The sequence below is a fragment of the Erinaceus europaeus genome, chromosome 5 (assembly GCF_950295315.1).
Source record: "Erinaceus europaeus chromosome 5, mEriEur2.1, whole genome shotgun sequence".
Taxonomy (NCBI): domain Eukaryota; kingdom Metazoa; phylum Chordata; class Mammalia; order Eulipotyphla; family Erinaceidae; genus Erinaceus; species Erinaceus europaeus.
Genome location: NC_080166.1, coordinates 45,344,615 through 45,416,703, shown reverse-complemented (window position 1 = coordinate 45,416,703; position 72,089 = coordinate 45,344,615). Strand labels below are relative to the sequence as shown.

The following is a 72,089-nucleotide window of genomic DNA, read 5'->3' as shown; positions in this document are numbered from 1 at the left end:
TATGTGTATTTCAGAGTACTGAGATTATAGATTGCACTATTTTTTTTTCCTTTTTTAATATCTTTTTAAAAAAATCTCCCTGACAATAACTTGGATCTACCTGCATATCAGATTTCAGACTCAGGCAAAAGAAAAATCACTAATATAGCTACAGACCTTTTGGAATATAACTGAAATATGCCTACTAGCTATCTACAAAATGGAGGACCCCCAACACTTCATCTGCACTACTCCAGCCTTTAAGTCCATGATTTTTCAACAATTTGTTTAGCTTTGTATGTTAACTCTCTTTTCAGCCACCAGGTTCCAGATGCTAGCAGGATGTGACCAGACTTCCCTGGACAGACAATGCTACCAATGTGCCTTGGAGCTCCGCTTCCCCACAAGGCAAAGAGAGAAACAGGCTGAGAGTATGGATCGACCTGTCAACGCCCATGTTCATTGGGGAAGCAGTTACAGAAGCCAGACCTTCCACCTTCTGCATCCCACAATGATCTTGGGTTCATACTCCCAGAGGGTTAAAGAATAGGAAAGCTATCTGGGAAGGGAATGGTATACGGAGATCTGGTGGTGGGAATTGTGCGAAGTTGTACCCCTCTTATCCTATGGTTTTGCCAATGTTTCCTTTTTATAAATAAAAAGTTTTTTTTAATCTTGTTTATTTATTATTGGATAGAGACAGAAAGAAATTGAGAGGGGAGGGGAGGGAGAGAGGGAGAGAAACAGAGAGACACCTACAGTCCTGCCTCACCACTTGTGAAGCTATCCCCATGCAGATGAGACCAGGAGCTTGAACCTTGGTCCTTGCACACTGTAATGTGTGTGTTTAATCAGGTGTGCCACTTCCTGACCCCCTCTAATTTTTTCTATATGGTTTTTCAATATCAAATTTTTAAAATGGGTATTTATTATCAGAAAAGTGCATATACATTAATATTTTTAATTTTGTAATCAGTTTTCCATACTTAAACTTACTAACTTCAACAATACCAGTAAGACCTCTATTTTATTATTTCAATATACATTTAGTTGTGATTTAATAATGGCTTATAATACCATAAGGTTATAGGGGTATAGTTTCACAGCACACTCACTGCCACAGTTCTGTGTCTCTCTCCCCAGCTTGCTCCCTCCCCCCAGTCAAACATAACCATCATCATCTTCACAAAATTCTATTGTCAGTTTGACTATTTTTTCTTTATATTGCACATATGAGCAAACCAATCTAGTTATTATCTTTCAGAGAAATGCACATCATTTTCCAACAAATATAAACTGTACCAACAAGAATTTTTTCATTATTTTTAAATTTATTATTATTATCTTTTTATTTATTTATTGTATAGAAACTATCAGAAATTGAGTGGAAGGGGGGACATAGAGAGGGAGAGAGACATCTGTAGCCCTGCTTCACCACTTGTGAAGCTTCCCCCTACAGGTGGGGACCTGGGGCTCAAACCTGGGTCCTTGTGCATTGTAACATGTATGCTCAACCAGGTGTGAGACCACCAGCCCTTAAGAATTCTCTATTAAATCAACTTAGTCTTTGTGTTCAAAACCTCCAATGTATAAGGCAATACTTACAAAAGAAAGACTTAAGGGAGTTAATTTGGTGACCCTCAAGTACAGCCATAATGTTTCAATTTTGAAATGCATTTTGGAAGTATCTGTTGAAGATGTTCACAGCTTTATAGGAGATAATTACTTAGATCTTAAAATTTTAAATTTGATGTGTCCAGTGTGTTGAAAGTGAGAATTTTTTCTTTCACTGTCCTGCATTTCATCCTCTGATTCCTACTGCTTCTTTCAACCCTACAACTTGCATAAACATGGCTTGCCAGCTGGAACTAGAGTTATAGCAAACTAAGTTATTGACATCATCTGGCCAAAGGCAGAGCCAAGGAAATGAACATGCCTGATATATGTGTGTTCTGATTTACTTTGGAACACCGTTCCATGGCTCACACAAAAGTCAGTTGAACTTTTTCCACATTTCATCCCAAAATCCACATGCTTCTTACTGGCCAAAGTTTAATGTGTTCCAATTGGTAAGGGAAGGCAGGAAAACTTGCCACATCATAAGTATTTGAATCACCTGATTAGAAAGAGATGGTGAATTTGGTGATTTTAACTCCAGGACTTTCATTCTAGACGGTGTGACTTCACCTGGTTATAATTTGCATTTTTATCAAAGAGTCTGTGGAGCACTAACTCCTTTGGAGACATTACCTCATCTCCTCTCCCCGTGGTGCTTTGGGAGACATGGGGTCAGGCATGTTGGGGAAGAGAAAGCAGAAATCCTATTTTTCTCTTAGAAACTAAACTCAGAAGTCTGGGATTTAGTTGGGAAAGAAATGTGGACTCCTGAATCCATTGAAGGTCTCCTACATGTGGGAAGTCATCAGAGCTGTGGCTACTCTGTGCCCCTTTTTGGAGACTTCACTCCATAGGCCTACGGTACCCTTCAAGTGCCTGTTCTGTTCTTATTCTTTATTTTCCCATAGAATTTCTTTAGTTCCTCGATGCCATCCAAATCATTTATACACTTAGCTCAAATATACAAACTACCTTATTTGATTTCCTGAATGTTTTGTTGTTGCTGCTATTATTGTGTGAGATTCACTGTGTCTGGATAATTTTATCAAATAGAAAAAGACAGAGGGTGAGAGATAGAAAGACATCATAGGACAAAAGATTCTCCTATTGTAGTGGGATCAGACTTTAACTTGGGATTGATACATAGCAATGCAAACACCCTCCTGGGGTACCATTAATTAAATATAATTTATATTTAATAATTTATATTATTTACTTCATATAAAATAGAGTTTAATATGAAAGGGGGGAACCAGAATACTACTCGGGTATGTGTTGTCAGATAATTTACAACCCCTTGGGAGGAAATTTCCAGGTTCTTTTTAGAGTAAGTTAGAAAAAACAATTATCCAAACACTAGAATGATCAGTAAGAACAGAAACCATTTCAGGACCCATCTTCTTCAGGTGGTAGGTGTGTTAAAGAGTGTTAAAGAAATTTATTAGAAGAAGAATTAAGGGTAAGTTTACTTAAAAGAACACCATAAATTCCAACACAAGTATTTTAAAGGAATAGGGAGAGAGGAGATTCCAGAGATCTGGTATATGATGGTGGAAAAGGTCCCAGGTCGGGGAAGAGAGTGTTTTGCAGACACTTATTATGAAGAGATGAGTGATTACACCTATGTGTCAATAACTGTACTGTAAACTGTTAATCACCCCCAATAAAGTAGAAAAATGTGTAGGAAGGGGGTTGGGAAGGGTATACCCAGTACACCAAGAAGCAAAGGCTTGATGTCAAATTTTGGTTTTTATGGGTCTTGCTCAACCCCAACCCCTCTAGATATTTATAATTGGTCAGGTCATTTCACACTGTTCCCTGTTCTTCCCTGAAACAGGTAAGGGTCTGTTGGGTGGGGTGGGGGTGGCTTTCAGGTAATCCTGGCTGCTGTTTGACACCAATCTGTATGTTTTTTCTTATATATATCTACAATAAATTCCAATAGTCAAGGCATAAATCTGCCTCAGTTTATTCTTTCTCCTCAGTCTATTTTTTTTTCTTCTTTTTTTTGGGGGGGATAGGACAGAAAGGAATTGAGAGACTAGGGTGAGATAGAGAGACATCTGTAGATCTGCTTCACTGCTTGTTAAGAGACCTCCCCAACCCCAACCCCCACCCCCAGAGCTGGGGACCTGAAGGGTCGAACCATGATCCTTGCATGGGTCCTTTCACTTCTTACTATGGGCTTAAGCACTTAACATGGTATGGCAATCAGTCTATTCTTTTTTTTTTCTCTTTCTTTCTTTCCTTTCTTTCTTTCTTTCTTTCTCTCTTTCTTTCTTTCTTTTTTCTCTCCTTCTTTCCTTCTAGTTTTTATTTATTATTGGATAGAGACAGAGAGAAACTGGGATTGAAGGGGGAGAAGGTAGACAGGGAGAGAGACAGAGACCTGCAGCCCTACGTCACTACTTGAAGTTTTTCCCCTATAGATGGGGATGAGAGGCTTGAACCTTGGTCCTTGTGCACTGTAATGTATGAGCTTAACCGGGTGTAACACCACCTGCCCCTCCACCCCACCCCAGCCAGTCTATTCTTTCTCCAGTGGTGCTGAGTATAAAATGGGGATGCAAGTCCTGTGCTCTACCAGCTAGCCATGTCCCCTGACTTTGTGATCCTTTGTTATCCCACGTGGCTTTTTTTTGTTGTTGTTGTCCAATTTGTAAACTTTTAAACAAAAGATAGAACTTTATGGTTTCTGTCATAACTCACATCAGGTGCTTACAACAGCAGAATGCACGCCCACCTCTGCCTACTCCCTCCCTGCTGTCCTTCTCTCTAGCGTGAACTTTCTGATTTGTGTTTTTTTGCTCAGTGTGTTTTCCTCCACTAAAATGCAACTTCCTTAAAGGGACTCCCTTTGCTTTCTTCATTCCTGTATTCCACGTGGCCAGAAAAATCTTGTCCCCTTCTAAGGCTGTCAGTAAATATTCACTGAAAGAAGGAATTAATGTTTATAGGAGGGACTCAGTGAAAACACAGGCACATACTTTTGTTTTTATTGATTGGGGGGCACTGGTTTTCTAATTTGTCAGCTATAATGCTTCCTGCATCCTCCTTGCCCAGAATGACCTAGTTGAAAGACCAAAAATTGATGACTTTTAGTTTGCAGAGATGATAAGTCTATTTTAAATGGGTAGCAGATAAAGGGGAGGGGGAGAATAAAATCATTTGAATTTTTGTATTTAAAGAATATATATTTCTAGGCATTGATGAGTGCTTTTCATACCCAATGACTGAGAAAGCTGTTACTACCTCCTGTAGCAGGGATAGGGAAACTTTTTTTTTGTTGCCAAGGGACATTGGAATATTTATAACATCATTCACAAGACATACAAAATTATCAACTTAAAAATTAGCTAAATGTTGCTATGTCCTACCTGTAGCTGCCATAGCAGAACCAGACCAAATGATTTCAGGAGGGTTGTATATAGGCCTACAATCCAGAAATTCCATACTTCTGTCCTAGAGGGACTAAGGAGCTTCCCACTGAGATGCAAATAAGGAAGGGAACACAGTACATTTCTTTAAACTCAGAAGAATCCTAGATATAGGTCAGCTGAGGCAAGATGGCGGACTGAGAAGTAGCTTCTGGTCTGAGTTCCGACAACAACTGCTGGAAATGGTAGGTTTTTTTGCCTTCAGCAGGACAGTGAATTCGGGGTCCTAGCTGTGACACCAAGGGGGTGGATATAGCCCATTTTGGGTTAGAATATAGAGGGAAAAAAGGGAAAATTTTTTTTATTATTCCCGAAGCGCACCCCTACCCCCCCCCTATAACCAGACCCTGCTTGTCAGAGAGCTGCTCCTAGCTGGCTTCCCTACTGAGTTTCTTTCTTTACCAAGAACCAGGGGTTCTATTCCAAGTCTATTCCTTTCTGAAACCCTTGGCCCTCTTTCTTTCTAAATGGCCAATTGGATCTACAAATGGGAAAGACTACCCTGAGGTGTTTTTTCTGTTTGTTTGGGTTTTTTTTTTTTTTTTTTTTTTTTGGTTTTTGCTTGTTTGTTTGTTTTACTTTCTTAACAATCAGCTGCCTCTGCTCAGGCAGCTTGAGGCAATCTGGGACAGGTTTTTTTTACCCTGCTATATTTTATTAATATTATATAAAGGTGTATCTCTTTCCCCCCGTCCTTTAGGTTGACCAGAATTAACTCTTAGTGTATTTTCCATTGCTAGGGGATTGGGCGTCTTATCCATTGTCAGAGGAACCTGTTTCACTACTCCTACCTTCTTTACCCACTCTCCCCTTCTCTCTCCTCCTAGCTAATTAAAAAATAAAATAAAATTAATTAATTAATTTAAAAACTTTCCTTTCACTGCTCCTTTATTACAGTTCTTTTATCTTTTTTTTTCTTTTCTCTCGTTTTTCTTCCTTTTTTTTTTTTTTCTTGTCTTCCTTCCTCCTGTGGCTTCCTGAATTCACTGATACTCATTTGTGAATTATTTTGGGGAAGAAATCTGACTCAGAGTAGACTCTCTATGTATGTATCTCTGCTCTACTTCCTTTTCTCCTCTTGCTACCCCTAGAATATACAGTGGATAAACTCACCCATCAAAAGGCACAGAGTGGGAAGATGGATCAGAAAACATAACCCAACCATATGCTGCTTGCAAGAATCCCATCTGACACAACAAGATAAACACAGACTTAAAGTGAAAGGATGGAAAACTATCATACAGATTAATGGACCACAAAAAAAAGCTGGAACAGCCATTCTCATCTCTGACAGAATAGATTTTAAATTAAATAAAGTAAGAAAAGATAGGCAAGGACATTACATAATGATTAGAGGATCAATCATCCAAGAAAACTTAACAATTATTAACATCTATGCACCCAATGAGGGACCATCTAAATACATAAAGCACCTACTGAAAGAACTTCAAAAATACATAAATAGTAATACAATAATAGTGGGAGATTTTAACACCCCACTCTCACACTTAGACAGATCAACAAAGCAGAGAATACACAAAGAAACAAGAGAATTAAATGAATATATGATCAAACTGGACCTCCTGGACATCTTCAGAGCCCTTCACCCCAAAAAACTGGAATACACATTCTTCTCAAATCCACACAACACATACTCAAGGATAGACCACATGTTAGGCCACAAAGACAACATCAATAAATTCAAGAGCATTGAATCATCCCTAGTATCTTCTCAGACCACAGTGGAGTAAAACTAACTTTTAAAAACAAACAGAAAATTATTAAAAGACACAGAATTTGGAAACTAAACAACATACTCCTTAACAGCCACTGGGTCAGAGAGTGACTCAAGCAAGAAATTCAAATGTTCCTGGAAACAAATGAAAATGAAGACACAACATATCAAAATATTTGAGACACAGCTAAAGCAGTATTGAGAGGGAAACTCATAGCCATACAATCACATATTAAACAACAAGAAAAAGCTCAAATGAACGACCTTACTGCACACCTCAAGGACTTAGAGGAAGAAGAACAAAGGAACCCTAAAGCAACCAGAAGGACAGAAATCACTAAAATTAGAGCAGAAATAAACAACATCGAAAATAAGAGAACCATACAGAAGATCAATGAAGCCAAATGTTGGTTCTTTGAAAGATTAAACAAAATTGACAAACCCCTAGCCAGACTCACTAAACAAAAAAGGGAGAAGACTCAAATTCATAGAATTGTAAACCTGGGCCAGTGGGGGTGGGGTGGGTGGGGAGGTGGGGTGGGACACAATCTTCTGGTGATGGGAATGGTGTTTATGTATACACCTATTAAATTGTAGTCATATAAATCACTATTTAATTAATATGAGGGGGAAAATTGCTTGTATGTCTAACAAAGAGACTTTTCAAAGCTAACCCAATTACCAAACAGTGTGATGGGAACAATAACTATCCACTGTCTTCTTGAATCCTAACACAGCAGGAACCTCACATTTCCACTATAGAGCCTAAACTTCCCCCAGTCCTGGGACCGTAGGGTAGGGTCCACTTTCCCGTATGCTTCTCCCAATTCTTATCAAATAATATTGCATCCACTGATTGATTGCAACCTATTCAATGCAATGAGTGCCGCCCCAGCATGCTTCACTTCAGACTGTGTCCAGAAACTTCACATGTGGAATGACAATCCTTCAGCTTCATCACTTGGGTGAGACCTTTCCTTTCATAGTATTCTCTAATTCCATCCCAGGTGGTTCACTTTCTAACAAAGTCCCAAAACCTAGATATAGACCAGGTTCTGTGAGAGAGAGCATATGTTCACAGGTATCCATAAACTAGAGTAAATATATACCTGAAAGAAGTAGTACACTAGAGTTTGCAGTGAGTACCCCCCACCACGTCATCTCCACTATTCCAACCTTTGGGTCCATGATTCTTCAACAATTTGTTTGGCTTTGTATGTTAACTCTCTTTTCAGCCCCCAGGTTCCAGATGCCATCATGATGCTGGCCAGGCTTCCCTGGACTGAAGACCCCATCAATGCATCCTGGAGCTCCGCTTCCCCAGAGACTCACCCTACGAGGGAAAGAGAGAGGCAGGCTGGGAGTATGGATCGACCAGTCAACGTCCATGTTCAGCGGGGAAGCAATTACAGAAGCCAGACCTCCCACCTTCTGCAACCCACAATGACCCTGGGTCCATGCTCCCAGAGGGATAGAGAATGGGAAAGCCATTAGGGAGGGGATGGGATATGGAGATTGGGTGGTGGGAATTGTCTGGAGTTGTACCCCCCATCCTATGATTTTGTTAATGTCTCGTTTCTTAAATAAATAAATTTTAAAAAAAGAATCCTAGATATACACTGCTATTTCTAGGATTATATAGTTATTAAGAATGACAAACTCACCTTTTTCACCTCATCTTGGATGGAGCTTGTAGGAATCATGTTAAATTAGATAAGCCAAAAAGTACAGTAAGTCCTAAGTATGGGATTTTCAAGGAAAACCAAGCCCCTAAGTAACTTGGTTATAATATTAATTATCTATTGCCATCTTAAACTCTAAGACTGCAAGCACCCTCCCCCACCTCTTTAAAATTTGTATTTCTTCCAGGTCCTGGGACCTTTGGGACTTTTTTGTATTTCTTGATGCCTCTACTCTTAATCCCTTGCCCTGTTATCTTGCCGATGTTGACCTCAACTAAATCAGTGCAAGTAGCATCATCACGCCACTGTCTTTTCACTTCAGATGTTATTCAGAGATGCCAAACTTGAAATATCAACCTTCCAACTCCAATAATCTGGTGAGACCTTTCCCAATACATGGGACTACCTGGCTCCATTTCAAATGGTGCACTCTAACAAACTTACAGACTCTAGATATAGGGCAGGGCCTAGGGAGCATGTTTACATGTATCCATAAATTAGGGACAACTATATACTTCAAAGTAAAAGTGCTTGATAGTCCTCTGTGATTATTTTTAGACCTAGTAAGATTGGCAGGCAAGTAGAAAGGTCTAAAGAAGGCACCACATATTGTCTAATAGAATATTTACTACCTAGGCATAGACACCCTCCTTTTCTACCCCTTACTTCCTCAATCACTCTATCTACTCAACTAACTACACAGAAAAAAGTAAGCAAGTTAATCTCCTAATCTCTTCTGACATCATCAGCATTATTGTCACTCCTTGATAATCTTAAGAAACACTGTATTGGCCAAGAGATATACTGGCATATATATCAACTAAAGGACAGTTACTGTCCCTATGACAACCTTTATTAGAATCATCAAACAAGTAAATGAAGTAAAATTTAAGGTTAATTTAGACCCTACTAAAATTCTAGGTGCATTTCCCCCTAACTTGAGGCCACATCTTATAAACCTAATACTGGTCTGGATACAACAAATGATATTAAGTGCTTTATCAAGTAAGAGTAAGTCTAAGCTTGTTAGATAAAGAAAGGACTACAAAAGCTCGATAAGGAAATAAACTGGTTCACTTATGATGGTCTTTCTAGTCAATACCAAACAACCCCATCATCTGGGACCCTAGTCAGGTAGTCTTGGATTCCCACATAAATATGATGGGACTAGACTTCTTTTTTTAAAATTGTTTTTATTTATAAAAAGAAAACATTGGCAAAACCATAAGATAAGAGGGGTACAACTTTGCACAATTCCCACCACCAGACCTCCGTATCCCATCCCCTCCCCTGATAGCTTTCCTATTCTTTAACCCTCTGGGAGTATGGACCCAGGGTCGTTGTGGGTTGCAGAAGGTTGAAGGTCTGGCTTCTATAATTGCTTCCCTGCTGAATGTGGGCATTGACAGGTCAATCCATACTCCCAATGTGTCTCTCTCTTTCCCTAGTGGGGAAGGGCTCTGGAGAAGCGAAGCAGAGCTCCAAGGTACATTGGTGGGGTTGTCTGTCTGGGGAAGTCTGGTTGCATCCTGCTAGCATCTGGAACCTGGTGGCTGAAAAGAGAGTTAACATACAAAGCCAAACAAATTGTTGAAAAATCATGGACTTAGAGGCTGGAGTAGTGCAGATGAAGTGTTGGAGGGTTCTTCCTTTTGTCGATAGCTAGTTGGCATATTTTAGTTGTATTTCAAAGGGCCTGTAGCTATACTAGTGCTTTTTGTTGTTGTTTGTTTGTTTTTTTGCCTAAGCCTGAAATCTGATATGCAGGTGAATCCTAATTATTGTTTGGGGAGGTGATGTCATGGCTGGGAAAAGGACCATAAAGCTGGATCAAGGAAGAGAGTAGCACCCTAATATGGGAAAGGGGTATAAGTATTGTTGACTGCAAACCCCATTGATTTGATGTGATCTGGGGCCCATAATTAGCTTAGGTGCCTGTGTGACCTCTGCATCCCTCTAGATCTGAGCTCACATTCTGTGGTCATGAGTAGGAACATTCCATGCTGCCCCAGTATCGACCCATCTTCCTCAGGTGTAGCATAGAGTATGTTGTCCATGCTCTCTTCAGAGGATGGAACACTCTCTACCACTGTTGATCAAGTTGAGGGCAAGGTCCTATGGGGGCACACAAAGGGGTCTATTTTGTTGTTCCTGATAGAAATGACCGGTATCAATGGAGAGAGGGATTTATTCAAGTTCTAAGCCCATCAAGTTGTTTGGGAATCTTAGGATTCCCGATTAGGGCCCCAGCTGGTAGAATGGCCTGATAGTGACTAAAGAGTCATCATTAAAATTTGCCAGTCTCTTGCCCTTCTTCAACTTTTGCAGGACGAAACTTCTAATAGATCCCTCTCTCCATCACCACTGATCACTTTAGGAACATCATTCTAAACCCTGTCTTGGCCTCTTCAGCACATTGCCCTCACTAAAAAGTGGCAGTTGTAGGAACCATGTCTGTGGCCTTGGAAGAATTATTGCATTTTCCAATGGAGGGAAGGGTAACACTGAGCTCTGGTGGTGGGAACAGTGTAGAATTATACCCTTGTTATCTCATAAATTTGTAAATCAATATAAAATCACTAATTTATAAAATACCAGAATAATTGGGTTCCATGTGAGGAAACTGGGGTACATAGAAATAAAGTAATTTCCTGAAAGTTGCAAAGATCTGCACTGACATATAGTTAATACAATATACTAATAATTTTAATTTTTTCACAAGAGTACTGTTTGGTTCTGGTTTATATGATATAGGGGATTGAACATGGAATTCAGAGCCTCAGGCTTAAAAACATTTTGCAGGGTGTCGGGTGGTGGCGCAGAGGGTTAAGCGCAAGTGGCGCAAAGCGCAGGGACTGGCGTAAGGATCCCGGTTCGAGCCCCCGGCTCGCCACCTGCAGGGGAGTCGCTTCACAGCCGGTGAAGCAGGTCTGCAGGTGTCTATCTTTCTCTCCCTTTCTCTGTCTTCCCCTCCTCTCTCCATTTCTCTCTGTCCTATCCAACAACGAATTGCGTCAACAAGGGCAATAATAATAGCCACAAGGAAGCTACAACAAGGGCAAGAAAAAGGGGAAAAAATGGCCTCCAGGAGCGGTGGATTCATGGTGCAGGCACCGAGCCCAGCAATAACCCTGGAGGAGGAAAAAAAAAACATTTTGCATATTCATTATGCTATTTCCCTTAATAACTTTAAGGAGTTTTTTTAATATAAATAAAGCAACTTAGATGTCTTAGTTAAATTATATCTCTATGACTTCTCAGAACCATTCAAATATTTTAGTTAGTTTTCCAGTGAGTGATTATGCCAAATCAAGTGCATATTTTGAACAGCTTCTGTTTGAGTGGTCAAGCCAGGCAATTCCTGGCTTTTAGTAATTGAGGATTCTGAAAATCTTAACATGAAAAAAAAAAGTCCCTTCTACTTTTACAGAGCATCAAAGAATTGATACCATCTGAGAATTGCTGAAGACCTGTGAGTACACAAATAATCACCCTAGTGGGGAGTTCATCAGGACCCCACTTTGTGGTCCTCCTTTGTAAAGCTAAACAGGATAGAATCAGGTATTGCTACCAGCTGACAGCTTGAGTGCTGCTTTTTGATAAGGTGCAGGGTAGAGGTTTTGTGCACTTATCACCCATGGGTTTGGAAATACAAGAAAGCTCTCTGCTCAGAGCTTGTGGTAATCCATGCCCTTAGGATGACTTTTTGGACCCATTTTCCTCTCAGGCTTTGCAAACCACAGAATATAATACTGGAGGGATTTCAAAAGCTTTAGAAACAAGTTTAAACCTCTGTTTCAACTATTTGAGTGAAGTGATTGCTCTTTGTAGCTACTGTATTACAAAATTACTAACTTTGAAATCCCAAGTTCATTTATAAATAGTCTACATACATTTTTGTCATTCTTAGTGTCATTTGTTTTTTATTTAAGAAAGGAGACATTAACAAAACCGTAGGATAGGAGGGGTACAGCTCCACACAATTCCCACCAACCAGTCTCCATATCCCATCCCCTCCCCTGATAACTTTCCCATTCTCTATCCCTCTGGGAGTATGGACCTATTAGTGTCATTTCTACCACCATATTTTGATTTTTACCCTCCTGCCTTCCTTTTAAGAACCTATGTTCTATAAGGATGCAGAGGTTACATAGGCTCCTAAGCTGAATATGGGGCCCCAGATCAGATCAAATTGATTAGGTTTACAGTCAACAAAATTTATACCCCTTTCCCATATTAGGGAGCTACTCTCTTCCCTGATCCAGCTTTCTGGTCCTTTATGTAGCCATGACATCATCTCCTCAGACAATAACTTATATCCACCTGCATATCAGATTTCAGGCTCAGGCAAAAAACAACAACAATAAAAAAAAACTAGTATAGACACAGGCCCTTTGGAATATAATTAAAATATGCCTACTAGCTATCTACAAAGCAGAGATCCCTCCCCCAACTCTTCATCTGCACTATTCCAGCCTTTAGGTTCATGATTAGTCAACAATTTGTTTGGCATTATATGTTAACTCTTTTCAGCCACCAGGTTCCAGATGCTAGCATGATGCCAACCAGACTTCCTTGGACAGAAAACCCCACCAGTATGTCCTGGAACTCTCATTCCCCAGAGCCCCACCCCACTAGGCAAAGAGAGAGGTAGGCTGGGAATATGGATCGACCTGTCAACGCTCATGTTCAATGGGGAAGCAATTACAGAAGTCAAACCTTCTACCTTCTGCATCCCACAATGACCTTGGGTCCATACTCACAGAGGGTTAAAGAATAGGAAATCTATCAGGGGAGAGGATGGGATAGGGAGTTCTGGTGGTGGGAATTGTGTGGAGGTGTACCCCTCTTATCCTATGGTTTTGTCAGTGTCTCCTTTTTATAAATAAAAAGTAAAATAAAATAAAATAAATAAAAATACATAACTAAAAAATTATAAAAAGAACCTTTGTGATTATGTTGATTCTACTCAGATAATCTTCCTAATCTTAAACTCTTCAGCTTCATCATATGTGAAAAGTCTTCTTGGTCATGCCACATCATATGAACCTCTTACTAGAGCAAAGGTTAGTAGTAAAATACTACTTTTTGTAACTTATGCATCATTCTTTCTGCTTCTTTACAATCACTCTTTTCTTATATTTTTATTAGTCATTTAGTAGTGATTTAGAAGATTATTAAATAATAGGGGCTTAGTTGTACTCCACTCCCACAGCCAAAGTTCTATACCCTTATATATGTGTGTGTATGTGTGGTGTATACACACATATATGAATTCAAATACATATATGATTTTTTCAAGTTCATGTGTTTCAATTATTCATATTCCACATGTGAGCGAAATCATCTGATAGTCATTCATTACTTCTTTACTTATTTTCATTGCTTCACTAAGGATAATCACTGCTACTTCCATATATTTTGTCCCAAATGACACAATATAGTCTTTTATAACTGCTGAGTAGTACTCCACTGAGTTTGTGTCCCATAGTTTCTTTCTAACTTATAAACCTCAAATTAGTGATGTTTATTCCATTGTTAAAGGCTTTCTCCAACACTAAGTGTTCCTTATAGCTCCTCTACCAGATATTTAATCTCCTAATTAGGAAAACGAAAAGGTATGAACCAGAGAAGCACATGGTCCAATTGGGCAAAGATCGCTGACTCCAATGCTTATATTTAATTTTATTTATTTATTTATTTATTTATTTATTTATATTGATTTAATAATGATGGATGAACCCATAGGACAAGAGGGGGTACAATTCCATACAACTCCCACAACCACAGTTCTGTAACCCATCCCTTCCATTGGAAGATTTCCTGTTCTTTATTCATCTGGACCATAGACCCAGGATCCATTGTGGGGTGCAGAAAGTGAAATGTCTGGCTTCTCCACTGGACATCAGTGTTGGAAGATCAATCCATACTCCCAGCCTGTTTCTGTCTTTCCCTACAGGGGCAGGGCTCTGGATAGGTAGGGTTCCAGGAAATAGTTGTTGGGGTTGTCTGCTCAGAGAAGTCAAGTTGGCTTCATGGTAGCATCTGCAACTTGATGGCTGAAAAGCATTAAAATATAAAGTGAGACAAATTGTTTAATAGCTAGGAACCTAAAGGTAAGAATATAGAAGATGAGATTTGGGGTTTCCACTTTGACAAAAGCTAGGAAGTCCATTTTAGGTATATTCCAAGAGGCCCATGACTTTACTAATTTTTGCCTGAGCCCAACAGCTAACATGCAGGTAGGCTAAAGGTATTGTGTGGGGAGATGGTGTCAGAGTTGGAAACAGGACCAGAAAGTTGGATCAGGGAAGAGAATTGCTCCCAAATATGGGAAAAGTATATTAATACCACTAACTGTAAATCACATTGATCTGATCTGGGACCCATATTCAGCACAGAAGCCTGTGTAACCTCTGTATCCCTGTAGGTCTGAGCTCATATTCCATGGTCATAGCTTGGAACATTCTAGGCTGCATTCATTCAAGACCTGTTTTCCTCAAGTGGCAGAGTATGTTGATTCAGTCTCCTTTCAGACAGTGGGGTAATCCCTACCATTGTAGTTCACATTGAAGGCAAGGTCCTGTAGAAGCCCACAAGAGAGTCCACAGTGCTACCTTTGATGGAGATGACCAGTGACAGTGGGGAGTGGGATCTGATAGAGGTCTAGGCCCATCATATCTATGTGGGAATCCAGGGAATCCCTGACTAGGGCCCTGATGTTTGGATGACCTGGTAGTGACCAAAAGAGCCGTCATTAAAATATGCCCTTATCCAGCATTTGTAGTCCTTACTTTATCTGAAAGATTAGCCTTAGAGTGACTGAGGGAAGTGAAATAGGAAGTAGGTAAGGAGGGTATCTAGGTCTAAGTAGTACTTTCTTTTTTAGGTCTTTTTACTTGCTTGATGAACTTATTAAATCACTGCCAACTACTGTGCACTTTTACTTTAAAGTATATATATATATATATATATATATATATATATATATATATATATATTTCCCCTAATTTATGGATACATGTGCTCATGTGCTCTATCTCATGGGCTCTGTCTTCTGTGGCTTAAGTAGGAAATGCGCCACCTGAAATGGAATTAAGGAGTCCTATGAGCTAGGAAAAGTCTCACCAGAGTACTGGAGCTGATGGGTTGACATCCCATGCCTGGTATCTCTGAACATTGTCTGAAGTGAAACATGTCAGGGTGGTACTAGTGGCATTGATTTGGTTGAGATGAGCAGATGCAGTATCAGATGGTTTGGATCTAGAGAAGCATGTAGGAAAATGAGCTATGCCTCAGAGGCTCCAGGATTTTGAGAAACATGGGTTTTATAGAGAATGGGGAAGGTTCCTGCTGTCTTAGAGTTTAAGAAAGCAATAGGTAGTTATTTTTATAACTAAATTATTGGGAAATATAGTTGACTTTGAAAATCCCATGGTTAGGATTTACTGTGCCATATAAGACCTTAGCATGATGTCACTTAATGCTATTTACTAATAACTATATCATATATACTGACAATACCAAGTTAAGATTATAGGTAATTTCATATTTTAAAAAAAGTCATTGTTAGAAATGCATTAACAATTTCAGCCCACTGTTAAAATTCAGTCTGGTTACCAATCTGAAACCTTAAGTGCTTAGATTGAAGGAATATATACTCAGAACTGAGATCTATGCATCAAAAAAGTTCAAGATATTCAATCTAGCTTTGTTGTCTATTTTTATTAAGTTCTAAGGTCTTATCTTAACTTGTTTCTTTCTTTTTCATAATTTTTTAATTTGCTTTCCCCCCCTTTTTGTTGCCCTTATTGATTTATTGTTGTAGTTATTATTGTTGTTGTTGTTGTTGTTGTTATTGATGTCATCATTGTTGGATAGGACAGAGAGAAATGGAGAGAGGAGGGGAAGACAGAAAGGGGGAGAGAAAGATAGACACCTGCAGACCTGCTTCATCGCCTGTGAAGCGACTCCCCTGCAGGTGGGGAGCTGAGGGCTCAAACTGGAATCCTTATGCTTAACCCACTGCACTAATACCTGACCCTTCTTCACTTTCTTTCTAAGTCACCCCTACATGTATTAAACTTTCTGATGTTCTTCTTTTTTCCTCTTCCATGTCAGATAAGAGAAACAGGGCTTGACTTCTTCAAGTGTTCTCTAGATTCTCTTTCCTCTCAGTGATGGTATAAAAGCAAATATTCTAGTGACAAATGCTTCAGGCCCTGCTGGAATGGGGGTCCAGAGCCCTCTGCACATCTCCCTCTAACACTTCCCCTCTGGGAATATGGATGATAAGTGCTTCTTGAGGTGCACAAGGAATGAATTCTGATTTCTGTAATTGCTTCTCTGCTGGACATGGACATTGCTGATCCATACCTCTAGACTGTCTCTATGTTTTCCTAATTGAGTAGGGCTCTAGAGAGGTAAAGTTCTGGGACAGGTTGGTTAGATCATCTTGTCAAGATGGAATTGTAGTAGCATCTGTAATTTGGTGTCTTAAAGGCATTAAGATACAAAGAAGAACAAAATGTTTAGTAAAAGTCCTAAGAGTAGTAGTAGAGCCAATAAGAATAGGCACTGTAGGGTGGAAAGAAGCTTGAAAATCTATTTTAGGTGTAATCTTAGGAACCTAGGACTTAAGTGATATTTTGTTGAGCTTAATAGCTAACATGAAAGCAGGCTAGAAATATTATCTGGAAGAATGGTATCAGAATGGAGAATGGAATTTGAGAGCTATGCTAGGCTCCCACTTGAAAAAATATATAAATACATTTAACTGTTTACCACCTTGATTCGACAGACTTGTATAACCTCTGGGTCCCTTTCAGCTAGAGCTCACAATCTATGATCACAACAGGAACATTCTATGCTGAACACATTACAGTGCCAGTTCTTTACAAGTGACACAGTGTGATGACCCAATCTCCCTTTGGAGTGGGGTAGTTCTTCCAGTGCTAATTTGTGATACTTTTGTGGGCCCTAAATAGGCCCACAAAAGGGCAAATGAGGACATTCCCAAAAGAAGTGATCCGTGATGGCAACAGAGGGACCCATTAGAGGTCTACACCAATAGTATTTATGGATGAATCCAACGATTCCCTTACTAAGACCCTAGGTGATGAGGTAGCCTCGCAGTAGCCTAAATGGCCATCATTAAGTGAGCTAGTTGCTTGTCCCTTTCCAGTTTTTGTAGTCCCTTATTTGTCTGACAAATTTGAACTTCTCCCAGTTGCTATAGCCTTGAAGGCTATTTGTTATATCCAATCAGGTATTAGATTTATGGAGTCAGATCTTAAAGAGGAAACAGACCTAGATTTTTAGTGGTCTAAGTTAATCTGAAGGTTTTTAGCATTTACTTGTTTGATAACTATAATAAAGGTTTTATTAGGGACAACAATTGTCCTTTACTTGATATTCATATTTTGCCAGAATATCTCTTGGTCAGTTGTATACTGTGCTTCTTATAAAGATTAGTAGATATTGACAATAATACTGATGCCGTGAAGGTAAGATTAAAAACCTGAAGAATGAACCCTATTTACTATCTCTTGTATAGTTAGTTGAATAGCTAGAGTGGCTGAGGGAAATGAAATAGGGGTAGGAGAAGATTTCCTATTTTAAGTAATAAATACTTAATTGAAGAATTTATGGTGCTTTCTTTAGGCCGTTCTACTAAGCTGCCAAGCTTATTAGGAGTAAGACTGACCACAGAAGACTATTAAGCACTTTTACTTCAAAGGATGAAATTGCTCCTAACTTAAGGTGGCATGAACACATTACAACTATTCTTTTACTCATTCTTTTCTTTGGATTACACATTTCTCCTTACCTTCCTCTTCTTCTTACTTTCCTCTTTTCTTCCCTCCTCCGATCATTCCATTTCTCTTCTTCCCTTTCTTCCATCTTTCCACTCATTCTTCCCATTTCCTTCTTTCCTGCCTAAGTCTTAGGCCAGCCAAGAACACTCATAGATTTTGCAGTTACTTCATCAGCAGAAAGACTGACAGAAGTTTCCATCCTTGATGTTAGCAAGGTAATGGAGAAAAAGGAGTATTCTGTTACACTGTTGGTGGAAATGAAAAATGGTGCAGCCTCTTTGGAAGACCGTATGGAGAATATTTAAACAAATAAAAATGACAATGCCTTATGGTCCAGCAATACCTCTCTTAGGTGTTTATCTAAAGGGCATGAAAGTACTTATTCAAAGAGACATATGTTCATAGTTGAATTATTCACAGTAGCTAAAGAGTGAAAATAGGTTTAATGCGTGACTGGATAAAGAAATTATGACATATATACTATGTAGCACTACTCTGAAGTCAATACAGATAATACGGCATACTTTGAGAAAAGATGGAACTAGAGATGATTATTATGTTTAGTGAGATAACGAAGTGAAAGAGAATTGCTAGATGGTTTCACTCATGTGAAATCTAGAGAACGGAAACACATTACGTTGCAAAAAAACGGTAAAAAAAACTATATCTAGACTTTGTGAGGGTGGGGTACAGGGTGTTGGTGCACATGGTAGAGAGCACACATTACCTATTGTGCTCAAGGACCCAGATTCAACCTCCAGTTCCCACTAGCAGGGGTAAGCTTCACAAACACTATAGCAGTGCTTCAGGTAGCTCTTTTTCTCTCCCTCTTTGTCCCCCTTTGTCTCTCAATTTTTTTTCTCTCTATCAAAAAAAAATTAGATCAAGGATAAAAGACTTTGTGAGAACTATAGTGGTTATAATTGGGAGAGTGGGAGCACAGAATTTTTGTAGTAGACGTGATATAGAAGTATAGCTTATAATCTTATAATGTTGAAAGCTACTATTAATCATAAATTTAAAAAATGACTTTGGGGGGAAAAAAGAAGGTGCTGTCCTCTTTACTAGTTTAGTCAAGTTGTTTTTCAATCTGGACATTTCTCTTTACTCAAAAAGAGTCTATTCCAGGCTCTAGTTTCCTTTTGCTACTAAAACAATGTATCACAAATCCAACCGCTTAAAACAACAAATTCATTGTCTTATTTCTGGAAGTAAAAACAAACAAATGTCGAGAGTCAGGCGGTAGCACAGTGGGTTAAAGCACACGTGGCATGAAGCGCAAGGACCGGCATAAGGATCCCGGTTCCAAACCCCTGCTCCCCACCGGCAGGGGTGTCGCTTCACAAGTGGTGAAGCAGGTCTGCAGGTGTCTGTCTTTCTCTCCCACTCTCTGTCTTCCCCTCCCTTCTCCATTTCTCTCTGTCTTATCCAACAAGAACGACATCATTAACAACAATAATAACTACAACAATAAAACAACAAGGGTAACAAAAGGGAATAAGTAAATAAATAAATATAAAAAAATTATTTAAAAAAACCCAAATGTCCTAGAAATCGAGTTATCAGTTAGGCTGATTTCTTTCTGGATAATTCATTCTCTTGATTTTTTTCCAGGTTCTATAAGTCATCTGAATTACCTGACACGTGAGCCTTTCACTCATCATCAAAATCATTAATTTGTCATCTTAATATCTCTCTTCTCTCTCTCTCTCTCTCTCTCTCTCTCACACACACACACACACACACACACACACACACACACACACACACGCTTTTGTTTCTACCATCACATCTTTGACTTTTTTACTCTCCGGCCTCTCTTATAATAATTTATGTGAATGTACTGGTTTTACTTAGATACTCTCTTTAACTATTTTTCTTAAACACATCTTAAATGTCTCTTTTGCCTGCCAAGCCACATGAAAGTCTTGAGGACTATTATCTTTTTTATCACAGCTGTGAAGTCAGATATCCTGGAGACAACGTAGCTGATTTAAACATTTTCACTCCGAGAAGAAACAGCTTTAAGCCCTCCTATGGGCATGAGCTTAGTTTCAAAACCTAAAATCACTAAAACCCATGAGTGATAGTTTCACTTATATGTGGAATATAGAGAATTTAAGCACACAAACTTGCAAGAAAATAGTAGCTAACTCTTTTCTAAGACAATGAGGAAATTATGATGGTTATCCTTAGGGATGGGGTGGGTGGAAGGCACAGAACTTACATGTTGGGAATGGTATGGAAACTATATCCCTATTATAATCATATTAATCACTAACAAAATGCTAACACAATATAAAGCTAAAAAATAAAACCCATAGTCAAAATATATATATAGTTGCTCTGGGTGAATTTCAGGCTTACAGTGGGAAGGCATTGGGGATGCTGGATTGACAGTATAGTCAAGAAGAGCTGTGGAATAAAACAGATTCATGATTTGGAGTTTAGATGACATTTGCATGCACTTGTTCGCTCATATATAAGACAAGGATGACAATTTTTCTGCATAAAGTTAAGGCCAAAAGTATATATATAAATGTTTAACATGGCCCCTGAAATATAGAAAATGCTTCAGAAAAGCTATTTTTCACCTTTTATTTTAGTGACTATAGCTTTTACCTTTTCCTTAGAGACTAGACTAAAGTTCAATAATGTAATTACAGTATGGCCAAAAGTAGTTAGACTGAGAGTAAGCAAATGGATGTTGAAAAATGCCATTTTTAAAATAAACTCAGAAGATACACCCACACAATCTAATGGGAACTGACAAAATCTATTTCTTCTTATCTGACTTCTACATAATTGTATCGTATGTCTCTAAATGGAATTAGGATGTGTAAGTTATTTGATCTGTTTGGTGCATATGAGAAAAATTATAGAAACCAAACAACATTTCTCTGACTCTCAAATTCGATAGGTATAAATCATTAGTGGGCCTTACAATGTTATCTAGAATAATCTAAATAATGTCAAGACTATTTGTTTTTGCTTAAATGTTTTCCATGATGCATTCAGTATATTTTGTAATAGTTCACTAAATTGATGGCTGCTTCTTATTAGAAAGATCTTCCTTATTTTTCAGCAGAAGTCTGCTTCTCTAAAATTTTATTTATTTCATTCTAATTCTTACCTCTAAACGTATTGTTTTAATTCTGTGGATTTAATATGATACTGCAGATGCACCTACTCTGTCATTTGTTAGTTAGAATGTCAAAGTTTCTTTATTTATCATTCATATTCTTTTTAGATCTCTCCAAATCTTCTATTTGTCCTTTAGCATATCCTAGTTTACTAGTCTCCATCCCACCCCCAATGCAGTTGATGCTAAATCAAGTATTCAAGTTGCAATTAGATTAATGCAAAAGTCTTCTGGGACTTTTGTTTCTGTTGTGTTTGGATTATATTTCCTTGGTGAAGTCTAATTTCACCAGCTTTGTAAAAAGTTTCATATTAGTGCCACTTGGCTTATCCTGATCCTGCTGTCAACCATATATATCATCAGTTATTTTGCAATCAAGCATTTGTTTTCCCTCCATCCTTCACCTGTCCAATTGATTTATTTTAGTGTTTGGTGTGTGAACAAAACTATAAAAATATAAATAAAAATGAAATAACTGGCCCAGAATTTTACTACACCCACATCAGCTATTTTAAACAATCCTTGTTCCATTTTAGTCCTTTCTTAGACACTTACATGAGCTTTATACTAGTTCTCATCATAACCTATTTTTTTCATGTCCTGGCTCTAAAAACTGACATATTTTAACATTTTTCCTGTGTTATCATCTTATTTACTTTAAATGTACTTGAATGTATCTGAAGTAAATTCCAAGGCAAAGTATACCATTTATTCAACCACTGAGGCTGATTGTTATCATTCTACATGAAATGTTTGTCATTGGGGTGATTTCAGTGCAGTTCTCAAAATCAGATATTTTTTAGACCAAACCAGAATTTTGTGTTTCTTCTATTTTAGATTTTTCTCCTTTAAATTTTTATTCCAGGTCTATACTTGTGTGAGACTACTTCTCTAGTCCCTCACCCCTTTTCTCTTACTATTATCTTTTTTTATTAGTGACTTAATATTGATTTACAAAAGTATGAGATAACAAGGGTACCACACTTTTCCTACCACCAGATTTCTATGTCTCCAACCCCCCACACTGGAAATGGCAATAGTTTTTCCAAGGTCACAGATATGAGTTAACTATTATTTCTATAACTATATATGCATATATTTGCTCATTTTTCCCTATGGTCCTGCCTTCTCTTCCTTTCTAAGTCACAGTCACACCTATTGCTACTTCCAAGTTAACATCATTTTTTTTTACTTCTTTATTGGGGGATTAATGTTTTACATTCGACAGTAAATACAATGGTTTGTACATGCATAACATTTCTCAGTTTTCCATATTAACAATACAACCCCCTCTAGGTCCTCTGTCATCCTTCTTGGACCTGTATTCTTCCCCCCTCCACACACACACACACACACACACACACACACACACACACACACACCACCCCAGAGTCTTTTACTTTGGTGCAATATGTCAATTCCAGTTCAGGTTCTACTTGTGTTTTCTCTTCTGATTTTGTTTTTCAACTTCTGCCTGAAACATCATTTTTTTAATTCCAAACATATATGCAGAGAAGTAAGGTATGACTCTGAGGCTCTCAGTTTTAATATCTGTATCAATCCTTATAGCCAGCTCTTCGTGGTCATGCTTTAACACAACTCTTTCAGTGCCTGCTTTAGCTATCCTATTTCAAGATGGTTAGGAAATTCACCTTCACTCATACTTCTTTGTTACTGCTTGCAATTAAATTAATGGATGCTTCATTTTGTAAGTTCCTTGGGGGCAGGTTCTGTTCAGCTTTCACTTACTGTATTCCAACTTTATCATGGAAAACTCTCTGTGAATATTTATTAGTAAGAGGAAAGAAAGAATGTAATTAAAGATAAGGCAACAATTTAAATCAGCCTGGGGGAGCTACCACTTTATTCACACTAATGAGTAAATTGCTAGTATTAGGATTTCCCCAGGCACAGGTTTTACTATGAGAGAGCAGAGGTGGAAAGTTTTCCTATCCTGTTTGAGAGAAAGTAGTGATGGACTTGGGCCTAAACTCAACACATTATCATTTTGCTCAGGGCCAGTCTTGGGCTTTATAAGCTCAGGCCATTAGTGCTTTAGAGACTTCAAACTTGTAGAACTAATGGACACTGCACCAAAATATATGAAGAGTTGTGGTTTCAGTAAGTTCTTAATTGTCTATTTAATATTTGGATTGGTGCTACCAAACAACAGAACTTACCTTAGATATTACTATAAAAATCTTTAGTGGCAAAGCACTGGGGACTAGTAAGTAAAAGTATGTGTGTGTGTGTGTGTGTGTGTGTGTGTATGTATGTGTGTGTCTTTCTTTTTTTCTTTACCTCTCAGTTCATTTTATTAGGGTGAATTGTTAGAGAATGGGCCCACTGTCCCAGGAAGTCCAGGGTGTTGTTTCCATGAGGTCCAAGTGGGTTGACCCCAACTCTCCTTTCAGGTGGAGAGGAAGGCAGGTCCCCCTGACCTCTTGAACTAATGATGGCTAGCTTCTCCGGAATGGGGGCTACCTTTCTGCACATGTCTCTCTTTTCCCCTTAAAACAAAGGCCATGAATTACTGTACATTGTGTTTGGCCTAACTTGAAAGCCCCCACATACGTTCTTACTTAGTTGCCTCTCCCTTCCTCTGAAGTGCCTGTAATTTACCCTGAAGTGCCTGTTATTTACCCCCGAGGAAATATGCATTGTGAGGCTTGTGACCAAACCTTGTATGATAATTCTTAATTTGTGATCAAATAGTTTCTAGGTCAAAATACTGCTATGCATTGTGTTGCTCTGTGCTTGGCTAATGATTACCTTGACCTTCTACCTAGGCAATGGGTATATGTACTTGCTTTCTCTTTCGAGAAGCAAATTGCCCTTTGAGGCTTTTCCCAGAGATGACTGGTCTCTCTGCACACTTAACCCTCTACACACTGAGCTACCCCAGGACACCTGGGGGCCACTTTTTTTAAATTTAATTATTAATTCGAGAAAGGAGACATTAACAAAACCATAGGATAGGAGGAGTACAACTCCACACAATTCCCACCACCCAATCTCCATATCTCATCCCCTCCCCTGATAGCTTTCCCATTCTCTGTCCCTCTGGGAGTATGGACCCAGGGTCATTGTGGAGTGCAGAAGGTGGAAGGTCTGGCTTCTGTAATTGCTTCCCCGCTGAACATGGGCCTTGACTGGTCGATCCATACTCCCAGTCTGCCTCTCTCTTTCCCTAGTAGGGTGGGTCTCTGGGGAAGCAGAGCTCCAGGACACATTGGTGGGGGGGATCGTCAGTCCAGGGAAGACTGATCGGTATCCTGCTGGCCTCTGGAACCTGGTGGCTGAAAAGAGAGTTAACATATAAAGCCAAACAAATTATTGAACAATTATGGACCTAAAGACTGGAATAGTGCAGATGAAGTCTTGGGGGGGGGTACTCACTGCAGACTCTTGTGTACTTCTGCTTTCAGGTATGTATTTTGACCTAGTTTATGGATACGTGTGAACATATGCTCTATCTCATGAAACCTGGTCTATATCTAGGTTTTGGGACTTTGTTAGGAAGTGAACCACCTGGAATGGGATTAGAGAATACTATGAAAGGAAAGGTCTCACCCAAGTAATGGAGCTGAAGGGTTGTAATTCCACACCTGAAGTCTCTGGACACAGTCTGAAGTGAAGCATGCTGCGGTGGAACTCCTTGAGTTGATTAGGTTGCGATCAGCAGGTGCAATATTAGTTGATATGCATTCAGAGAAGCATGCAGGAAATTGGGCCCCACCCTAAGGTTCCAGGACTGGGGAAAATATAGGCTCTATAGTGGAAATGTGAGGTTCCTGCTGTCTTAGGGTTCAAGAAGACAATGGATAGTTATTGTTATCATCACATTATTTGGTAATTGGGTTAACTTTGAAAAGTCCCTTTGTTACAGTTTGTTGTATAATACCCAGCATCTTGTATATAGCTGTGCCACTGGTTGCTTCTGTTCTCCCTGGTCTAGGCTTTTGAGAGAGTCCACATATCAGAGACTCAGCCTATGTATTAAATAGACTCAGTCTGTGTTTTTAAAAGTTTGAGACATATAATCAATTTTTCCCCTCTCATATGAATTAAATAGTGATTTATATGACTACACATTAATAGGAGTGTACATAAACACCATTCCCACCACAAAAAGACTGTGTCCCATCCCACCACCACCACCACCACCCACCCTAGGGGCCGCTTTTTACCTCTGTCTCCGAACGGCTAGGGAGATGGGTGGACCCAGAGCAAGCCTGAAGTGGATAATCATTTGCAAGATGGTCACTATCATATGAGTGAAATCTTTTTCTTAGTAAAGAGAAAGAAAAAAAACCTGAGCATAACTCTGGCACATGCAGTACTGCAGATCAAACTCAAGATCTCCTGATTGAGAATATAAGGCTTTCTCCACTGGATTGTCTCCTGCACTGCACATTGCTGGCCACTGGAAGTAGTTGACAACCTTCACACAAGAATAGCCACAATCTTGATTAAAAGCCCCTAGTCTTCACTTGTAGGGGGGGTAAAGATTCATGATCAGTGAAGCAGTGCTACAGCTATCTCTTGCTCTCACCTCTTATCTTTCCTTCTTCTCTCAATTTATCTCTGTCCTACCAAAATAAATAAATAAATAAATAAAATAGGGTTAAAATGAAAAAAAAATAATATAAAGTCTCAGTTTCCTTCCTAGTCTTCTAGACATGGAGAATGAGAATTTTCCTTCCAGCCTCCACTACATGACTGAATCAAATTTCTATATCTTGCAGCATTCAGAAACATGCCGAGATAGCTCCATTATCCAAACTGCTTTCCCCACTGACCTGCCAATTTAGCCAAAATATCCCAAAATTGGGGTGATAATTTCTAGAAAGTCATCTTTAAATACAAATGTTACTGCAAGTGAACTTACTCCCATTTCCACTTGTATGGGTAAGTTAATCAGACCATTGCTTAGGGCAACATTTTGAAATTAGAGGAGAGAGACAGGAATATTTGACAGAGCCATGACAATATGTAAGCCCAATTGTGGTACTTTAGAGAATGACGACACAGAAGTCTGACGGTAAAAAAAAAAAAAGGTGGTAATTATATTTCTGTTATACTATAATTTTGAAAATCAATATTAAATCACTAATAAAAATTTTTAAAAATTGTCAAGCTTTTTCAAAGTGCCCATAGTATCTTGTATTCCTGCCTTCAATAAATTAGAGTCCTAGTACCTCTATATATTTGTCATCAAGTAGCCTTGTCAGATTTTAAAATGTTTTCATTTCTAATTCATGTGAAAATATGCCTCAAAAAAATTCTATAACAGTCAACACCTTTCAATGGGGGAAAAGAAAGCTCTTCAACAAATGATGTTGGGAAAACTGGACAGTCACATATAGAAAAATTAAACTAGACCACTGCTTAACAGCACACATCAATATTTACTCAAAGTGGGTTTAAGACCTGGATACTAGACTTAAAACTACAATATATATATATATATATATATATATATATATATATATATATATATATATATATAATATATGAAAATATCAGCAAAATACTTTAGAATCTTGATATCCAAGATGTATTTTTAGACTCAGTTCCATGAGCAAGTGAAACTAAAACAAGATTAAGTATATGGGACTATGTCAAAATAAAAACTGCTACACACTGAAAAAAATAATTGGAAGAAGATAATCACCCTTTTTTCCATGGGCTTATTTTTGTTTGTTTTTTCATGGGCTTGTATTTATTTATTTATTTATTTATTACCATCAAGATTTGTTGTGCAGCTCTGTGACTGCACTAGTCCGCCGTTCTTAGTGGCCATCTTCTTATAGATATTGAGAGACAGAGAGAAGGAGGAAGAGAGAGGGAGAGATATACAGAGGAAAGGGAAGATACAAGTAGCACTGATTTACCACTTGTGAAGCTTCACCCCTCCAGGCTGGAATCTCGGTCCTTGTACATGTACATGCGCACTCTCCAGGTGTTCCACTGCCTGATCCTCCTTTAAAACTTTCAAAAGGATTTATTTATCCAGTTACTATGAGAGAGTGAAAATGAGAGAATGGAGAAAGACCAAATCCTTGCTCAGCTCTGGCATGGGGTGATGCCAGGGATTGTATCTGCAGCCCCTGGGATCTCAGGCATACAAGTTGTTGCTCTAACAGCCTGTGATACCTCCCTAGATTTTACTGTACTTCTTTGTTATGTTTACTTTTGGAGAAAAAAATCTATTCTGCTATATTAATTTCACTTTCCTTTTCTGTGCTTCTTTCATGAATATGTGTGTGTGCCTGCATAAAATGATATACACACACTTGTATTCAATGTTCATAAATGGCTTAGATATACTACATGTTTCAAGGGGAAAATTAAATGAATCAAGACTTAAAGATTTAAATTGCACATGATTTAAATTGAACATGATAAGACATAGAGTGATTCATTTCTAGAGCATTTGGAAATGGTCCGTGGTTTGCCTTTACAATTTTACAAGTTACCTGTATCTGATCTTATATTTTGATTATATGAAACCACTTTTTCACAAACACTATCATTTAGCATAAAAATAGAAGAAACACATTCTACATGTCCTTTTCCTTTTTGGTGTTCTTTTGCATCCAGGGCTATCATTACAGCTTTGCATCTGCATGATCCCACTGCTCCTGGTAAACTATTCTTTCTTTTTATGGTTATTTATTATTTTTTCTTTTTTTAATTTATTTATAAAAAGGAAACACTGAAAAAAACCATAAGATAAGAGGGGTACAACTCCACACAATTCCCACCCTCAGAACTCTGTATCCCAACCCCTCCTTTGGCAGCTTTCCTATTGTTTAACCCTCCAGGAGCATGGACCCAAGGTCATTGTGGGATGTAGAAGGTGGATGGTCTGGCTTCTGTAATAGCTTTTCCTTTCTTTTTCAGAGAGAAGGTGAGAGAGGAGAGGAGACATAAAGGGAGTGACACCATAGTACTGCTTCATCATTCATGAAGTTTCTCCTTTGAGTGTTGTTCCCATGTAGAGGCCAGGGGCTTGACCTTGGCAAAGTGTGCATGCTACCAGGTGAGGTGCCTACCAGCTCCTCCTTTTTATTTTTTTAAAATGCTAGCACTGTAGCAGCTCCCTTTTCTATTTTCCACTGTAAATCTAAGGCATAGACAGAAATGTGGGTTAGATAGGCTTCCACAGACTATGTAGAAATAAACGTGTTATTAGGAAAACATAGATATAAAGGCAAAGAAGTTGGTGCAGTGGTTCACAGACTGAGACTAAATGCTTCACACACACACACACACACACACACACACACACACACACAACCACAACGACCTTTGGCTTTTGATCTATAGTTCTTCATTTGTTGGGGGCACTCACAAAACCTGAAACCTGAGGCATGCATGGAAATAGAAACTGAGGGTCCCAGTACATTTCTGGTAGACACTAGTAGGTTCTAACCTGAAATCACTGTTGAAGTTGGCTTAAAAGGATGTAAGCTATGTAAGCAAGAGGTACTTAAAACTGCTGGACCTTTCCCAGACCATAAGGGGAGGTGTCCTGTTGCTCTTGCACTTCAAATGGGATGTTTCCTGGTCCTGACTGCTGGAATGAGGAGGGCAAGTCTGGACCCTCTGAGTTCCCGATAATGGGTTTAAATCACATTTGTATATCAGGAATTTCTTGTATTGGACAAAGGTCTTTTCATTAATTCAGTTGGAAAACCTGTAAAACATAGCCTTTAACAAAATTTTATAGATGCTAAGTAATTCACCCAAGTTAATAGTATATTTGACTGCTCTCTCTTTTTTGACTCTTAAAATAGTGTAGTACTGGAACAAAAATGGACACTTGGACCAATGAAACAGGATAGAGAGCCCATAACCAAACCCACACAGGTACCCAGTAAATGACAAAGGGGCTAAAATGGTTCAATGGGAGAAAAGAAGGTCTTTTCAACAAATGGTGCTGGGAGAACTGGACAGCTATATGTAGAGTCAACATTTTCTGGAATTTTCCTTCACTCTTGCTGCTCCCTTTTCATCCATTGCCACCCATACTGTATCAGGCCTGTAAGTCTTCATGCTGAAGCCACCTGTAACAGTAATAGCCTCCCAATCACATTCATGCCTCCAGCCCACCTACGCTTCCGTATATTCAAAAGCCTAAATATTGAACCGACACATTGCCAAATACCTCTTTAGCTATAGCACTGTCAATTCAGATAACCCCCATTCAGGCTATCAAAGCCTTTACTTTTTTTTCTTTTTTCTTAAAGACTTTTTAAAAAAAAAAAAAAAAGATTTTATTTATTTATGAGAAAGATAGGAGGAGGAGAAAGAGAGAAAGAACCAGACATCACTTTGGTACATGTGCTGCCATGGATCGAACTCAGGACCTCATGCTTGAGAGTCTAATGCTTTATCCACTGCGCTACCTCCAGGAAAACTTTACTTCATGGTCCTTCTCACACTGTTCTTACAGCCTTAGGACCCTAATTCTTGTGCATCAATGATGCCCCATGTTCTCACCTGCTAATCATGCTTTCCTGCCTGAGATTCCACTTCTTCTCCCTTTTAGCCATTATATCTATGCAGCTCAGACCTCACCTTTCTGGGAAAAGTCACACTTACTCTCTACCAGCCCTTCGCTATTAATCATCTAGATGTGGGTAACACCTCTTTCATTTCCATTTAGTATTGTTACTTCTCTTTTTATGGTTATTAACTTTATGAATTTCCCCATTTTTCATGTTTTCCCACTTACACAGGCAGCTTGGAGGCAAGAATCATATTTCTACTATTTTGATGTAGCTAGATAATATCTGGAAATATTAATCTTTGTGCTTTTTTTTCCTCTTGTCCTTGCAAGTGACTCCCTGCCCCCCTCAGGCAGAGGCATCTGCATTGCCTCAAGGAGAAACACTGAAGCAAAAGAAAAAGCTAGAAACTGTTAATGCTCCAGATTTTTTCTTCCTTCCTTCCTTCCTTCCTTCCTTCCTTCCTTCCTTTTTCTTTCTTTCTTTTTCTTTTTCCTTTCCCTTTCTCCTCCCCCCCCACAAATATTTGTTTAGAGAATCAAAAGGGGAAGTTTGGGAGCTCTAAATCATACCCAGGATTTATCTCATAGCAATGAAATTGGAGAATGAAAGTGGCGTATGCTCTACCCAACTACGAAAGACTTGTATCTTTATTGGGAGTTTGTTGAGAAAAATAGCACACCTGAGCGGCTGCCTGATTTGCTGTCTACAAGACTCACTTTTGAACCCCCAGTGCACCACATGGGAGTACCAGGACATTCCAGGAAACTTTGATTTTATAGTATTTCTCCCTTATTCAAATGTCAGAAACCATTTGCTTGTGTAGTCCAGGTGACTGGTGGAGGCAGATTTTTGCAGTATAGTTTTAATTCTCATTTCTCTAATGACAAGTGAAGTGGAACATTTTTTTCATATGTCTATGGACCATCTGTATATCTTCTTTGGAAACTGTCCAGATCATTTACCCATTTGGTTATTGAATTATCTGTTATTAGTGGTGGTGGAGTTGTGCTAAGCTGTATGATTTCTTAATAGATATTTGCTATCAGTCCCTTGCCAGATGTGTGATGTGCAAGTAGCTTCTCCAAATTGCTGATTTCCTTTTACTCCTTATGGAATTTTCCACCTCACACCTGTGATCATGGCCTATGTCAACAAGCAGGAGATGGCAATTGTTGTCAAGGATGTGCAGAAAAAAGGACTCTGCTTCATTGTTGGTGGGATGTAAACTGTTGTAGCTCCCATGGAAGATAAAATGGGGAGTTCATAACAAGTGGAAATGAAAATGCTTAGAAGTCAGTAATATCACCCTATGTACATATCAAAAATATAGGAAAACATGAGTTCTGTGGGACATTTGCAGTCCTCTGTTCATAGTTTCTTTGCTAATAATAGTGAAGGAGTGAAAGCAGCCTTAATGCCATTGACAGATAACTGGATTAAAAAGTTACAGCATAGGGTGGGGGTAGATAGCATAATGGCTATGCAGATTGTCAATCAAGCCTGAGGCTCTGAAGTTCCAGGTTCATATGAAGTTGCAAAAAAAAAAGGGGGGGGGAGGAAAGGCAAAAAAAGGAAAAGAATTAGCCAAACTATCTCTAAGGTTTTTGTGTGGGAGGCAGGGAGAGGATACAGAACTTGGTGGCGGGTATAGTGTGGAGCCATATTCTTGTATTATAAAATGTGGATGAAACAATATTAACAATAGCAACAACAACAAGGTCTTTCTGAGACCTAGTACAAAGGATCCACTCTGACATTTTTAATCTCTCTTCTTCTTTCTTTTTTCTTTTTTTCTGAGCTGGAATCTCATGCATAAGTGATATACAGCACGTGGGTCACCTTTTCATTAAGATATGAAAGGTAGGGGGCAGGTGGTAGGCACCTGGTTAAGCGCATACACTACAGTACAAAAGTACCCAGGTTCAAGCTGACTCCCACTTGCAGGGGAAATCTTCACGAGTGGTGAAGCAGCACTGCAGATGTTTCTGTTTTTCTCTCCCTTTCTACTTCCTCCCTCCCCTCTCTATTTCTCTCTGTCTCTATTCAATAAAAAATAAATAAGAATGGGGGCTGAGTGGTAGCGCAGCAAGTTAAGTACACGTGGTGCAAAACACAAGGACCGGTGTAAGGATCCCAGTTCGAGCCCCCCGCACCCCACCTGCAGGGGCGTCACTTCACAAACAGTGAAACAGATCTGTAGGTGTCTGTGTCTCTCTCTCCCCCTCTTGGTCTTCCCCTCCTCTCTTGATTTCTCTCTGACCTATCCAACAACTATTACAGCAATAACAATAACAACAAGGACAACAAAAAAATGCAGAAAAAAATGGCCTCCAGGAGCAGTGTATTCGTATTTGTAGTGCAGGCACCAAGCCCCAGAGATAACCCTGGAGGCAAAAATAAATAGATAAATAAATAAATAAATAAAAACATTAAACAAAAAGATATGGGAAGACGAAGGGGAGATATCACAACATCGATGATTCTCCTGGTGCTATAGCACCTTCTGTGTGGTCTAGGGTTCGAACCTGGGCCATGCTATGGAAAGACATATGCCCTACCCATGAGCTACATCTCTGGAAATCCACATATATATTTCCTGCTAGTAATATGGTCCAGGACAGTTGGAACAACACTAACTATGGAAGAGAGAAGAGAGCTTTAATATTCTTGCAAAGACAAAGCAGGCAAGAAAAAATTCCAGCAGTAAGACTTTGGACCAAACAGCTCTCTCTGCGTTACCTGCGCTGTTCAAGGCAGGAGTCACTAGCCACATGTGCTTATCACATAGGGGTCAATGTGTCTTAGAAATTGAACTTCAATATGAAGCCACACATGGCTAGTAGCTATCAATTAGCAGGTGGCATTGAACAGAGTCACCTCAGAGTGTCTGATCACAATCTAATTTCAGTGGCTGGTACTGCCCGGCCTCATGGCAGATGCATAGAATGGACTTAATAAACATTTTCTGGGAAAAATTAATGACTTGCACATTAGGAAAGCAACATGTACACCTTGATCACTGGTTCAAGATAGACCTAAAGCTGCTAAGCGTCAATGTTCTCTGTCCTACTGATCATACAGAAGTGACTTCAGCTTACTCCATTTAAGAAAGCTTATAGGAATTGATTTTTCTGGGGGTGCATAATTCCCAAACCATGGGCATCAGCAGATACCTAGCTATTGAGCCTGACAATTACTGCACTGCTTTGAATCTGAAAGCACCTAAGATTACTGAAGCTTTAAATTATTCTCTCTGTAGCACCCTGAAGTGAACTTGGATAACATGCTTTTTCACCTTTCTGAATTGAGTGGAGTGGTGTTTTTTATATTGTAGCTGTAACCTGATTGTCCTGAGCCTCACCAACCTGAGGATAAAGAGATGAAATCACATTAATATTCATGTCACAGCAGCTGTAGTACTTCTGCCTCTTTCTGGGTCTCTTTGGTGTTCTGACCATTATTTCTGCTCTTCCCAGAACATTCCCAAACTAAACACAGCCAGCTTCCTTTGCTTAGGATCTGGTCCAAAGCTTCTGGGAGGGGAATCTGGTGGTAGCACAACGGTTTAAGTGCACATGGTGCAAAGCGAAAGGACCAGCACCAGGAGCCAAGTTTGAGCCCCCGGCTCCCCACCTGCAGGGGACTTGCTTCAAAGGCGGTGAAGCAAGTCTGCAGGTGTCTATTTTTCTCTCCCCCTCTCTGTCTTCCCCTCCTCTCTCCATTTCTCTCTGTCCTATCCAACAATGACAACAATAGTAACTACAACAATACAACAACAAAGGCAACAAAAGGGAATAAATAAATAAATAACAAGCTTCTGGGAGGCCAGATCTCAGTCCTATCTTGGCTAACCTTTAACTTTCTCCCTGGGCCTTTGAAGTACTTGCTCAGGATCCAAATCTCACTACTCACTTCATTTGGTTTTTGCTTACTTTCAACATACACAGCTCTTTCAGCTTCTGGCCCTTACACTCCTTTGGCAATCAAATCAGTTCATTAGGCAAAAGGACTAAACTGAATTAAATAATCAGCAAATATGTGTGGATTTTATTACCTTTTTTTTTGGGGGGAAGACATTTTTTTTTGCTCAGTATTTAATACAACCATTTTATTTAATATCCAGACATTTTGCCACTCAATCTTCTTGTTTATTTCTTCATCTAGAGAACCTGGAAGTCCCATGTACTTCTACTCATGGAGAGAAACCCACTAGGATCACCTGTTAGTTATATAAACCACTAGGTATTGAGACCCAGCTTGGACTCAGGTGTGAACAATTACCCATCATTCCTTTAATCCAGTCGTTGTAAAGCCTTTGTGTGTATCAGAATCACCTGGAAGGCATATTAGGCCACAGGTTGCTGGACTTTACCAGCAGCTTAAGATTTATTAGGTTTTGGGTGGCACCCAAGAATTTGCATTTCCTATAAGTTCCCAGGTATTGCTTATGTTGGTTGAAAAGCACACTGGAGGGAACAGTGTGAATTTATACTCCCATTAACTTCTAATCTTATAAATCACTATTGATTCAATATGTCAGGGGTGAAAAATAGATTTAATACTGCCAGTTCCCTAACTGCCTAGGTCATAGCTTTGAGTATACATATTTTCTTTAGCTTAAGTATTTAATGTCTCAGATTTGTAAGATGACCAAATTCTGACACTGGGTTTAAATGCTGTAAGCATCTCTAAAATATGTTTGTCTATATTTTTTTTAAATATTCAAGCTACCTACAACCTTAGGCCAGATAAATCAAAACCATTTGGCCCTGTCAGTATTTAAGATGCTGTTATTAGTAGACATTCTTAAATGTCATAAAACATAGTGAGGTCAAGTATATTACAGTAAATCCTAACCACTATATTTTCAGAGAAAAACAAGCTCCCAGCTAACTTGGTTATAGTAATAATTACCTATTGCTCTTTTAAAATCTTTTTTATTATTTATTTATTTACTTGTAAAATGGAAGTATTGATAAGACCACAGGATAAGAGGGGTACAATTCCATATTATTCCCACCACCAGAACTCTGTATCCTATCCCCTACCTTGAAAGCTTTCCTATTCTTTGTTCCTCTGGGAGTATGGACCCAGGGTCATTATGGAGTATAGACTCTAACACTATAGGACCTCTTTCCATTCTCTTTAATCCCATTCTCTTTAATCAGATCCCTATTTCTCTTAGTCCTGGAACCTGTACTCCTATTTCTTGATGGTTTCTCTCTGATACCTTACTCTGTTATACTCCTTCTGTTGACTGCATCTAAATCAATGCTATACTTGTCACCATACTATATTATACTGCTACTGACTTGTTACTGCAGATTGTCTCCAGAGATGCCAACCCTGAGGTGCCAACCTCCCAACTCCTCTAATCTGGTGAGATCTTTCTTAACACATGGGACTACCTAATTCCATTCCAGATAGCACAGTTGCAGATACTAGGTATAGGCTACGGCCTAGGGTTCTGGGTACATATGCACATATACCCACAAGCAAGGGGCAATTATATACATCAAAATAAAGGTTCTTTTTTTTTTGAACGCGATAAATGGCTTTATTTGAGAAAGACAGATTACAAGGGTTTAAGAGTTGGCATTGGGGCCCTTCTTCTTTCCAAAGGTGGGCATGACATTAGCAAAGCGACGGCTGTACTGCATCTGCCTCTTGGCCTGGCCGGTCTTCTTCTTTTCCTGTCTGGCCACCTTGGGAGTCTGACCTCTCACTTTCCCAGCACGGGCCAGAGAACCATGGACTTTACCTCCCAGCACGCGGCCGGCCACCTCCAGCGTGCTCAGCGCCTCCACGCAGCACTGGCCCAGCACGGCCTCGTCGTCCAGGTGTCCGCCCGCCAGCAACAGGACCTGGTCTTCCGGGGCGATGCCCTCCAACGAGGCAACATGAGCCTTGATCTGGGCCACCGTCTCCTGGCGGGTCACCTCGAGGGTGTGGAGCTCTTGGGCGAGAACAAACACCTGCATGTCGGCTACTGGAGCGCGGACCCGGCTGCCGCTGACACCAAAATAAAGGTTCTTAATAGCCCTCCAAGATTAGATGTAGACTTAAGCCTGGAATTCTAGTAGAATGACCTAAAGAAGTCATTATAAAATATGTGATCATACATTTATTACTTAGGCCCAAGCAGTCTCTCTTCTGCCCCTTACTTAACTTCCCTCAATCACTGTATCTACTCAACTATCCAACAGGAAGGAAGGAAGGAAGAAATATTCTTCCATCTTTTAAATATTTTCTGAGAGAGCACTAGCATTATTGATTCATAAGAAACACTGCCCAAGTGTTATACTGGCAAAAACTAAGTATCTAGTAAAGGACAATTATTGTCCCTGTGACAATATTCATTAGGATAATCAAACAAGTAAATCAAGAAAACTTGAGGCTAACTGAGACCCCACTAAAACCCTGGGTCTATTTCTTCCCTAACTTGAGGCCAGATCCCAGAAACTTAATACTGGTTTGGATAAAACAAAGCATGCTCAACACTTTAACAACTGGGAGAAAGCCTTAAGTTATAAGATGAAGAAGTGACTATAAAAGCTGCACAAGGGGAAGAGACTGACTCACTTAACAATGTCCACTTTTGCCACTATCAGGGCACCCCATCACCTGGGGTCCAAGGATTCCTCCATAGATAATATAAGCCTAGACCTCTGATAGATCTCTCTCGCTACCATCACTGGTCACACCCACTGAGAACATCATTATAAGCCCTTTTATAGTCTTTGTCAGGTCCATACCCTCACTATGAGCTAGCAATGGTAGGGATTGCCCCACTCTCCAAAGGGAGGCTGGGTAACCTCATTCTGTTACTCCAGGAAGATTAGCTCTGAAGTGAATGCAGCCTAGAATGTTCCCAGCTGTGACTATGGACTGTAAGCTAAGAGGGACTCAAAGGTTGTACAGGCTCCTGTGCTAAATATGAATAGAAAAGAGCCCCAGGTTAGATCATTGTGGTAAACAGTTAATTGCATTTATATATCTTCTTCAAGTTTATAAGAAACTATCTGCTCTAATACTGTTTCTTAGTTCTACTCTCAACTCTGTTAACCATTTTCCCAGACAATATTTCTGATCTACCCCCATATTAGCTATCAAGCTTGAGCAAAGATTATTAAGATATAGGCTCCTAGGAACTTTCCTAAAATAGACTTCCTAGCTTCGTTCCAACCTAAGTACCCTACTTTCATCTGCTCTATTCTTACTTTATGGTTCCTGTTTATTAAGCATTTTGTCCTGCTTCCCATCTTACTTCATTTCAGCCACCAAGTTGCAGATGCTACTATGACTCCATCCTGACTTCCCTGGGCAGATTACCTCACCAATGCTTCTGGAATCTCATCTCTCCAGAGCCCTAGGAAAGGTAGAAACAGGCTAAAGGTATGGATCAACCTGGCAATGCTCATATACAGTGGAGAAGCAATCACAGAGGTAAGAACTCCCACTTTCTGCACCCCAAAAAGAATTTTAGTCCATACTCCCAGATGGATAAACAATAAGGATGTTTCCAATGGTGGAGACAGGACTCAGAACTCTGGTGGTGAGGGCAGAGCCAAGATGTCCACTTGGAAGCAGCTGCTGGCGTGAGCTCCAACAACAATTGCTGGAAAGGGTAGGGATACGTGGCCTTCAGCAGGATGGTGAATAAGGGGCCCTAGACACCAAGGATGCGACTATAGCACAATTTGGGTTAGAAAACAGAGAAAAAAGAAAGGAAAATTTCTGATTATTTCCGAAGCTCACCCCTCTTCCCTCCCCCTATAACCAGACCCCAGAGCCTGGAGAGCAGGCTCCCCATTGAGCTTTTTTCATTACCAAGATTCCCAGCTCACCAGGCCTGTCATTCCAACCCTTTTTCTTTCTGAGAGCCAATCAGAAGCCTTCCAAGCTTCAGACTGACTGTTACTTTTTTTTTTTTTTTTTACCTCTGTTCTATTTTATTATTACTATTATATGCATGCGTGTCCCTTCCCCCCTCCTTCAGGTTGACCAAAATTAACTCTTAGTGTATTTCCCATTGCTAGGTGACTGGCTGTCCTATCCATTGGGAGAGGAACTTGTTTCATTCTACCTACCTCCTCTATCCACACTCCCCCTTCTCCCTCCCCCTAGCTAATTAAAAAAAAAAAAAAAAACTTTCCTTTCACTGCTCATTTTTTTCTTTTCTTTTTACTTTTTTCCTTTCTTTTTTTTCTCATTCTTGTCTTCCTTTCTTTCTTCCTCCTTCTTCGGCTTTCTGAATTCACTAATACTCATTTGTGAATTATTTTGGGGAAGAAATCTGACTCAGAGTGGACTCTCTTTGTGTGTGTCTCTTCTCTAGATCCTTTCTCCTCTCGCTACTCCTAGAATTTACAGTGGACAGTAGATTTGCATAATTGTCTATTCTTGCTATCCCTTTCTTCTTTATTCTTTTGTTTTCACTTGGATTTGGTTCATATTCTTTCTTAGACTAGAGGCATTGTTTGGCTAACTGGTATTGGTTAAACTGCTTCAATCCTTACTTCAGTTGCTATTGTAATTTCTGAGGTTGGTGATTGATCTTTGATAAGGGGGCCCAAAGGATTAAATGGAAGAAGGAGGGTCTCTTCAATAAATGGTGCTGGGAAAACTGGGTTGAAACATGCAGAAGAATGAAATTGAACCACCTTATATAACCAGAAACAAAAATCAACTTCAAATGGATCAAGGACCTGAATGTTATACCAGAAACTATCAGATAATTAGAGGAGAACATTGGTGGAACACTTTCCCACCTAAACCTCAAGGACATCTTTGATGAAACAAACCCAATTGCAAGGAAGACTAAAACAGAAACAAACCAATGGGACTACATCAAATTGAAAATCTTCTGCACAACCAAAGAACCCTCACAGAATGGGAGAATATCTTCACATACCATACATCAGACAAGAGACTACTCACTAAAATATACAAAAAGCTCAGCAAACTTAGCACCAAAAAAGCAAATGCCCCCATCCAAAAATGGGCAGAGGATATGAAAAGACATTCACTTCAGAGGAGATCCAAAAGGCTAACAAAAATATGAAAAATTGCTCCTAGTCGCTGATTGTCAGAGAAATGCAAATAAAGACAACATTGAGATACCACCTCACTCCTGTGAGAATGGCATACATCAAAGAGGACAGCAGCAACAAATGATGGAGAGGATGTGGGGATAGAGGAACCCTTTTACATTGCTGGAGGGAATGTAAATTGGTACAGCCTCTGTGGAGAGCAGTCTGGAAAACTCTCACAAGGCTAGACATGGACCTTCCATATGATCCAGTAATTCCTCTCCTGGGGTTATACCCCAAGGACTGCATAACACCCAACCAAAAAGAGGTGTGTACTCCTATGTTCATAGCAGCACAATTCATAATAGCTAAAACCTGGAAGCAACCCAGGTGCCCAACAACAGATGAGTGGCTGAGAAAGCTGTGGTATATATACACAATGGAATACTATGCAGCTATCAAGAACAATGAACCCACCTTCTCTGACCCATCTTGGACAGAGCTAGAAGGAATTATGTTAAGTGAGCTAAGTCAGAAAGATAAAGATGAGTATGGCATGATCCCACTCATCAACAGAAGTTGAGAAAGAAGAACAGAAAGGGAAACTAAAAGCAGGATCTAACTAAATCTGAAGTAGGGCACCAAAGTAAAAACCCTGTGGTGAGGGGCAGGGTAGACATTTGGCTCCCCAGGGTGGCGGGGTGGGGGGCAGGGGTGGGTGAGTGGGATGGGACACAGTCTTTTGGGGGTGGTAATGGTGTCTATGTACACTCCTATTAAATGGTAGTCATATAAATCACTACTTAATTCATATGAGAGGGGAAAATTGATTATATGTCTCAAACTTTTTAAAACACAGACTGAGTTTTTTTTAATACATAGGCTGAGTCTTTGATATGTTGACTCTCTCAAAATCTTAGACCAGGGAGAACAGAAGCAACCAGTGGCACAGCTATATACAAGATACTGGGTATTATACAACAAACTGTAACAAAGGGACTTTTCAAAGTTAACCCAATTACCAAATAATGTGATGATAACAATAACTATCCATTGTCTTCTTGAACCCTAAGACAGCAGGAACCTCACATTTCCACTATAGAGCCTATATTTCCCCGAGTCCTGGAACCCTAGGTTAGGGCCCACTTTCCTGCATGCTTCTCTCAATTCATATCAAATAATATTGCATCTGCTGATCACAACCTAATCAATGCAAAGAGTGCCACCTCAGCATGCTTCACTTCAGACTGTGTCCAGAGACTTCAACAATTTGTTTGACTTTGTATGTTAACTCTCTTTTCAGCCACCAGGTTACAGATGCCAGCAGGATGCCAACCAGACTTCCCTGGACAGACGACCCCACCAGTGTGTCTTGGAGTTCCGCTTTCTCAGAGCCCCAACCTACTAGGGAAAGAGAGAGGCGGGCTGGGAGTATGGATCGACCTATCAACACCCATGTTCAGAGGGGAAGCAATTACAGAAGTCAGACCTTCTACCTTCTGCAACCCACAATGACCTTGGGTCCATACTCCCAGAGGGATAAAGAATAGGAAAGCTAGCAGGGGAGGGAAGGGGATAATAGAGACCAGGTGATGGGAGTTGTGTGGAGTTGTACCCCTCCTATCATATGGTTTTGTTGATGTCTCCTTTTTAAAATAAATAAATAAATTAATTAAAAATAAATAAAAAATAAAATGGTAGTAGCATAAAAAAAAGAACTCTGGTGGTGGGAACTCTATGGAATTAAACCCCTATTACAGTTATACCCTTTAAATCTTGGAAATCAATATTAAACCACTAATAAAAAAAACATAAGATTGGAAAGAATATTGCCTTAATTACTTGGTGACTAGTTTTCTGGAAAAAAAAAAAAAAGACCTCAAACAAAAACAAACAAACCTGTTGAGGGATGTTTGACAGTTCTTCACTTTATTTCATTTTCACAAGTGCTAAAACATTAGCTGATAAAAACCTGAAGCCAAGAAGCTAGGCAACAATGCTGAGGAGAATTCTCAACACTTTCTCAGTTCTAAAAGAACTTGCCACTTTGTTTTGAGTTTCAATAAACTCTTAAGCAACTTAGTTTATAAGTGACAGAAATAAGTGATTCACTGGAGAGGTAAGACATTGAGTAATTTAAAGAAATCTCCCTGAGAAGTCTTGACTAATTAGGTGGAGCCCAACAGAAATAAGTTTACTATAGAGGGAGATAGTTACTCTACTTATACAGAAAACAAAGTACTCCACAATAGGACAGGACAGAATCTTCTATTTTTTAATTTTTATTTATAAAAAGGAAAACATTGACAAAAACCATAGGATAAGAGGGGTACAACTCCACACAATTCCCACAATCAGAATTCCGTATCCCATCTCCTCCCCTGATAGCTTTCCTATTCTTTATCCCTCTGGGAGTATGGACCCAAGGTCATTATGGAATGCAAAAGGTGGAAGGTCTGGCTTCCCTTTGGTTGTAGAGCCTGAGAGACCCATACCTGGTCTGGTTACACACTGGCCATAACCTTTCAAGAGATTACAAAACATCTGTCTACCCCCTCACACACACCTATGGACATCTAATTTTTTTTAATTTACTTTATTATTTATCACTGGATAGAGATAGGGAGAAATTGAGAGGGTAGGGGAGATAGGGAAAGACACAGAGAGACACTTGCAGCTCTGCTTCACCACTCATGAAGCCTTCCCTCTGCAGGTGGGGACCAGGGGCTTGAACCTGGGTCCTTGTGCACTGTAATGTGTGTGCTTAACCAGGTGCGCCACCACCTGGCCCCATGGACATCTAATTTTTAATAAAGGGGCCCCAAGTATTAAATGGAGGAAGGAGACTCTCTTTAATAAATGGTTCTGGGAAAACTGGGTTGAAACATGCAGAAGAATGAAACTGAACCACTTTATCTTACCAGAAACAAAAGTCAACTCCAAATGGATCAAGGACATGGATGTTAGATCAGAAACTTATCAAATACTTAGAGGAAAACATTGTTGGAACACTTTCCCACCTAAACCTCAAGGACATCTTTGATGATAGAAACCCAAACTGCAAGGAAGACTAAAATAGAAGCAAATCAATGGGACTACATTAAATTGCAAAGCTTCTGCACAATCAAAAAAATCATCACACAAACAGAGATACACCTCACAGAATGGGAGATCTTCACATGCCATACATGAGACAAGAGACTAATAACCAAAATATACAAAGAGCTCAGACATATTAGCAACAAGAAAGCAAATGACCTCATCCAAAAATGGGCAGAGGATATAAACAGAATATTCACTACAGAATATTCAGAAGAGATCTCAAAGGACAACAAGCACATGAAAATGGCTCCAGGTCACTTATTGTCAGAGAATGCAAATGAAGACAACATTGAGATACCACCTCACCCCTGTGAGAATGGCATATATTAAAAATGACAGCAGCAACAAATGCTGGAGAGATTGTGGGGACAGAGGAACCCTTCTGCACTTCTGGTGGGGATGTAAATTGGTCCAGTCTCTGTGGAGAGCAGTCTGGAGGACCCTCACAAAGCTAGACATGGACTTTCAATATGACCCAATAATTCCTCTCCTAGGGATATACTCCAAGGACACCATAACACCCAACCAAAAGGATATGTGTACACCTATGTTCGTAGAAACACAATTCATAATAGCTAAAACCTGGAAGCAACCCAGGTACCCAACAACAGATGAGTGGCTGAGAAAGCTGTGGTATATATACACAATGCAATACTATGCAGCTATGAAGAACAATGAACCCACCATCTCTGACCCATCTTGGATGGAGCTAGAAGGAATTATGTAAAGTGAGCTAAGTCAGAAAGACAAAGACAAATATGGGATGATCCCACTCATCAACAGAAGTTGAGAAAGAAGAGCAGAAAAGGAAACTCAAAGCAGGATCTGACTGAGTTTAGAGTAGGGCACCAAAGTAAAAATCTCTGGGTGGAGGGTGAGAGTAGATGTTCAGCTTCACTGGGGTGGGGAGTAGGGAAAATTGGGACACAGTCCTTTGGTAATGGGAATGGTGTTGGTGTACATTCCTATTAACTTGTAATCTCAAACTATGACTCTTTCGCTTCTCTTTATTTAGGTGAGATTAAAGAAAACATACTCAGTTCAAGTAATCAATTAAAAAAATTCAGTTGTCTTCCAGATATTTTGTCCATATGACTTTAAAAGGTTAGCTTTGAAAATTTATATTTTCAATATCACCAGCTATTTGACTGTTAAGAAATAAAGAAAGAGAGAGAGAAAGAGAGAAAGAAAAGAAAGAAAGAAAGAAAGAAAGAAAGAAAGAAAGAAAGAAAGAAAGAAAGAGAAAGGAAAAGAAATTTTAGCTTGAGTCAAAATGTTTTAGGCACCCAGAGTTTTCCTCTTAATCACCTTTCTGGTCAATAAATTATATTTTCAGTGACCCTATCTCATGATTACAATTTAAACTAATTTCCTCTTGTTTCTATCTTGTATCCAGGGAATAAGCAATACTGTTAATTATCTATTGGCAATTACTCTTAATTTATTTGAGGACAGCTAGTGACTCTTTGTCTTTTTTATGCAAAATTACCTTCAACTTTTAAAAATCCTACCCCATAGATCCTAATGTCAGTTTCCTTAATTTGTTCATAACTTTCTTCCAGATCTTGTTCCCTCCCCTGACTCCCAAGGGCTTTCTTCTAAAACCCATATTCAAATAGTGAATTTCTGTCTCCTGTCTAATACAGCCTCATCACCTGGGCTGTGAGCAGTGATGGTTCCTGAGTCTGTCTGTGACTCACGAACCCCCTAGAATGGTTCTGCTAAGTGTGCTTTGTGAACATAATAATAAAGCGTGATAGCTACAGTTCACCAGGTTTCAGGAGTGTGGTCATGTTGCAGGTTTTCTTTTAAATAACTAAATATTTACAAGGCAGGTATCCCTACTTTCTGTTAGCTTTCATTATGCCACTCTTCTATTATAGAAGACCTGCATTAACACCTGTGTGTGATAAATGAAAGACATTCAGGGTGAATTGTTTTGAAGCAGATGTAAGGAAGGCAGCACACTCAGCAAGGCAAAAGAGGACCTAGTAAGCTCCTTCCAAAGAACTACTTCCTACAGACTATGTATGTGTCACATTATCACGGTGGGATAATATTATTTGCAGTCTTGTGTGATTTGACATGATTTGCTAGACTGTTTTGGAGGAGTCTGGAATATCAAACCATTTCTGTATAAATCAGTAGCAATTACTTTTTTGTTTTAAGCCATCTCAATTTAATTACTTCTTTGTTTTCGACCATTTCAATGTATGACAGGCTTCGTAGGAAAATTACTTTACCAGAGGGACAGTTGCATATGAATTCAAAGAAGCCACTTGTTTTATACAGATTAAGTTCATAGTTAAGTAAAATTAGAAGCTAAAAGATAGCTCACTCTATAGGATATGCATCTTACATATTACAATGCTCAAGGACCCAGGCCCAAGTCCCCAGGCCCTACCTGTGGGATAAAAGCTTTAAAAGCAGTAAAGCAGTTACTGCAGCTACTTTCTCCTTCTCTGTCTCCCCCTTCCCTCATAACTTCTCTCAATCAAATAAATTACAAATAAATAAAAGTGATTTTTAAAAAGAAGTTTTAATGAAGTTTATAATTATCCACATATATACTGTTTCTGGCTCTCTAATCTCTTATGCATTTCTATCTGGCATTATTTTACTTCTTTATGAAGCAATTTCTTTTACATTGTTTGTACTATCTGGCAGTGATTGCTTGTCTGAAATATCTTTAGTTTCTCTTCAAATTGGAAAGTTATCTTTATGAGTAAAGATTTCTAGGTTTCTGCTGTGTTCTTTCATAGTCAAAAGGTAACTTTCCCATGTCATCTTTATCTTGTGTGGTTACTGGTAAACTTGCTATACTTGCTATTATTCTTACTGGTTTTCCTGTCCTCAGAGTGTATCTTTTTTCCTTTGACTACTTCAAAAAAAATTCTCCCTATCATTGAATTTAAAAATTTAGCTGTACACAAGAAAGATAGTTCACCTGGAGAAGTACCTGGTCTGCCATGTGCAAAACCCTCGTTCAAGTCCAACCACGTCTACTTTGTAGAAAGCACTGGCTTTATGGTGTCTCTCTTTCCCCACCTCCCTGCCATGTCTCTGTCTCTATATTTTTATCAGAGAAAAATTATCCTTGAATCCATAGTGATGACAGAAAAAATTAGTTATAGTATGCCTTTATGTTTCTTCTGTTCAAATTCACTGAGATTCTTGAGTTAACAGGTTTTATCAAATTCGGGGAAAATAGCATTTCATTTCTTTAAATACTTTTCTCTCTCTCCCCTTATTTCTAACATTTGAACTGCACATTTAACAGGCAATATTACAGTGTTTTAAAGATCAGAGCTATCTCTATATGTTTCACTTGTTTTTCTATTTTATCCTAGAATTTTCAGTATTGTGTTTTCATGTTAAGTGGACTTTTCTCTCCATTAATTTTATGCAATGTATTTCTCATTTTGAATTTGAATTTTCTTCAGTAATTCAATTTTTTCAATCTTACATTCCCCACCCCACCCCCAGATAATGGCCATATTTTTATTAACCATTTTAAGCATATAGAATATATTTATAATAATTGTTCTAACATTTGTCTAGATTTTTCTATTTTTTTAATTGCCATCAGTATTATCACTGTGGCTAGGTGCCTACCCAATGAGTTTGGAGATTTGAGTGGCCTTCTTGGTGTTTAAGTTTGGAACTGAAAAGTTGTCTGGAGAGTGAATACTAGAATATTATTGCAAATATGAAAAATTTGGTGTTTCCCATGCAAACTGGATTTCTAACTATCTGCCCTGAAGTCTCTTATCCCAAGAGATATGCAGATTTGGTCCCTCCTGTTGCCCTCACCATCTTCAACCTCTGTGCTTAAGAAAGAAACCTTAAGAAATATCTTTTTATTTGTTGCCTCCAGTCAGTTTCATTATAGAAAAGTTTCAACTGTCAAAAATTACCATCTTTCATCTTTATTCCAACTCATTTCTCAGAAGGAAAGAAGAGGAATAGACAGATAAAGGTATGTTGCACATTTATTTTACACATAGATGACTTCTGCCTCCAGGAGAATTACTTGTTGTGCAATCACTTTCAATATTCACCCAAAATATTTCAGATTAGTTAATATAAGTAACAGATGAACTAAGCTATGGGGAAAACAATGAAGATATTTTAAAACTTCAGTCTGTTGAGATCATAAGTAAGAGACTGATAGATTTCTCTCTAGAACAGCCTGTAATACAGGCTTATGAATCAACAATAACCTACAGTTTTCACCTTGGAAGTAGAAAAATTAGGTTCTTAATTATCTCTCCACGATTTTTCAGTAAGAACTGGAGAGGAGGAACTCCATGGGCAGACCACCTCACTAATGTGCCCTAGGACTTCACTTCTCTAGAACCACACCTCACAATGGAAAGATAGAAATAAGGGCAGAGGTATGGATGGACCTACCATACCCATATTCAGAGAAGAAACTATTACAGAAGCCAGAACTCCCACCTTCTGCATCCCAAAAAAACAATTTTGGTCCATACTCCCAAGAGGTTAGAAAAGGAAAACGATGATTAGAGGGCCCTGAAACCCAATTACATCAAAACCTGGAGAGACAAGAGGAATAAAAGGAAGGACACTTGAAGTGTGGCTTAAAATGGAAGAGAAGTCAGGGCAATAGAAAAAAATGGACAGATAGGATGATATATAGACAGATAGACAGATGATAGATAGATTAGATAGAGTAGGTAGATTACATAGATTAGATAGATGGATTATAGATAGTTACAGAAACAATAGTCAACCCATATCTGTACCCTCAGAAGAATCCCTGCAATTTCCAGTGGAAGGAATGGGGACACAGAACTCTGGTGGTGGGAATGGCATGGACTTATACCTCTCTTGTTTTGTGTAAATCACTAATTAAATAAAATTTAAAAAATAGAGAAAGGGGGGAAGGATTAAAGAGGACAATAAGACTTTATACTTCTCATAATTAGAGCGTGAGGCTTCTTAAAATCAGCCCAACACCCCTAGGAAACATGTTATTAGAGACACAAGAGAGCTTATAAATTATCCAGCAAAGTCCTTATACCTAAGCACAATTTATCAAGGTTTTAGAATCCTACAACCAGGTGGTAAGACGTAAGGCATTCAGGTTTAGGACATTTATTCCTTTTAATGATAAGGACTTACTGATTATTCTCAAAAAAGTCTAATCTGGGAGGAGGTCTGGTAGTGGCGTAGTCAGTAGAGAACACACATCAGTGAACAAGAACTAAGGTTCAAATCTCTGGTCCCCACCTGCAGAGAGAGAAAGGTCACCAGTGGTGAAGCAGTGCTTCAGGTGTCTCTTTCTCTCTCTCTCTTTCTCTCTATTGCCCTCTAAATTGCTAGGTCTCTACTCCTGCCCCTCAAAAAAAAAAAAGTTGCCAGGAGCAGTGGATTTATCCTGTAGGCATCCAAGCCCCCAGTGATAACCTTGGTAGTAGTAAATAGGTACACATTCACAATATTGAATGTGTCCATATTGGAGAAAGTATAAGAGTATGTCTTTTTGTGGTTGCTACTCCAAAATATAGTGATTAAAGCACTAGACTTTTATTTTTCTTAATTATTTATTATTATTGAGGGGGTTAATGCCCATTGCAGTCATTGTCACCTGCATGTAATTTCATCATACGCCTGGCCCTCAAAGTTCTCTTCCACACACCCCTCCCCTTTTCTTAGAGTTCCTTGCTTTGATGCAATACACTATGCCTAGTTCTACTTTCAATTTTTTCTTCTTCCCTGTCCCTAATTATTAAGTCCCACTTGTTAAGCACTAAAAAATTATAATTTCTCACTCTCTATTATAGGCTTTATAGAAATTGCTTTTCGGGGGTTTTATGGTAGTGCAATGGGTTAAGCACACATGGTGCAAAGCTCAAAGACCAGCACAAGGAGCCCGGTTTGAGTCCCCAGCTCCCCACCTGAAGGGGGGTTGTTTCATAGGTGGTGAGGCAGGTCTGTAGGTATCTATCTTTCTCTCCCCCCCTCTGTTTTCCCCTCCTCTCTCCACTTCTCTCTGTCCTATCCAACAACAACGACATTAATAGCAACAACAATAATAACCACAACAATGATAAAACAACAAGGGAAACAAAAGGTGGGGGGGAAGCCTCCAGGAGCAGTGGATTCATGGTGCAGGCGTTAAGCCCCAGCAATAATCCTGGAGGCAAAATAAAATAAAATAAAAATTGCTTTTCTAGGCCAAGTTATCTGAGGCTGAAGAAAGTTGTTGTCGCTCAGGTGTCTGGATAGTTTAGGAATGGCTGGAATAGAAAATTCCATAAAGGGAGTCAGGCCGTAGCACAGAGGGTTAAGCGCAAGTGGCGCAAAGCACAAGTACGGCAAAGGATCTGAATTCGAGCCCCCAGCTCCCCACCTGCAGGGGAGTTGCTTCACAGGCAGTGAAGCAGGTCTGCAGGTGTCTCTTTCTCTCCCCCCTCTGTCTTCCCCTCCTCTCTCCATTTCTCTCTGTCCTATCCAACAACAACATCAACAACAAGAACTACAACAATAAAACAATCGGGGCAACAAAAGGAAATAAATAAATATAAACAAGTAATAAAATAAAAAAAGAAAAGAAAATTTCATAAGGAGGGAGTCAGTAGTTAGAGCAGTGGGTTACGTACACGTGGCGCAAAGCTCAAGGACCAGCATAAGGATTTCGGTTCCAGCCCCCCACCCCCACCACCCTGCAGGGGAGTTGCTTCACAGGCAGTGAAGCAGGTCTGCAGGTGTCTTTCTCTCCCCCTCTCTGTCTTCCCGTCTTCTCTCTATTTCTCTCTGTCCTATCCTACAACAACATCATTGACTACAACAATAAAACAAGGGCAACAAAAGGGAATAAATAAATAAATATTTAAAAAAGAAAGAAAATTCCATAAGGATAAACAGGAAACCCAACAAATGGAAAAATATATTTGCATACTACACTTCAGACAAACACTTAATATAAAACATATATGAAGAATTCATATAGCTCAGCAAAAAGAAAAAGAATAGCCCAATAAAAAAAGTGGGCAAAAAATGTGAGTAGTCAATTCTCTAAGGTAGAGATACACATGGCCCACAGACATATGTGAAAATGCTCCAGTCCAGTTCACTCATCATTAGAGAAATCTCACTGAGATTCTACCTCACACCTATGAAAATGGGCTCCATCAATAAAAGAGAAGATAAGTGCGGGGGTGAGGTGGAGAGAGAGGAACTCTACTACATAGCTGGTGGGAGTGCATACTGATTCAGTTATTGTGGAGAACAGTATGGAGAATTCTTAAACAAATACCTAATGATCCAGAAATTCTACTACTAGGCATATACCCAAAAAGCATAATAATATTGATTCAAAGGGATATACACCCCTCTCCTCATATGTTCATAGTGACTTCATTTATAATAGCAAAAACTTGGAGATAACCAAAATGCCCTTAGACAGATGACTGGATAAAAAAAAAAGTTATGGGACATATATTCAGCGGAGTATAATCCTGTTCTAAACTCAGACACCATCTTTCCAGACAGTAGTATTTTCAGTCTACCTTCATGATAGCTATCCCACTCAGAAAAAATTACTAGTCATGAGCTCCTTGGAACATAACTAAAATAGACTTCCTAGCTTCTTAACCCATAAAGATACCTAATTTCTGCTGCTCTATTTCTGCCTTTGGACTCCTTTCATTAAACAATTTGTGCTTTATATCCTACCAACTTTCAGTCACCAAGTTTCAGATGCTACTATGATGCCATCCTGAATTTCCTATGCATATGACCTTACCAATGTGTCCTGAAACCCCAACTCTCCAGAGCCCTATCCCTCTAGGGAAAGATAGAAACAAGCTAGGAGTAGGGACCATCCTGCCAATGTCCATGTCCTACAGAGAAACAATTACAGAAGCCAGATCTTTCATCTTCTGCACTCCATAAAGAATTTTGGTCCATACTTCAGAGGGATAAAGAATAGGGAAGCTTCCAATGGAGGTGATGGGACATGGAACTCTGGTGGTGGGAACTGTATGAAATTGTATCTGTTATCTTTCAATTTTTGTTAATCATTATTAAATCACTGATTTTTTTTAAAAGATGATATTGTGTCCTTTAGGATAAAGTGGATGGAACTGGAGAAGAATAATCTTAGTGATGCAAGAAAAGAGGTGAAGAACAACTACAGCATGGTTTCACTCATATACAGAATATAGAGAATTGTACATATGAATGTGGGAAAAAATGTCAACATATATCTAAGACTGGGGGAGAATCATAGTGGTGAACTATGGAGGGGGATGGGAACACAGACCTTTGGTGACCTTAATGGTGAAAATAATACTATATTGTAAGCCACTATTCAGTGAAGCTCAAAAGTTAAATAATAATAATAATAAAATGAACAAAAAAACACCCTTTATACTTCCCCAAAAAAGAATAAATTTCAACATTACTTGTGATTAGTCTCTAAACATATACAACAATGCTTCTATTCCACCTAAATAGAAATTTCCTTTTACTCACAAGACCTAACATTTCTGGCGTTTTTCAGCAGACTGTCAGGTCCATCTATAATACATTCATCTAAAAACTCCTACATATATGGTAATGCAACTTTGTATATATATGCTGCTGAATTCATTCTTGATGGAGGCTATACAAGGATGAGCCCCTACCACATGTTCTCATATTACAGTGCTTATTACAGAATTTCTCTGTAAAATCACATCAGAATTCAGCTATTGAATAAGGGCAAGGGACTGGCATACTTCAGTGATGACTCTTTAGTCATTCTCAGGCCATCCCATCAGCTGGGGCCCTATTCGAGGAGTCCTGAAATTCCCAAACAGACATGATGGGCCTAGACCTCAAATAAATCCCTCTCTCCATTGTTATCAGTCATCTCTATCAGGAACAACAAAATAGACCCCACTGTGGGCCCCCCATAGGACTTTGCCCTCAACTTGGATCAGCAATGGTAGAAAATGTTCCATCCTCCACAGGGAGGATGGACAACATACTCTATGCTACACTTGAGGAAGATGGGTCCATATTGGGGCAGCTTGGAATATTCCTACTCATGACTACAGATTGTGAGCTCAGATCTACAGGGAAGCAGTAGTCACATAGGCTCCTAAGGTGATTATGGGCCCCAGATCACATCAAATCAATGGAGTTTACAGTCAACAATATTTATACACCTTTCCCATATTAGGGAGTTACTTTCTTCCCTGATCCACCTGCTTATCAGATTTTAGGCTCAGGCAAAAAAAAAAAAAAAAAAAAAGAAAGAAACTAGTATAGCTACAGGCCCTTTGGAATATAACTAAATTATGCCTACTAGCTATCTACTATATGGACAACCCCCCAACTCTTCTTCTGCACTATTCCAGCCTTTAGATCCATGATTGTTCAACAATTTGTTTGGCTTTGTATGTTAACTTTCTTTTCAACCAGATGCTAGCATGATGACAACCAGACTTCCCTGGACAGACAACCCCACCAATGTGTCCTGGAGCTTTGATTCCCCAGAGCCCCACCCTACTAGGGAAAGAGAGAGAGGCAGGCTGGGAGTATGAAATGACCCCTCAATGCCCATGTTCAGTGGGGAAGCAATTACAGAAACCAGACCTTCCACCTTCTGCATCCCACAATGACCTTGGGTCCATACTCCCAGAGGGATAAAGAATAGGAAAGCTATCAGGGGAGGGGATGGTATACGGAGATCTGGTGATGGGAATTGTGTGGAGTTGTACCCCTCTTATCCTATGATTTTGTCAATGTTTCCTTTTTATAAATAAAAAAAATTCAGCTATTATGTCCTGAAGAATGCTTTCTTCCCCTCCCTCTCTTTCTTCCTCTGACAAGCCAATAATATGTATATTACTTTTTTTTGAAGTCATCCCATATGTTTCTGTTGTTGTTTTCAGTATCCCTTAATCTCTTTTTGAGATCTCTTACTTCTTTCTTAGTTTTCTCTAATTCATCCTCAATCTTGCTAATTCTGTTTTATGACAAATCCATAGCTAATATCATTCTCACGGGGGATAAGCTGAAATCTTTCCCCTTAAAACTGGGAACTAGACAAGGATGACTATTATTACCATTATGATCCAACATAGTCCTTAAGGCCCTTGCCACTACAATCAGACAAGAAAAAGATATCAAACATATAATTACCAGAATGGAATGAATGAAAATACCAATATTTGATGGTGACAAGATTATACACTTAGAGGACCCCAAAGATTCACCAATAAGCAACTGGAAATAATTAATACACTCAGTAAAGTAGCAGAGTAAAAATAGTCAATACACATAAATCTGTGGTAATTTTTTATACAAATGAGGAGAAAAAAATGAAGAGCTCAATTCAATTTACAATCAATCTCAAAAATATAAAATACTTTAGGGTGAATCTCATGAAGGAGGTGAATAACCTTTACAGGGAAAATTAGAGGACACTGTTAAAATAAACAGAATACTACTCACTGTAATGGAAAAACATTTCTTGTTCCTTACTGGAAAATAAGTGCTGTTAACGTGGCTATTCTATCAAAAACAATCTGTAACTTCAGTATAATCCCTATCAAGAGTCCAATTGCATTTTCTCAAGCAAAGAGAACAACTTGCCCCCAAGTTTGTGTGGAACCACAAAAAGAATCATGTCTAGCCAAAGCACTTGTGAGAAAAAAAGGAAAAATATGGAGGTGTCATGATTCTCAACTTCAGTTTTTACTACAAAGCAATAATTATTACAACAGCATGTTACCAGAACACAAATGGACACTTGGATCAATGGAACAGAACTGAGAGCTCAGAAGTGAGCCCACTTACACAATTACCTAATAAATGACAAATGGCCACAAACCATTCAATTGGGTAAAGAAGTTCTCTTCAACAAAGAGCGCTGGGAAAACTAGACAACGACATGTAGAAAAGTGAAACTAGATACTTCCATAGGTAGGGCTACAGAGTAGTAATACCTACTAAGTAGTCTCTCTCTTCTCCCTGGTCAACTAAGAATAACAAAGAAGATCGCCTGAGAACATTAAGACAAGAATACTTTGGGAACCCACCAAGTCATAGGTGAGTGTTTTTGTCCCCTTTCTTAAGTCTTTCCCTCCCTCCCCCATTGCTGCCCTTTGTGTTTCTGGTTCTATCCTAACACTGATAAATTCATTTAGAGTTGAAATTTCATTGCTGCTTCTTTTCATGTGGGACTTCTTTCAGTAATTCTTGCAGGGCAGGATTGGTAGTGGCAAATTCCTTCAGTTTCTGTATATTTGAAAAAGCTTTTACTACTCTCTCAAACTTGAAGGATAATTTGGCAAGATATAATATTTGTGTCTGGAAATCTTTATTTGTTAGTACTTTGAACATTTCATTCCACTCCTCCCTTGCCTCTATGGTTTGTAGTGAGAAATTTGATGGAAGCCTGATAGTTTTATCTCTGTATGCCAATTTCTTCCTTTCCCTAGAAATCTGCAATATATTTCTCATTGTTTTGGGATAATTTTACTATTTTGTATTTTGGTGTGGATCCACAGGTTCCCCCAAAGTGGGAAGGAAGTGGTACAAAGTCTCATTCACTTTAATTTTTTGCTTCCATCATTTGATCTTATGTATCTTGTGCAAAACTTGCCATAAGTCTGTAAACAAGTGCTTTGGATTCTAGTCCAGGTCACTTAATGACTTTATACAGATTATCTAACCTTTGAAAAAATTTCAATTTTCTTATCTACTTTTTAGTGTCTATAAGACTTAGTGAGTTAAGGGGATGCATTGGATCGACCTTCCCATGGTGCATCCCGTGAGTACCCATTCATTGGGGAAACTGACGATCCTTCCTAGCCGACTGAATCCACATGTATCCCAGTCACTTTCAAAGCCATTAACTGGCTACGGAAGAAGGGCAAACGCTAGAAGAAGTGAGTTAAGACACCTACAAGCACTTGTCAACATACTCAGGAAATGTGAGGTTTTTGTAGATCATCATCTTATTATCAATATTTCTTTCTAATTATTTTCTTTCTTTTTTATTTTATTTTTTTATTTTTTTGCCCCCAGGGTTATCACTGGGACTTGGTGCCTGTACTATGAATCCACTGCTCCTGGAGGCCATTTTTTTCATTTGTTGCTGTTGTTGTTGTTGTTGGATAGGACAGAGAAATCTTAAGAGCAGAGGGGAAGACAGAGATGGGGAGAGAAAGATAGATATCTGCAGACCTGCTTCACTGCTTGTGAAGTGACCCCTGCCTTGCAAGTGGGGAGCCAGGGGCTCAAACCAGGATACTTGGACCTGTTCTTGTGCTTCCCACCATGTGCATTTAACCCACTGAGCTACTGCCTGGCTCTCTATTACTGTATTTCTAAATCTATTCCTACTGCTTTTGTTTCAGACATTGACATTCTTCCCTTGGACTTTTGGATCACTTTCTCAAGTATTTTCCTTAAACCATCTTACATCTTTCACCTGATCTTCAAGGTGAAACCTGGCCCCTTCATTTTTAGACCCTCTTTGGCTTCACTCTGATAATTTTTTTTATATTTATTTATTTTCCCTTTTTTTGCCCTTGTTGTTTTTTTGTTGTTATAGTAGTTATTATTGTTTCTGCTTTTCAGCATTCCTTCAGCAATGCTAGATGATTTGCAGTTCCCTTAACATACCTTCCTATTTTAGATACCCTTGCTTTGCACAAAGACAGATTTGAAATTATAGTAGCTATATGCTTCAGAGTCCCGGTGTGCACAAATACCATCCATGGTCTCCAGAACCCAACAAGAAGCAGAAATCCTGAGGTTCTAAGCCTTGCAAGGAATACAGTTCCTTCTTGGGGTGTTGGTTTTGTGGTTATAGGCAAGGCCAGAGGGCTACCTGTCCACTTGCCCAGACTTTAGTAACAATGTGTTCTTGACAGCTTCCTGCATTGGTCCCTGATTTTCACACATAGAAGAAGATCTGAACCAGAAGTCATTCTTCCCCTATTTGGAAGCCACTGTGACAGAGGCTCCACTGCCATTTCACACTCTTACCCCAATTCAAGGCCACTACTAGGTCCTGGGAACCTCTCGCTGAGTTAGAAGCTGAAGAAATAAGGCATGACCACTAACAAAGTTGTGCAGCCAAAGAAGACTTCTAAAATAATCAGGAGAAACAAAATTTTCTTACTCATATCAGAGAAAAAGTAATCATCTTCCTGGTCTCCACTGAATTAGATATTGCAAAATGAATCAGAGCAGGAGGTCAAATGTAGTGGGAGGAGAGAGGAAAATATCCTTCAGGTAGTTAACTCAATAATAGTTAACAATAATGTATGATTCTTCCAGGACTTGTGATGTTTATGGTCTTTATCAGCTTTTGAAAATGTATACTGTCAGATGTGTAACTTTAGATCTTGCATTACTTTTTAAAAATTTATTATATTTATTTTATTTACTAGATACAGACAGCCAGAAATCAAGAGGGAAGGGTGTAATAGAGAGTGAGAGACAGAAAGACACCTGCATCACTGCTTCACCACTTGCACAGCATTCCCCCTGCAGATAGGGACTGGGGGCTCGAACCTGGGTCCTTGTGCATTGTAACATATGCACTCAACTGGGTGCTCCACCACCTGGCCCCTTGCATTACTTTTTAATACAGCACCCCAAATTCACTGGATTTTGACCCCATATACTGAATTTTCCCTTGTACTGCATATGAGACTCCCTCTTTGAAAGAGACTCATTTTCTCTGGGAACCTAGATGGACACTGTCCTTCTGACAGAAGTGACAACCTTTTCTATCCCTCCACGTGAAAGTCTGTTCCTGTTGCAAGAAGCACATTGATCAGAACACACTTAATTTCCCCTCATTGGATTTCTATAGGACAGGCACTTGTTTTAACCCACTTTTTGTTTTACATTCTTTGCATCTGATATTGTATTTGGCATGTGAGTATTAAGTGTCTCTTGAAGTCATGAATATATAAGTAAACAAAGATCTGGATAGCCCCAAAATAAGAGTGTAATAGTCAGTGAGAGTTTGTAGAGTCATGAAATTTAAAATAATTACTATATGAAGATGATTACTGTAGGATTTAAGAAAGAGAAAGTATTAGGTAGTAACAGTGTAAAGAAAAGGTAAGGCATGTTGCTAGGAGTTATTGTAGAAAGAAATGATACAAAGTGTTTTGTAAGTGAAAATTTGGGGGTGGTAAAATGGCTGTATATCTTACTTTCAGTGGCACAAATCTATATATGCAAATGCACATCAACACAGAAGTTTAAAAATACATTAAAAGAACTTTAGTCAGACTAAACCCAGCAGTTGTGACAGACAATAAGAAAATTTAACAAAGATCAGAGATTATGCTTTGCTACATTATTTTAAAATAAATAAATTAGTTTGGGGAATGGTGGAGGATAGAAACTGAGCAGATGAAATAATGGAAGTTAAGTCAGGACTAATATGAACCAAAATGCAACAGAAAGACATTCAGGTGAGGAGATCAATCAGAGACAACAATGGGCTTAGATTATAGGGATGGCACTAGCAATGCAGTGAAGGTCAGCGAGCAAAGCCAGAAGGAAAGTAAGAACTGACAAGAATTCCTTTTTTTTTTTTTTTTTTTTGATATAGGGAGTGGAGAGAAAGTCAAAGGTAACTTCAAGATTTCAAATCTGATGGAGGAACAATGAGGCTGCTACTGACAAAAACGGTGAGATTTGGAAGAGAAGGCAATCTGTGAGAAGAAGAGAAGGTGAGCCCTGGGCAGCACAAAATAGTTTTCCCTTTAGAAGGAAGAGGTCAGAATATGATGAAAACAGGGACTCCTAGAGCCAGGAAACACTGGTGAGAGGAAATTTACCTATAATTATATTTCTTGTTCCAGTGAAATAAGTATCACTCAAGAAAGCTCATTAATCTTTGAATTTATTTTATTTATTCATTGATAGAACAGAGACAAATTGAGAAGGAAGTGGAGATAGAAAGGGTGAGAGAAAAAGAAACAGCCTTGTTTCACTACTAGTAGTTTCTCCCATGCAGGTGGGGATTGGGGGCTTGAACCTTAGTCATTGCACAACCAGGTGTGCCACTGCCCAGCCTCAAGAAAGCTCATTTATCAATAGAATGCTTATTATGTGCTAGGTTCCATGCCAAGCACTTTTCCTGCATTGTATCGTCCTTAAATATCTCAGTAATCCTAGGAAGCTTATAATTTTGTTATCCTCATGTTGTAAGTAAGAAAATTAAAGTTTAGATAGCTCAAGCAGTTTGCCCAGAGTTTTAGCTATAAAAAGTGGTGCTGGAGGTTGTCTTTTTTTTAATGTAACTAGTATATTACATGAACTCTCTCCAGTCACTTGTAAGTTTTATTTATTTCAGGCATGATAAAGAAAACAAATAGATAAAAGGGCACTTAAGGCTTAAAGACATTACAGCTTCTACCAAAGTGGGAGAGAGACTTTTTACTCACTACTTCATTTTGTACTACATATTGCTTAGTAGCGTAATGTTACATTTCATTGTCTTCTGTATACATAGCACAACACAGTTACGTCTCTGCATATGGTGGAGGCTTTTTCTAAGCATGGTAGTGCTTATAGGTTAAATCTGTATAGAACGGTTGAGTTCCAATCAAAGATACAGTGAATGCTGTTCTTTGTGTGATATGAGAGTGTGTGCCACTTCTCTGGCCAAGTGGGCTTACCCATAACTATGTTTTGCTTGCTTTGAGTTCTCATAGTCTGTGACTCTCTTCTTTCTCCAAAGCCAAAGCAGAGTGAAGCAGTGACTCATGTGCATGACTGTCGCTATTTTCTCTGCATATAAGGAAGCCTACAGCTGCGTATGTGTTACCATTCTTTTACTTGATCCTTTGTAAGCAGAACAGGAGGTGAGAACAAGGGGATGTGAATCACTTAGAAATGATGAATAATAGCTTCAGGCAGAGAAAGGGGTATGTCAGGTGTGTGGTTTTGTCAACCTTAAAATATTTGCTTTCAATGCACTTAGCTGGGCTATAATTATAGGGTGTTAAACTCTTGGAAGTGGCATGCCTACACAATACTCCATTTGATGATCATTTTCTTAAAAAAAAAAAAAAAGCTGCTTTACTGCAATGTAATTTGCATATTCACAAACTGTTCTACCAACACCACTGTCTAATTTCAGGATGTTTTTTATACCTAATAATAAACTCTGTACTGATAACCTGCTACATTTCATTTGTCCCTCCTCCAAGGCCTGGCAATCATGAACCTGCTATTTATCTTTATGGATGTGCCTTGTCTGGCATTTCATATAGGTGGAATTATACTATAGGTACGTGATCTTTTGTGACTGGCTTTTATTTAACATCACATTTTTCAAGGTTTACCTATATTGTATCCTGCATCAAAGCTGCATTACTTTTTATGGCTGAATAATATTCCACCAGATAGATATACCACATTTATTCATCCATTCATCAGCTAATTGGATTGATTACCTATAGTTGTTTCTACCTTTTGATTATTTTGATTAATGAAGTTTTTGTATAGAAATGTTTGTGATTCTTTTGGGATATATCCTGAAGTGTTCTATAGTAACTCTATGTTTAGCTGTTTAAAAATTGCTAGACAGGGAGTCTGGAGCTAGCACAGTGGGTTAAGTGCACGTGGCGCAAAGCGCAAGGACCAGCATGAAGATCCCAGTTTGAACCCCCGGCTCCCCACCTGCAGGGGAGTCACTTCACATGTGGTGAAGTGGGTCTGCAGGTGTCTATCTTTCTCCCTTTCTCTGTCTTCCCCTCCTCTCTCCATTTCTCTCTGTCCTAACAACGATGACACCAAAAACAATAATAAAAAAAGTGCCGGGGGCCAGCCCCAGCAGGTTATTAGGGTCAGCCTTAAGGAGGAGGGGCATCTACGAAGAATGAAGGATGAGAGACAAGTGAGTTGATGCTGAATCAAGCTCAAGCAGACATCTCTGTCTTACTTAAGCAGAACTTTATTTTTATAGTCTCATAAGGCTTAGATCATTCAAACAAAAATCACCAAGGTATTGATTATTAAAACAAAAATCACCAAGGCTTTGATTATTGAAACAAAAATCACCAAGTAAGAACAGCACAGGTAGGGAACACCTCCTGCTTTGTGGAACATTTACATTTCAGGGGCACTTTCTGCCCTAAAGATCACATCACCGTTTCTATGTCTTTTGTTTTTCCTGTACCTGTGTGCTAGGCAAATGTCCTACTGATTAAGATTAATATTCTACCTTTTATGCCATTCTCTTGGCCCTATGCATCAGAAGACAATGGTTTATAGAAAGTTCAAGCTTGTTATGTTTCTAGGGGCCTTAAACAAATTGAGTAGCCCATTTTTCACAAAATCTGTTCCATTGTTTGATCAAGGAGTTTTATTTTATTTTGTTCCAAGTTAAACTCTCTAGTTAGAATGCATCTTCTGTGTATGCTCACTATGTGACCTACGTTCTTGTGTACTCTTCCTGCATAAGGAGGTGGGAGTATAGTGGTGGATGGTAGATTAAAAGGCCCATTGTATCTAGGCAGGTACCATAATTTTCCATTATTTATGTAAGGTGGCCCCTCCACTGTGGGAACCACCAATCTTTTTCTATATTTTAGGGGGAATACTAAAGGAAGTGGTGTAGATAAAGGGGAAAACATTTTTTCCTATTGGGACCTCCTGAAAAATTCTGCATTACTGATATTGCTTGTTCCATTATGTTCAATCTTACAGAGTGCAGTGCAGGTTTTGTCATTATTTTTGTCATTTGGTCAAGCTCTGAGCCTGGCCATAGGTAAATATTATTAAGACCACACAGAGCTTAATCATGGCAAAAGGCGAGATGGTTTCATTTTGGCCTGGAGAATCCAGCCGTGCTGAACTTCCTGCGAAGCTGGTACCGGGTCAAGCAGCTCGCATGGTGGCGCCTGCTCCAAAAAAGGGCAACAAAAAGGAAATAAATAAATATTAAAAAATCTTTAAAAAAAAACTGCTAGACAATCTTCCCAAGTGGCTGTACTACATTATATTTCTATCAATAATGTGGTTTCCAATTTCTCCACAGCCTCATGACCACCTGTTATTGGTTTAATTATAGCTGTCTGCTGGGTGTAAAGAACATCTCATTATGGATTTTAATTGTGTCATGACAAAATACATGTAATTTTTCCATTTTAACTATTTTTAAGTGGACAATTCAGTGACGTTAAGTATCTTCAGACAGTTGGGAAACCATAACTACTATCCATTTCTAGAACTTTTTTCATAAATATAAACTAGGCATTAACTATACCTCACTACTCCTTTCATTATAGTTTTTAATTTTTGTTTTCCTAATAAAGAATATTTTCCTAGTGGGAACATTTTCATATACTTATTAACTATTCATATATCTTCTGTGAAGATGTATCTGTTAAAATTCTTTACTCATTTTAAATTATGTTGCTCATTCTTTTTTTTTAAATTTTTTATTTAAGAAAAGATTAATGAACAAAAACATAAGGTAGGAGGGGTACAACTCCACACAATTCCCACCACCCAATCTCCATACCCCACCCCCTCCCATGATAGCTTTCCCATTCTCTGTCCCTCTGGGAGCATGGACCCAGGGTCATCGAGGGTTGCAGAAGGTAGAAGGTCTGGCTTCTGTAATTGCTTCCCCACTGAACATGGGCGTTGACTGGTCCGTCCATACTCCCAGTCTGCCTCTCTCTTTCCCTAGTAAGGTGTGTCTCTGGGGAAGCAGAGCTCCAGGACACGTTGGTGGGGTCTTCAATCCAGGGAAGCCTGGCCAGCATCCTGGTGGCATCTGGAACCTGGTGATTGAAAAGAGAGTTAACATACGAAGCCAAACAATTTGTTGAGCAATCATGGATCCCAAGCTTGGAATAGTGGAGAGGAAGTGTTAGGGAGGTACTCATATTCTTAACCATTGAGTTGTAGGACCTATTTATATATGTGAGATAAATGTTCACTATCAGTTATATGATTTGCAGATACTTTCTCTGATTCCATGGGATTCCATTTGGGCTTGCTTGATGAAGAAATTTCAAAAATTGTAAGTCTTGATGAAAATCTCATTAGTCATATTTCTTGTTTTTTAAATATTTATTCCCTTTTGTTGCCCTTGTTTTTTATTGTTGTAGTTATTGTTGTTGTTATTGATGTCGTTGTTGTTGGATAGGACAGAGAGAAATGGAGAGAGGAGGGGAAGACAGAGAGGGGGAGAGAAAGACAGATACCTGCAGACCTGCTTCACCGCTTATGGAGCGACTCCCTGGCAGGTGGGGAGCCGGGGGTTCAAACCCGGATCCTTACGCAGGTCCTTGGGCTTTGCACCATGTATGCTTAACCTGCTGCACTACCACCCGACTCCCTAGTTATATTTTTGTTGTCACTTGTGTTTGGTTTCATAGCTAAAAAACCATTGCTTAACCCAAGATCACAATGATCTACCCCTATATTTTCTAGGAGATACATAATTTTGACTTTTACACTTAGTGTCTATTATTCATTTTCAGTTACCATTTATATGTGGTGCAAAATAGGAATCTAACTTTGAAAAATTAATTGAATTTAAATGGACTTCCCCATCTATGCCATTGATTGGTATGTCTAGCCTTGTGCTAATATCACATCGTCTTGCTGCAGCTTAGTAGTAAGTTTTGAAACTGGGTAATGAGAATGCTGCAATTTTGTCTTTCCACTCCAAGATTCATTTGATTACTCTGAATTCTTTGATTTTACACATGAATTTTATATAAAGAAAAAAAACAGTGGAGGTTTTTTTTATGACAATTATAGTGAATCTGTCAATTTGTATGGTACTGGCATCTTAATAAACTTATATTTTTCATGAAGATGAGATACCTTTCCATTTATTTTTGCCTTCTTAATTTTTTTCAACATTATGTTATAGATTTCAGTGTACAAATATTGCTCTTTAAGCAAATTTATCCCTAAATGTTATTATATTCATAATTATAATCTTAGTATCAATTTTGGCTTGTTTACTGCTAATGTGTAAAGTTAATTTTTTAATGTGATTTTTATTTATTTTTATTTTTTATTATCTTTATTTATTGGATAGAGACAGCCAGAAATCAAGAGGGAAGGGGGAGGTAGAGAAGAAGAGAGAGACAGGCAACCTGTAGCCCTGCTTCACCACTTGTGAAGCTTTCCTCCTATAGGTGGGGACTGGGAACTTGAACCTGGGTCCTTGAGCATTGTAACGTGCGCTCAACCAGGTACACCACCTCCCAGCCCCAATTTTTTTTTTAATGTGAACCTTGAATGCTATAATTCTGTTAAGTTTGTTTGCTTGTTCTAATAGTGTTTTTGTGTTGGATTTTCTATGCATAAGATCATGTCACCAGCCAATGGAAATGAATCCAATTTTCCGTTTTCGATGAATGTTTTTTCTTCTCTTTCTAATTACTCTGGTACAGATGTGAGGGCTATCTGGCTACGACATCTGTCACCCCATTGATCTCCAGGGTTCAGTCAGTTGATCTGGCTGGCTAGGTGAGTATCCCCTTCCTCACTCACCACTCCATGTGCATCCCTCCCAAAGCTGTAACCTTGGTCAAAGAGGACAGCCTTCCCTGAATAGACAGACCTGTCTTCAGTCAAGGGTTTATGAGTAGCTGCGCTTCCCTGCTAGAACCTCCAAATAAACTCTCTAGTTACTTTGGTTCAATGAGTAACTCATCGTTTAAAGAACATTCAATTAACATATATTTCTGATTGATTTTTATGATAAAGAGAGACCAGCGTATTGTTCAGCTATTGCATACTCAGTGTCAGGCTGAAACCTGGAGCCACAGTCAGACAAATTCTATGTCCTACCACTGAGTTACCTCCTTGACTCAGTATTTTAATCCTGATTTAAGAAAATTTGAGTGGATTTAAGAGGGTTATTTGTTGTTGTTACAAAAGGAAAGGTCAGGAAGGGTAAATTAAAGGACACTGAAGAGCACAGTATCTTACAAATACACCTGATTGTGGAGTTTTTTCATTTATTTACTCATCCCACAATGTTGTGTGCCCCTAGCAACATGCCTAAAGTGGATTTCCTAGCTTTCTTCTACCCTAAAATCATTAATCTCATCCACTCTAATCCTTTTTTGTTCCTGTTCATAACGATTTTGTCTCAAATTAGGTCATGCCACCATCCAGACACCAAGTTACAGATGCTACCATGACTCCAGCCTGACTTCTCAGGGTGGATGACCTCACCAATATGTCCTGGACACTCACATCTCCAGAGCTCTGGTCCACTAGGGAAAGATAGGAACAGGCTGGGGGTACGGATCAACCTGTCAATGCCCATACTCATCAGAGAAGCAGTTACGGAAGCCAGAATGCCCACCTTCTGCTTCCCAAAAACCCTGATCCAGATTCCCAGTGGGAGAGAAGTGATAGGATGAAGTCAAGAGGGCTCTGAACTCCAGTTCCATCAGCCCCCAGAGAGGAGAAAGAGAAGGAAATGAGAGGTACATATGGAGGTGGTTATGTTGTTATGAGTGACTTGGAGGGGAAGAGAGGATTGAATCAGGAAAAAAAAGGGGGGGGGGCAACTATGTGTAAATGTGGACAGATAGTTATAGAGATGATGGTTGACCCATGTCTACAACCTTACAAGAGTGTAGTGGATTGCAATGGGGAGACTGAAAGATTCAGAACTCTGGTGGTGGGAATGGTGTGGATAAAAACCCCTGTCAACATGTGATTCTGTAACATAAAAATGAATAAATAATTTAGACGTATATTCTTCTCAGACTTTCCACCTTTTGCACCGCATAATGATCCTGGATACATGCTCTCGGAGGGATAAAAAATAGGAAAGCTTAAGGGAATTGGGTGGTAGTGCAGCAGGTTAAGCACACATGGCACAAAGCGCAAGGACCAGTGGAAAGATACTGGTTCAAGCCTCCGGCTCCCCACCTGCAGCGGGGGAGAGCGCTTCACAGGCAGTAAAGCAGGTCTGCAGGTGTCTGTCTTTCACTTCCCCTGTCTTCCCCTCCTCTCTCCATTTCTCTCTGTCCTATCCAACGACATCAATAACAACAATAATAAGTACAACAATAAAACAAGGGCAACAAAAGGAAATAAATAAATATTTTTTTAAATCTCTGAAAAAAAAGAATAGGAAAGTTTTCAAGGGAGGGGATGGGATATGGAGTTCTGGTAGTGGGAACTGTATGGAATTATACCCCTCTTATCCTGTGGTCTTGTCAATATTTCCATTTTATAAATAAATTTAAAAAATAAAATAAATAAAATATTTTTTAAAAATTTCTCTCTCTGTCAGTGCTGGGAAATAAATGACCCACCTTGGAGACGGTTTATCATCAACACTTTGGTGCACATGTGTTATTTAGTTCCTTTATTACCTGGCCAATATAAAGAATTTATAGTGTCAACATAAATCTAATTTTAATTTTCTCCCAATAAGCACTGAAAAATATGTCTAATTATATAGATACTATAAACTACAATGGTACAATATTCAATTCTGCTAATAACCTTGATAACTCTGAAACTATGTTATTTTGAGGATTGCTCTATTGCTCTTCAGGTTGGCAGGGCTAGTTTTCAAGGGAACAACTCTAAAGCAATGACGCTAGTGGCATGCTTAGAGAATGGTCTTGGGTTCTGATTCTTCAGCAGTTAGCTAGGTCTGTGAACTTTGCTCAGCTAAGCCATTCAAGTGCTCTAGGTCTGAAATGGAAGGGTTGGATTAAAGAATCCTTGCAATTTTGGGTATCCTGTCAGCCTGTGAATGAGAAATGCTGTTTGCAAGTCAAGTACTGTGTCATTACAAGAAATAACATAATTTTGAGAAAGCACATTTTAGATTCAGTGTAATCACAGCCACCAGAACAGCAAACGCTCTTGGAAGGCAGACATGTGGGGTTTGATTTTAAATTTATACCTACAAGTTTTTACAGACTTTCCATTCAATACCCACTGAGGGCTGGGTGATTTTATTTGTGCTGGAGTATGCACAACATGAGGACTGGTTTTTCCAGTAATAGTTAAGAATGGAATTTATCTTCTCGAAGGGCAATATAAACCCAAACAACCCCAAATGTTGCTAACATATATGCTAGGAAGTTTCTTCTTTGATGTTCCCCAACCCCCATATGCTGATGATTTTGAAGTAGGGTTGGATGGGTCAACTGAAGACCCAGAAATGTTCCAAGTTATAGGCTCAGAACCAGTGTTATAGGTAGATTATGACACGTCACAGTTTGCCCAGTCTTCTGATATTTGTTGTCACAGAATAATCAATAGGATCTTTTCCTCTCCAGTGATCTCAGGTTTAGATAATAAGCTATGCAATCACCATACAAGTACACTTATTCTTTGGTCTATTTATTTTTTTATATTTATTGATTTGGTGGAGACAGAGAAATTGAGATGGAATGGAGAGATAGGGAAAGAGAGAGACACCTGTAGCACTATTTCATTATTCATGGAGCCCCCCCCCATTTTTCTGCAGGTGGGCACTGTTTTTTTGTTTTTAATTTTTTTTTAATTATCTTTATTTATTTACTGGATAGAGACAGCCAGAAATTGAGAGGAAGGGGGAGATAGAGAGGGAGAGAGACAGAGAGACACCTGCAGCCCTGCTTCACCACTCGTGAAGCTTTCCCCCTGCAGATGGGGACCAGGGCCTTGAACCTAGGTCCTTGTGCACTGTAACATGTGCACTCAACCAGGTGCACCATCAACTGGCCCTACTGTTTTCTTTTTTTGTTGTTGTTGTTTTACACTTTTAACAGTCCTTCATTAAATCAATTCCAAAATGAACTGATATTGACAGTATCAAGACTTCAGTGATGCAACTTGCATTTTCCCAAGCAGCCTAATGCAATACACAGTACAAAAGATTAATGCTAGGTGTTCCCAGAGAATATACAAAGGTGGCCTAAAGAGTATATTAATAGAAACGTTTCCACAAGACCAAAAGACCCCATGACCTTGTGCAGTCTATGAAAGGGGGGGGTCCTACTAATGGACAGAAATAAACACATCTAAATGTGTTTGTTATACTCAAGCATTTACAAAAATAGGTTAAGGTCTTTGATCAACTTCCTTCCCTAATTGTCTTAATAGCAATATTGACCAGCTTTTATTCTGTGTCCACTTGTAGCCAGGGATTTACATATGAAATCTTATCCATAGCACCTTGTCAGAGTGAGAAATATTAACCCCTTTTTACAGACAAGGAAACTGAGGCTCAGAGTGGCACGTAGCAGATTCAGAATCTAATACTGTTGGAATAAGTAGCCTTTTGTTATTCTGCCCTTCCTTGTGAAGAAGCAAAACAAAATATTCTTTTAAGATTTGTTTATTATAGAGCAAGGTGGGGATTGAACCATGGACTTCATGCATGACAGCCCAATACATTATCCGCTGTGTCACTTCCCAGGCTACAACAAAATATTTTTTTAAATCCAGGTGATGTAATTTCTTATTTGTACTTTTAGATGTCAAGGACTAACAGCAAAAAATGACTGATGCATATGAAATCCCAGCATCCATAATCACTGTTATTTTCTGCGTTCCTTGGGCTCCAGCTTAGGACACTGGGACTGACAGTTCTGACCCACCAGTGTGGTGTGATGATTCAAAGTTAATACTTCCAACGTTCTCAGAACAGTCATTGGCACATTATAACCTCTCCATAAATGCCAGTGTTACAGTCGTCATAACCATCATAATTTATACTTGAATTAAGTGCTACCAGAGTGCATGACACATTGCTAAAACTACTGCTTCACTGCTCTCTGCCATCTTCAGCTTTCTGCGACACCTTATTGTCTGCCAGATTCTTCTCCCCTTGCCATCTGTCTCTGGCCAAATTAACTCTGCCTTAACATATCTTTGAGTATATCTATGAGTATAAATAACTAAGGATGTTATGTTTTAACTGTGAAAGCATGTTTTTTTTTTCTCCTTTGTCTATCAAATGTTTTATCCAACTTGGAAAAACTGAAGGGTTTAGTGGTAACACTTGCAATAGAACTTCCAAAAGAAAGAGCTGACTCAATGAGGACATCTCAATTTCTAAAAAACATTCATCAATTTATTTTTATGAGTGAGATATTGAGGATGTCTGGTGTTTGAGCAGGCTGCAGATTGAACCTGAAACTTTAGAGGCCTGCAAGTTATCTGCTCTAATTCTGAGCTATTTTCCCAACTGTTGATATTTTGCAGTAATTCACATTATCAGTTAACTTCATTTCTCTACCTCTAAAAATGGATAGGAGGAGGGTATTTAGCATAATGGTTATGCAAACAGACTCTCCTGCCTGAGGCTCCAAAGTCCCAGGGTCAAACCTCCGCACCAGCATAAGCCAAAGCCGGACAGTGCTTTGTTAAAAAAGAAAAAGAAAAATTAGTTTGGGTGAGGGTAGATAGCATAATGGTCATGCAAACAGAGTCTCATGCCTGAGGCATCAAAGTTCCAGGTTCAATCCCCTGCACCACCATAAACCAGAGCTTAGCAATGCTCTGGTAAAAAAAAAAAAAAAAAAAAAAAGGATAGGATAATCAGAGTCAATTTTGATATGGAGATTAAAGTCTTAAGAGTTAGATTTGGGAGTTAGTATTGACTTGTTTAGACATCATAATGATTGAAACCCTTGAAATGTTCAGAATCTTACAGAAAAATATATTTTCAGGGACTCGGGTGGTAGCACAGCAGATTAAGCGCACATGGCGCAAAGCACAAGGACCAGTGTAAGGATCCCGGTTCGAGACCCCGCTCCCCACATGCAGGGGAGTCGCTTCACAGATGGTGAAGCAGGTCTGGAGGTCTCTATGTTTCTCTCCTCCTCTCTGTCTTCTCCTCCTCTCTCCATTTCTCTCTGTCCTATCCAATGACAACGACATCAACAACAATAATAACTACAACAATGAAAAACAACAAGGGCAACAAAAGGGAATAAATAAATTAATTTTAAAAAAGAAAAAAAATATTTTCAAAGTTAAAATAACTTGTTTCCATTACCCAGAAGAATAAAATTTGCACTGCTAAGTAAACTGTGTCCAATTTTATATATAAACATGCATATATAGAAACAAAACTGAGATGAACTTGAAATAATTTTGCAGTCTGATTTTCCACTTTACAAAATATTGCAAACATCTTTCTATTTCAATTATATGAAGTAGATTTCCAACTATTTTTGGCAGTCAAACTAATTTTCCAGATGGAACCACTCTACATGAAACAGATAAAATTGAAGCTTTTGAGGTTGAATCAGGAATGTACAGGATCCACAGATCCACCCGTTTTTTGCTTCCACTGGCTTTCTTCCGTCTATATTCTTCACCCAGTGCCCCAACAGCACCACCAAAGAACCATGTAGATTGCAGTTTCATACTAGTATTTAACCAATCTTTGCTTGAGTGATTTCTTTTTTAAATTTTTTTATTATCTTTTATTTATTGATTGGATAGATACAGCCAGAAATCGAGAGGGAAGGGAGGGGCAGAGAGGGTAAGAGACAGAGAGACACCTGCAGCACTTGCTTACCCACTCGTGAAGCTTTTCCCCTGCAGGTGGGGACTGGTGGCTTGAACCCAGGTCCTTGCGCATTGTAACATGTGCACTCAACAAGGTGCGCCACCACCTGGCCCCTTTGCTTGAGTGATTTCTAAACTACATTACAGCAGCGGTTTTTATAGTTAATCTTGATACACAAACACTCAGATAGATGATAGATAGATAGATAGATAGATAGATAGATAGATGATAGTGTTTGTATGTGTGTGTACACACATATTTCCTTCGCACATTTTCAGAAGTAGAAATTCTGGCTTCAAGGTTATGCATATTTTAAGTTTTTTTTAAACAATATTGCAAAAATTGTCTTTTAGAGGTCTATTCATATTACAGAATGTGATTAATGTGATCAGTTAACCCTGAATATTTCATTAAAAGTACTTTTCTGGCCTAACCTACTGGTTAATAGTAAAACTCCAAACTTTAAAGCCCATATCAGATGTCATTGAATTCATTAAGAAAATGAGACAAACTCTCCCTCTCCCACACTCAAAAGGATTTTGTTTTTTGAAAGCAAAGTTCCTAGCCTACACACACACACACACACACACACACACACACACACACACACACACACACACACTACGTTTGAACAGGTCTAGGAGCACAAACATTTTTGAAGTAGAAATCTAAGAAACAAACTTAGCAGTGCTGACATTTCTGCAGTCATTGGTGGTAACAGCAGATACAGTCTGGTGTTCAATGTGGCTTTAGCTATCATTATCCTCTTGTGGGCACTGGACCCATCCATCAGTTGTGTGATCTTACTCCATTGTAAGAGAGCATCTTCATGAAAACCATCTATGAGATCATCCAGGAAATCTCACCTAGTTATCTGAGAATGCTTTCTTGATCTTGGTCCTCAGTTGAATAACCAACTTTTTAACTTTGAAATTATAGGAGCAGAATCCTTGAATTTTGTCATATTGAAACATTATTGCCTTTGAGTCAACTATGATTTTCTTATTTTGTTTTCTCTTAAATAGAAGATTGATTTAATTTTCCTAGCAGGTTCTTGTGTGCTTCTGCTTGACTATCTTTTGAAGTCAATGCTGTCACTTTGCAGAGTGGAACTACATAAAAAAGAACCTTGTATGCATATGGCTGTTCTTAGGCTGACATTGGACATACATTTGATACTATCGGTTACTGTATTTGCTTGTTCAGCTAGTTGGGCTCTTAACTCAGCTATTTCTGCTATTTCTACTTTTACTGCTCTACATACTTTGAGATAGTTTATGTTTTCTTTCACAGCCTCATCTGTTGCTTCCCCATTTCTGATAATATTTCCATTGTTCAGCTATGGTACACTCAGCATCTATCAGAACTTGGAGCCTGTGATTATCACATCAATTAATGCTTGAATATTTGCATCATTCTTATTTGCTTCTGGCTTGTTGGGATTTTTTTCAGGGCTTCTGTCCTGGTTCATTGTTGCCAAAGCTTTTTTTTTGGGGGGGGGGGGCCTAACCATTATTTTTGGTAACTTTTGAAATTTGCGACCTGTGTAGGTTTGCACAGATGTTCTCTTCAATGTATGTATCTCTGTGTAGGATGTGTGAAAAGCCTGTTTCCTTTGTAGATGCAACTGAATCCTAGGGAAGAGTCCTATAGGAGCCCCACAGAGATAGGGCTTTGTTATACTTGAGGTGAAGGTGGGGTACACCAGAGTCCCTCTGTAGAGGTAGGTCAGTCTAAGTGAGCAACTCCCAAGTAACAGAACAATATACCCCAGTCCACAGTTTCTTTGACAGCAGTGTACCAGTCAGGTGGGGTTTGCCACTAAAGACTGGGTCAGGTTTTAGATGCTGTGTGTAGGAGCAGTAGTGATGTTGTAGCTTCAATAATCAATGAAATTCTACTGTAGCTGTTGATTACTTTAGGGTGTAGATACTTGTTGTGGCTGAAGTCTCTGGTAACAGACTCTAGAAGGTAACAGACATGAAAATCTAGAAGAGTTAGAAAAAGAATATTATGGTTCCCTGTAGGGGCATGTCCTTCTGAGACTGATGTTGCTGTCCAGGTAGGAAGCAAGGTGACCTCTGGGCTGTTGGTTTCAGGACCCGTGAAGCCAGCCACCTTATGATGTGTTCCAGGAATGAGGGATGTTACTGCTCTGGAGGGTGGCACCTCTGGCTCTGGTAGCTGCTATCAAGGCTGGTGAGACTCCTGTGTGGAAATACTAGAGACAGACAGATAAACTGCACAAGTACAAAAACAATCTTACAACACATGCACATATGTACACCTAAAAGAAGAAAAGAATAATAATTAAAAAAACCTCAACTACCACAGCAAAAGGAGCACAGACAGAGAAGGAATAAATGGACTAAATAAAAGAAAAGGTACACACTCTCAAAAGGAGGTAAAGAGAAAAGCCAGTAAGGATCCTGGTTTGAGTCCCCACCTGCAGGGGGGGTTGCTTCATAGGTGATGAAGCAGGTCTGCAAGTGTCTATCTTTCTCTCTCCCTCTCTGTTTTCCCCTCCTCTCTCCATTTCTGTTTGCCTTATCCAACAACATCAACATCAGTAACAAGAATAAGAAGAACCACAACAACAATAAAATAGCAAGGGCAACAAAAGGGAAAAACATTAAAGAAAAGGAAAACAATCAAGGAAAAAGGGCAAAAAAAGAGAAGGAGGAGAACAAGAAAGAAGAAAAGAGGAAAGGAAGAGAAATAGAGAGAGGGAGAGAAAGTATAAATGTACATGTTTACACACACTTAGTGGTAGAGAGGCAAGAAAAAGACGAGTTCTCTTATTACCAATTGGAAACACAGTTGGTTAGATGAGGTTACTTCAAATTTCTTTTTTTTTTAATTGTCTTTATTTATTGGATAGAGACAGCCAGAAATCAAGAGGGAAGGGGATGATAGGTAGAGAAACAGAGTGACACCTGCAGCACTGCTTCACCACTCTCAAAGCTTTCCCCCTGCAGGTGGGGACTGGGGGCTCGAACCCAGGTCCTTGAGCATTGTAATATGTGGGCTCAATCAGGTGAGCCACCACCCAGAACCTCAATTTTACAAGGTACCTTTCTTAACAAGTACCTACTTCAATGATGAGTGGGTTGGGCTATGGGCCTGAGTTGAGGGTGTGGCTACCTGGTTGTTTAAGGAAGCAGATCAACAGCCTTTCTGGTCTATAACGCAGTTCAGGACCAATTAAAGCGAGGCCATACATACTTACGTTGTTTTCAGGTTCTGGTTAAGACTAGCCTGAAGACAGGCTCTCCCTTTGGAAAACTGCTCAGATTTGTAGTTTATGCCTTTTCCACTACCACTGGAGCTCTTCTGTGTTATCACTAGGTCTGGTTGGTCTTGTCTGAGTCTACGCACAATACTGGGGCTAGGATAGACTGAGCAGGAGACTGCATTTCCTGGGAGGTTTAATCTCCTGGCTTCCAACAGCCTCAAGCAGTTCACTGGAATTCACTTTTCAGCAGTGCCCACAATTCACAAC

At 39.1% G+C, this 72,089-nt stretch overlaps 1 protein-coding gene across 1 annotated transcript; it reads right to left on the bottom strand.

Moving 5' to 3' along the window:
* Positions 1-35,459: 35,459 nt before the first annotated feature.
* LOC103113904 (ubiquitin-like FUBI-ribosomal protein eS30 fusion protein) lies at positions 35,460-35,973 on the bottom strand. Its single transcript, XM_060191883.1, has one exon. The coding sequence runs from the start codon at positions 35,911-35,913 to the stop codon at positions 35,518-35,520; it is 396 nt and encodes a 131-aa protein (XP_060047866.1). The 5' UTR covers positions 35,914-35,973; the 3' UTR covers positions 35,460-35,517.
* Positions 35,974-72,089: the final 36,116 nt, after the last annotated feature.

Excerpts from the sequence above, each read along its gene's own strand:
- LOC103113904 (XM_060191883.1), bottom strand. The coding sequence starts at position 35,913 with ATGCAGGTGTTTGTTCTCGCCCAAGAGCTCCACACCCTCGAGGTGACC.